The 72,089-nt window shown below is 43.3% G+C and overlaps 2 pseudogenes; both read left to right on the top strand.

Annotated features, from left to right (window-relative positions):
• The first annotated feature begins 33,522 nt into the window (after positions 1–33,522).
• On the top strand, positions 33,523–33,640 carry LOC124796711 (annotated as a pseudogene).
• Positions 33,641–51,053: 17,413 nt separating this feature from the next.
• On the top strand, positions 51,054–51,171 carry LOC124796641 (annotated as a pseudogene).
• Positions 51,172–72,089: the final 20,918 nt, after the last annotated feature.

Here is a 72,089-nt window from a genome sequence, read left to right as displayed (position 1 = left end):
TTAGGGTGCACTTCCAAGTACTTCACACTTCGTGCTGTTTCTACGTAATGACGTCTCTTCGCGAAACACCCACTTGTAATCCTCCCAGCAGCCGTAAGTCTTCCTGTACTCATCCTCAACCATTTCTCCACTTAGTAACACATATGAGCTGTTAGTTATGAATAATAAAAAGAAAGGGATAAAAATATTAATAAATAAAAGTAATAAACCCATCTGCTGGGCTATTCAACCACTTAAATTGTGACAGCGTACCGCTTGTCGTCTTGATATTTTGGTAGTTCCATTGCAATGCTGTAGCATTTGGCAGATTGTTGTCACCTGCATGCGCGACCAAAAACGACGTGTTGCATATTGTTATCAGCTATTCTCCAGTTGCTAGTTGCATGCGACGACTTCACTTAGTTATGGTATATAATTCACGTGGCTTATGAAGCACTGAAAGTAATCACTACAAAGTTATTAGATTCGGACACGAAAAACTGGGACAGCTTGCCAAGAAATATTGTTACACTGTCTTGCAAGCAAAGAAGAAAATCAAGAATTGTATGGATAGCATTCCGTAGTGGAAGTGAAAAACTTAATATTCAAAGGAAAGTCATACGCTTACCCATACAAAATCATGGAGAGCGCGTACTACGGTTCTGCATATTTATGTGCATACTTTTGGGATAATTCTTGAAATACTGGGCCGCGCGGGATTACCCGAGCGCTCTAAAGCGCTGCAGTCACTGACTGTGCGGTTGGTCTCGGCGGAGGTTCGAGTCCTCTCTCGGGCGTGGGTGTGTGTGTTGGTCCTTAGGATAATTTAGGTTAAGTAGTGTGTAAGCTTAGGGACTGACGAGCTTAGCAGTTAAGTCCCGTAACTTTTCATACACATTTCCTTTGCAATACTGGGTTCAGAGATCTGAAACGTGTTCATCAATGAAGGATGTCGCATTTAGTTATACACTACAAAGTCGCTAACAATATTGTATCAGTCAGCATTGCTTCACGATAGTTGGTCACAGATTTTCTTGTCATTGTGAGCCAGCCAGATTGCAATCTCGCAAGGCGACTGTAATAAAGAAAGGAAATGACCTGTTGCGTTAGTACCTTACTTTACTGCGGTCATCTTGCGAGATTATGGTTTTCATCCTTGCTCACTCAAGTATCACTCTACTACATCTACTACACACTGTCGTACTCTTGTTGGCCCCGAATACGAATGCATGTCATTACATGAATGCAGCTAATGATGATGTTTTTCAGTACTTGTTTACCGCTTTCTTACGAGCTGAATGATCTGTAGAGGATTGTAGAAAACAACCGAAACTAGTCATCGTGCTACAATTATATTTTAAAAATTGCGGTCTAGGCTTTAAAAGTTTTTTACATTTAAAAATTTTATTTAATAAATTATATTAAGGCTGCCGTCTCCTTCCTGACACTGCCAGGCTTCGCATATAATTCTCTTCTTCATCCTCATGGTCTTCTTCTCTTCCTCTTCCTTATGTTGCTCAAGGTTACGACCAAGAAAGCAGCGGTTGCTACGGTTCTCAAAGGCGTGACGCACTACACACATCTCATTCCTGTCTAATACACTGCTGTAAAATACAGGTGACTTGTAGCTTGGACATAGGCGATACCTCTCCAGGAAACTATGGGCGTACTCAGAATTTTTTCCAAGAAGAGACAATTGCCGAAACTGCTACTTTGTATATAGTTGATATGGTTTGTTTGAGGACATGTGTTGCCCTAAGAACTAAATTTGACAATTATCGTATTTTAAAACCTTATTTGGTATCCATCCAATGGTTTTAGATAGAATACTTTGATAGCAAAATGGTAAACATTTCATTAGTATAAGCTAAGAATACATGGTGGTCAGAAACAGTCTGAAAAGCTTGTAAGGGTGTTGCACGGAAGGTTGTGCTGGGAAATATGTGCTAAGAAAAAAATTCGATACGTTGCGCGCGTAAATTAAAGCGGCCCGCCAGAGACAGTCAGTCATTCTCATAGTTTAGATGATAGCACCCGAGACTGCTCAGCCTTTGACTCTGGTTCGATCTTACCACCGTGCCATGTCCAATTTCTGAATCACTCTCTTATTCGGATCTAGAAAACCAGACGAAGAACATATTTTGAGACATCTTCTCTGGCGGGTCACTTGAATTTGCGTGCGCAGTGGTTTGAGTGATCTGGCTGGCTAACTTCAGTGCTAAATAATTCCGAAATGGCGCAACATATCAGTTTTTTTCTTAACAATTTTTTGTCAGCACGGCCTACGTTGCAACACCCTTACAAGCTTTTGCGACTCCTCCTGACCACCCTGTAAACCTCTAGAGTAGACCACTAATATGAATATGGGGCCCAGAATTTTTATATGACGATCTTAAATTACATCATGTTTTTGAAAACTTCTATAGTATTCACAGGAGATATTTTTATTAAAACTAGTAATGTTACATTGTCACTGAAATGTGAATCTATGAAAAAGAAATCAGATCTTTGTAGAAAGTCCTGTTCAAATGCAACAAAGTAATACGGAAATAGTCCCGAATAAATGCTTCTGAAACTTAAAAACGAAAATAAACTTTCAAAGAACCACATTGTTCTCTTTTGCGCCAGTGCTCAGTCTGTTTTTTAGGATCGCAGACAGTCAGTGCTAAAACTGAGGGAGAATGTTGTATGAGCGAACAACTTTGGCAACAAAAATGACGTAGTTCAACAAACAAATCAGGGAATACAGAATGTGATTCAAGGGGAAGCAAAAATATTTAAATTCATTGATACAATGATGAACCAAGATCAAAGCGTAAAGGTCTCGAAAGAATTCCCATATTCGCTGCGTTTCCCCGTTATACCCTCGCAGCTTCTCAACATCAAACGGGAATGTTATTTAGAAAAGAAAACGGCAAGTCACTATTCGTACCACGAATTCCATCCATTTTAGCTAACTTACTGACAGATTTAAATGGCTGTAAATTCCACCGTGGTCAGCCTACAGTATCACTATCAACAAATCACAGGAACAAACATCTCAGGGTTAACGAGTGCTTTTTAAGAATGCTGTTTTTCGCACGGACAGCTGTATGTAGTGTCGTCGCATGCTGGTCGTCCACGCAACTCATTCACATTTGTACCTGAAAACAAAGAAGTTCACTCTTCCGGGCTAAGTTGCCGTGGTCGATCTGTAGAACTTCTTCTCCCTGACGTTTCGTTCTCAACTGCGGAGAACATCTTCCGAGGTGAGTCGACGACTGGCTGCTAGGAGCTGGGGCCGCCGCTTATATAGAGATCGTAGGGGGCGCCACCACACGTCACATGGCGTCGATGTGCAGCTATCTCTGGCTATCGTCTGTTCTCTCGATTGCAGGCAATCGATTGTCACGTGATTGTGCAACGTCGACCGCCATATCTTATCCAATTTTAATCCTTCTTCTTTACGATTAAAATTGTATTGATGTTTGTGGATTTCAATTGCCTCTCTATACATACGTGTATAATAGTGCGACGTCCTCGCTAGCACGCTTGTTTCACCAAATTTTATGTCGTGATCTCCATCCTTAAAAACATGTTCCGCTACTGCCGATTTGTCGATATGTCCCAAGCGACAGTTTCTTTTGTGCTCCGTCAACCGTGTATTGATGCTTCTTTTGGTAGTTCCTATGTAAACCCTGCCGCAACTACACGGAATTTTATATACCCCTGGGGTGGCTAGGGGGTGACGAGCATCTTTTGTTGATCTTAGGCATTCACTAATTTTCTTAGTAGGTCTAAAAATGGTCTCTACCTGAAACTTGGCTAGTACTTTTCCAATGCGATCCGTGATATTATGGATGAACGGAAGAAATACTTTTCCAGCTGATGGTTGTTGCTGTCTCCTATTTTTAGGCATTTTTCTATTTGGGTGAAGTGCTCGATTAATCTCGTTTTTTGTATAACCATTTTTCGCAAAGGCCATTCGTAAATGATTTAGTTCTTCTTGTAAGTAGCCTGGTTCACAAATATTATTGGCCCTATCCACTAGTGTTTTTATGACCCCCCTCTTTTGCCTAGGGTGGTGGTTTGAGTTCTTATGGAGGTAGCGATCGGTATGTGTACCTTTCCTGTAGACCTTATGGCCTAAGGTCCCATCCGCCCGTTTGATAACTGATACATCCAAGAAGTTAAGTTGTCCATTCTTCTCCTTCTCCATAGTAAATTTAATCTTTGGGTTGATGCTATTTAAGTGTACCAGAAAATCATTCAAGTCTTCTTCCTCATGATTCCATATTACAAAGGTATCATCCACATACCGATACCACTTCGAGGGGCTTTTTTTGGCCGACTGCAATGCTTGATGTTCAAAATATTCCATGAATAAATTCGCAATTGCGGGACTTAGGGGACTTCCCATGGCTACCCCATCGATCTGTTCATAAAATTCACCATTATACTGAAAATAGGTTGAGGATAGACAGTGTTGGAACAAGGCTACTATATCAGTAGGGAACATATTGGCTATATGGGAGAGAGCTTCATCAACTGGAACCATCGTGAACAAAGACACTATATCAAAACTGACAAGTATGTCATTAGGACCGACAGTAATTTCCCTCAATTTCTCAATGAAGTGTAGAGAGTTTTTAATATGACTCTCAGTTTTGCCTATGTGAGGTTGTAACAAAGAGGCAAGGTGTCTGGCTAGTTCTTGGGTAGGAGCTCCAATTGCGCTGACTATTGGTCTCAAAGGAACATCAGGTTTATGTATCTTTGGTATACCATATAATCTCGGAGGATAAGCCTCCGTTTCACAAAGATACTTTTTAACTTCTGTAGGAATTGAAGACTGTTTTATCAGACGCTTGGTGGCATTCGTTGTGGGATCCTTTTTCAACTTCTTGTATGTGCTGGGTTCCAGGAGATCACTGATCTTCTTGTGATAATCCTCAGTATTCATTAAAACAGTAACATTTCCCTTGTCAGCGGCAACTATAATAACATTCTTGTCTGCATTGATCTCCCGCAATGCCTTCCTTTCCTCTTGAGACAGATTGCTGCTGGGTGGCTTAGCTTTGCGTAATATCCTGGAGGTTTCCATCGTCTGATCGTCTACAAGAGGGTCGACAGGAAACAGCGATTCCAAACAATTCCCAAACGGTTATTAATTTATCGGAAAAAGAATTGTCTAAGGAAGAACTTTCTGTTCTGTCTAAAGGAGGGAATTTTGCAATAACTCCATCCAAGATTCCTGTGGAGGACATTATTGCTAATATAGAGGCAGGAATTCGTCAGTTACCATCATATTCTGCTGATGAAATTAGAATGGAAACCTCCAGGATATTACGCAAAGCTAAGCCACCCAGCAGCAATCTGTCTCAAGGGGAAAGGAAGGCATTGCGGGAGATCAATGCAGACAAGAATGTTATTATAGTTGCCGCTGACAAGGGAAATGTTACTGTTTTAATGAATACTGAGGATTATCACAAGAAGATCAGTGATCTCCTGGAACCCAGCACATACAAGAAGTTGAAAAAGGATCCCACAACGAATGCCACCAAGCGTCTGATAAAACAGTCTTCAATTCCTACAGAAGTTAAAAAGTATCTTTGTGAAACGGAGGCTTATCCTCCGAGATTATATGGATTACCAAAGATACATAAACCTGATGTTCCTTTGAGACCAATAGTCAGCGCAATTGGAGCTCCTACCCAAGAACTAGCCAGACACCTTGCCTCTTTGTTACAACCTCACATAGGCAAAACTGAGAGTCATATTAAAAACTCTCTACACTTCATTGAGAAATTGAGGGAAATTACTGTCGGTCCTAATGACATACTTGTCAGTTTTGATATAGTGTCTTTGTTCACGATGGTTCCAGTTGATGAAGCTCTCTCCCATATAGCCAATATGTTCCCTACTGATATAGTAGCCTTGTTCCAACACTGTCTATCCTCAACCTATTTTCAGTATAATGGTGAATTTTATGAACAGATCGATGGGGTAGCCATGGGAAGTCCCCTAAGTCCCGCAATTGCGAATTTATTCATGGAATATTTTGAACATCAAGCATTGCAGTCGGCCAAAAAAAGCCCCTCGAAGTGGTATCGGTATGTGGATGATACCTTTGTAATATGGAATCATGAGGAAGAAGACTTGAATGATTTTCTGGTACACTTAAATAGCATCAACCCAAAGATTAAATTTACTATGGAGAAGGAGAAGAATGGACAACTTAACTTCTTGGATGTATCAGTTATCAAACGGGCGGATGGGACCTTAGGCCATAAGGTCTACAGGAAAGGTACACATACCGATCGCTACCTCCATAAGAACTCAAACCACCACCCTAGGCAAAAGAGGGGGTCATAAAAACACTAGTGGATAGGGCCAATAATATTTGTGAACCAGGCTACTTACAAGAAGAACTAAATCATTTACGAATGGCCTTTGCGAAAAATGGTTATACAAAAAACGAGATTAATCGAGCACTTCACCCAAATAGAAAAATGCCTAAAAATAGGAGACAGCAACAACCATCAGCTGGAAAAGTATTTCTTCCGTTCATCCATAATATCACGGATCGCATTGGAAAAGTACTAGCCAAGTTTCAGGTAGAGACCATTTTTAGACCTACTAAGAAAATTAGTGAATGCCTAAGATCAACAAAAGATGCTCGTCACCCCCTAGCCACCCCAGGGGTATATAAAATTCCGTGTAGTTGCGGCAGGGTTTACATAGGAACTACCAAAAGAAGCATCAATACACGGTTGACGGAGCACAAAAGAAACTGTCGCTTGGGACATATCGACAAATCGGCAGTAGCGGAACATGTTTTTAAGGATGGAGATCACGACATAAAATTTGGTGAAACAAGCGTGCTAGCGAGGACGTCGCACTATTATACACGTATGTATAGAGAGGCAATTGAAATCCACAAACATCAATACAATTTTAATCGTAAAGAAGAAGGATTAAAATTGGATAAGATATGGCGGTCGACGTTGCACAATCACGTGACAATCGATTGCCTGCAATCGAGAGAACAGACGATAGCCAGAGATAGCTGCACATCGACGCCATGTGACGTGTGGTGGCGCCCCCTACGATCTCTATATAAGCGGCGGCCCCAGCTCCTAGCAGCCAGTCGTCGACTCACCTCGGAAGATGTTCTCCGCAGTTGAGAACGAAACGTCAGGGAGAAGAAGTTCTACAGATCGACCACGGCAACTTAGCCCGGAAGAGTTTATTGATAAAGACGCCGGCCGTGAAAGCCTACATGGAATGACAAAGAAGTTCCTTTCGAAGTAGATACACTTTCACGAATGTAGGCATTCTACGAAGAGAGAGTCCCTCACTCCACATACAAAATCTCGACGTCTGCCTATTGTCGCCCTCAGTATTGTTAACAACGCAACGCAACACAAACCGCTAGCAGCATGTGTCATTAGGTATGTTTTATTCTTTGAGATGAAGTTCGTATGTGCAACTAAATGAAAGCCTGTTTGACTTTCACCATGTGTTAGTTTTGTGTATTTACTGGCCCTGCTTTGAAACGATTACGTTTACTTGTAACTAGTATATATGTATTTGTCATCACTTTTTGATGTGACTTTTGGTGTACCCTTTCGAGGTCGGTCTATATTAGGGTGAAAACCGGAACACTTTCACCCGGGTGCCAATGGACACCTCATTCCACATATATTCAGGTTTCTTAATTTTAAATATTTGTTTTGTGGATACATTTTGTTAACTCGATTATTATAACTAATAAGAGGATACAAAAGATTGATATAATCTAGATTATATGTATAATTAATGACATTTAATAAACGCATACAGTAATAAAGAAATGTATTACGATTTTACAAAATTTTTCAGCCATTCAACTTTTAATCAATTAATATTAACATGAGCTTTAATATTACTGAGCACTTGTAGATGGAATTGACTGTCCTTGGAGAAAAGGGTATTTTTCACTGCCTGCAGCCTTCTTGATCATGTCTTTATTCTTTGAGACACAGTGATAAAACTCGGCACAATCCATTTTGTAGTTGTACAGGATCTGTAGGATTGCTTCAAGAGAGTCCACCTCCATTCTGTTTCTTTCATCAGTCCACTGGATATTCATGAACGAAAATATTCTTTCCACATTGGCATTATGGGCTGGAATTGCAAATAAATACCTTGCAATTTTTACCAACTCAGAGTAATGCTGAAGACAGTCACAGCTTTTAAAAAAACTCACCCACTTCTCATGACATTCCAATGGCGTTTTTTTTTTCATCATTCCACTTGTGTAGACTTTCTTCAACAAAATTTGTCAGTATGCCGAACTGATCAAAAAGAATGGAATCATCGATTTCAATCTCTTTACTCTTCAAATAAGAAACTGTCTCTTCAACACTTTCCAATTTTGGCACTCTCTTCAGTAACATCCAACCAAACACCGGCGATGAGGGTAAATATGAGGCGCTCCACTTGCTGAGATATTCTACACAGTGTCATAAAACTTGTTAATTTCTTCTCTAAAACTCCTTTCCGCTGCTTCTGATACTTCTGCTATTTTAAGGACAGATTTAGCATTAAAAGAAATGAACTGCTGTTCTCTCCTCTTAATAACAGTTTCCAGAGTATTTTTCAAAACATCATTTACCTATATTACACTTTTCGTGCTTCCCTCAGTTTCCTTTATCCCATGCTGCAAAGTGCTTAGCTGACTGTGAATGAACCATAAGTAGGCTTCACTTAAAGGATTACTGAAAAACTGAGCCAGTATTTTGGGGGCTTTGTCTTCATTTAGGAAAAAATCTTTTAACGGTTCAAACAGGCGGATTACTCTTTCAGCTGCTGGAAACAGTGATAACCAGCGAGTTTTCGAGTGACACATTACATTCATATATTCAATTCACACATAATCACAGAACTCCTTAAGCCTCTCTGTTCTAACAGTATATATGTAAAAGTGTGAGTATACCTTCATGGCGATAGTTTCAACATCACAGCTTAAACTGTCAGCAGATGTCTGCACGCTATTGTGTAAAACATGTGCAGGGCACCCTATGCCTTCAACGTTTTCATGCAATGTTTCCTTTAATTTGGTAAATACGTTGCATTTTCCTTGTCTTTTTAAACCACCGAAGTTTGCGTTGGTGTCGTCTCCACAAAATGCCACACATTTATTTTTCTCAAGATCAAACATTTCGATAGTATTCATACAAAATCTTGAAATTTCGTCAGATGTTTCATTAGGTAGGGAACTCACCTTCAAAAGTTTGGTCTGAACTCCCTGATTAATATCGAAAAACTGAACAACAAACGGAAATATTTTAGTGGCCTTATGATTGTTGGCATCAGTGGATATCCCGTAGAAAGAAGACTTTTTGATGTATTCAAGGCTTTCCTTTACACTCTGGGGAGCAATAACTTCTTTCACTAAGGCTGACACTTTAGTTCTTTCTGAATTAAACTTTTTTGCAATGGAAGCATCATCAAACATAATGGTGTTAAGCTTATTAGTGCAATCACTAGATCAATAAGGTTGGTGGTGTTTTACCGTGTGGTAGGCTAGTGTAAGCTCGGCTGCTCGAACTTTCGTCTCTTCACTTGACTGATGTTTCACAAAATAATTTTGTAGAGTTTTACTGCAGCTCGGTGCACTGTATCTGTTAATGTGTTTCTTTGACCTGATGTGATCAACTATGTCGGAACGTCCACCATGACTTATACTATTAAAACAGTTACATACGGAACACACTGCTTCGTAATCAGAATGACCTTTCTTAATGAAGTTCCATTCCTTGGAATAACAGTCACTGAACTTGCAGGCACGTTTCGGCATTGCGTTTCACAGTACTGCAGCAATAATACCACTAATATGAGAAAAAACTATTGCAGTTTGTCTGACAAAACATCAACTACTACACTGTTCTGACAATGAGTGTGTAAGTGGCGCGACAATAGGACGGTTTCATAGCTCTGTTACAATAATACAACTTACTACTTGTTGGCCAAAGTACCGCTCAAAGTAAATTATTGCCTGAGTGTATCAATGCTGATACTGTGATTACTACTATGGGACAATGGAAGTTGTAGACAAATAAGAATATAATAATTCCGATCCCAAAGAAAGCACGTGCTGACAGATGTGAAAATTACCGAACAATCAGTTTAATAAGTCACGGATGCAAAATACTAACGCGTATTCTCTACAGACGAATGGAAAAACTGGTAGAAGCTGACCTCGGAGAAGATCAGTTTGGATTCCGTAGAAATATTGGAACACGTGAGGCAATACTGACCCTACGACTTATCTTAGAAGCTAGATTAAGGAAAGGCAAAGGGGTAAAATACAGGGAGCGAAAGGCTATTTACAATTTGTACAGAAACCAGATGGCAGTTATAAGAGTCGAGGGGCACGAAAGGGAAGCAGTGGTCGAAAAAGGAATGAGACAGCGTTGTAGCCTATCCCCTATGTTATTCAATCTGTATATTGAACAAGCAGTAAAGGAAACAAAAGAAAAACTCGGAGTACGTATTAAAATCCATGGAGAAGAAATAAAAACTTTGAGGTTCGCCGATGACATTGTAATTCTGTCAGAGACAGCAAAGGACTTGGGAGAGCAGTTGAACGGAATGGACAGTGTCTTGAAAGGAGGGTATAAGATGAACATCAACAAAAGCAAAACAAGGATAATGAAATGTAGTCGAATTAAGTCAGGTGATGCTGAGGGAATTAGATTAGGAAATGAGACACTTAAAGTAGTAAAGGAGTTTTGCTATGTGGGGAGCAAAATAACTGATGATGGTTGACATAGAGAAGATATAAAATGTAGACTGGCAATGGCAAGGAAAGCATTTCCGAAGAAGAGAAATTTGTTAACATCGAATATAGATTTAAGTGTCAGGAAGTCGTTTCTAAAAGTATTTGTATGGAGTGTAGCCATGTATGGAAGTGAAACATGGACGATAAATAGTTTGGACAAGAAGAGAATAGCTTTCGAATTGTGGTGCTACAGAAGAATGCTGAAGATTAGATGGGTAGATCATATAACTAATGAGGAGGTATTGAATAGGATTGGGGAGAAGAGAAGTTTGTGGTACAACTTGACTAGAAGAAGGGATTGGTTGGTAGGACATGTTCTGAGGCATCAAGGGATCACCAATTTAGTATTGGAGGGCAGCGTGGAGGGTAAAAATCGTAGAGGGAGACCAAGAGATGAATACACTAAGCAGATTCAGAAGGATGTAGGCTGCAGTAGGTACTGGGAGATGAAGAAGCTTGCACAGGATAGAGTAGCAAGGAGAGCTGCATCAAACCAGTCTCAGGACTGAAGACCACAACAACAACAACAGACAAATAAGCTAAAATATATTAATTTCTTGTGTTGTATTTCCTTTAATATAGCGAAATCCCAAAAACTTGAGAAAGTTTCACGAAATGTATTTAAAAACTGAATTCCGGGACTTTTGAGCGTCCCGAAACAAATTTTCGGGACACCGGATCACAGGGATGAAAACCGGGACAATCTCGGTTTTCCGGGACGTTTGGTCACCCTAGTCTATATTCTGGACAATATCCGTGTGTCTCTGCAAGTTATGGACACATCAGGAGGAAATATGTTCTTGACGTGCTATTTATCGCATAGTAAGACCAGCTGCACTTCAAGACTGAATTTGCAGAACGTTTTTCCGTAGAAAGCTCCTTTCTTCGTCCCATTATCGAAGTTTACACAGAGCACTCACTGAAGTTCATTCTTTGGTTTCTCATACATAACTGCATGCCCCTTTCTTCCCTGTAACCGTGTTTGCAGATTTGTTGACGTCCTATGAAAGCCATTTAGTGAGGAAAGCTTATACCATGCCACCACAATACAAAATTAGCGGCAAGCAATGCTTGGAACCTGAACATCATAACAACGGGAAGTTAAGTTTTGAACGATGTCATTTTTAAAATTGCGGAATACTATTCTTAAACGTTATATTGAGCGTGACACTGGAGAAACATTATAGCTAATTCGTAGCTGAATCTGATAACTATCTTTTTTATGTTACTTTCAGGGTGTTCGAAAACTTTTGAGCGACAGTCTACGCTGGACAGATATATTTAAGACACAACATATATTCTTTGCAAAATAACTACGCCTCAAAGCGAGAAAAAGATAACACCTGGCGGTGGTCTTCCAGTCAGCAGTGCCGTACGAGTTTACTTCTTTTACTTTGGAGATTATCGCGTCAAGATACACTGAGATGAAAAAGTCATGGGATTACCGGCATGTATATATGCAGATGGCGGTAGTATCGCGTACGCAAGGTATAAAAGGGCAGTGCATTGCGGAGCTTTCAAATGGCTCTGAGCACTATGGGACTTAACAGCTACGGTCATCAGTCCCCTAGAACTTAGAACTACTTAAACCTAACTAACCTAAGGACATCACACACATCCATGCCCAAGGCAGGATTCGAACCTGCGACCGTAGCAGTCGCACGGTTCCGGACTGCGCGCCCAGAACCGCGAGACCACCGCGGCCGGCCGGAGCTTTCATTTGTACTCAAGTCATTCATGTGAAAAGGTTTCCATTATGGGCGCACGACGGGAATTTGAATGCGGAATGGGATTTGGAGCTAGACGCATGTGACATCCCATTTCGGAAATCGTTAGGGAACTCAATATTCCGAGACCCACAGTGTCAACTGTGTGCCAAAAAAACCAAATTTCAGGTTTTACCTTTTACCACGGACAACGCAGTGGCCGACGACCTTCACTTAACGTCCGAGAGCAGCGGCGTTTTGCGTAGAAATCTCAGTGCTAACAGACAACCAGCGCTGCTTGAAATAACCTCAGAAATCAATGTGGGACGTACGACGAAGGTATCTGTTACGAAAGTGCGGCGAAATTTGGCATTAGTGGGTTATGGCAGCAGACGATCGACATGAATGCCTTTGCTAACAAACGACATCGCCTGCAGCGCATCTCCTGGGCTTGTGACCACATCGGTTGGACCCTTGGCGAGTGGAAAATGGTGGCCTCGTTAATTGAGAGCTTTTTGTAGGGTTCGACTGTGGCGCTGATCCGACGATGCCATGGATCCGAGTTGTGCAAAAAATGTTCAAATGTGTGTGAAATCTTATGGGACTTAACTGCTAAGCTTACACACTACTCAACCTAAATTACCCTAAGGGCAAGCACACACATCCATGCCCGAGGGAGGACTCGAACCTCCGCCGGGACCAGCCGCACAGTCCATGACTGCAGCGCCTTAGACCTCTCGGCGATCCAAGTTGTCAACAAGGCACTGTGCAAGCTGGTGATGGCTCCATAATGGTGTGAGCTATGTTTTTGGTGTCACCACCAGACACCACACTTGCTAGGTGGTAGCTTTTAAATCGGCCACGGTCCGTTAGTATACGTCGGACCCGCGTGTCGCCACTATCAGTGATTGCAGACCGAGCGCCGCCACACGGTAGGTCTAGTCTAGAGACCTCCTAGCACTCGCCCCAGTTGTACAGCCGACTTTGCTAGCAATGGTTCACTGTCTACATACGCTCTCATTTGCAGAGACGACAGTTTAGCATAGCCTTCAGCTACGTCATTTGCTACGACCTAGCAAGGCGCCATATTCAGTTACTATAATTACTATCTTCAAGAATGTATTCTGAACAGATGATATTGTGAATCATGTACCGTCAAGAGCGACGTTCATCATTAATGGATTAAAGTTAAGTATCAAACTAATTACGTCTGCGTGAGCTAAAACGCGTGCATTTCGGCCTCCTCCAGTAACACGCGTGTTGGCTCTTCTGCCAGCACAACAATGTTTACACGGAATGGAGTGAGTCCTCTGATCCAGCTGAACCGATCATTGACTGGGAATGGTTATGTTCGGCCATTTGGGACCATTTGCAGCCAATCACGGACTTCGTGTTCCCGAACAACGATGGAATTTTTGTTAATGACAATGCGTCATGTCATCGGACCATAATTGTTCGCGACTGGTTTGAAGAACATTCCGCTCAGTTAGAGTGACTGATATGACCATCTAGACAACCCGATATGAGTACCATCGAATATTTATGGGACATGATCGAGAGGTCAGTTCGTGCACAAAATGGTTCAAATGGCTCTGAGCACTATGGGACTTAACTTCTGAGATCATCAGTCCCCTAGAACTTAGAACTACTTAAACCTAACTAACCTAAGGACATCTCACACATCCATGCCCGAGGCAGGATTCGAACCTGCGATCGTAGCGGTCGCGCGGTTCCAGGCTGTAGCGCCTACAACCGCTCTGCCACTCGGCCGGCCAGTTCGTGCACAAAAATCCCGCACTGGCAACACTTTTGCAATTATGGACAGGTATGGAGGAAGCGTGGGCAGTATTTCTGCAGAGGACTTGTAACGAATTGTTAAGTAGATGCCACGTCAAGTTGCTGAACTGCGCCGAACAAAAGGAGGTTCGACACGGAATTAGGGAGGTATCCCATCACTTTTCTCACCTCAGTGTGCATGTTATATTCATTTCTTTATTCGAGTAGCACTGTAAGTGATCATTCATCACCCCATTGAGTACGTCGTAAGTCGTCATTATTTGGTCGCGATATCACGTGCGTAGAGGGCTGCACGAAAAAGCAACTGGCCCTGTATCGGCTGCGATGCGGAGCGGCAGATAACGATGGACAAGCCATCAGCGCTGTTGCTTTCAGCGCGGGGTTCCTGTCTGCCGTGAGATAACGCTGCTACCGCGCGGGCACTCCCTGCACTGCACTACATACAGCACAAAAAATGCAGAACGTTGTACTAAAAAATTACAAATAATTCAGAACGTTGTACTAAATAATGCACCCAGTAGCCACACTAGTCAGTTTCGAGGCTGGAGAGAATCCAGCGCTGAATTTTTGTTTCATTGTTTTATCGGCTCGTGCATCAATTTAATGTATTATAACTAGAGCAAGCTCGTTTGCCATATGGTACGAGTATTATAAATAATCTCTTGCAATCGACATAAGCAACAGAGAAGTCGTCAGTGAAGTTTTGTTAAGTGCCTTACAAATTAAAACTGGCCATGACTTGAATCTGGACCATTCGGCGGCATTGCTCTAGTGATTGAGCTATCCAGGCACGCCTGAAAGAAATGATATGTCGGAGAGAAACGTCTCTTAGGTGGAGGCTGGGCCATTTCTCCGCCACATCCTATTTCGCAGGAGTGCTAGTCCAGGAGTTACCTGGCCAGTAGGAGATAAGTAGTGTGCAGGCTGAAACTTAGTCAATGAAAGGCAGAGGCCTCTGTTACTCAAACTGCAGGCTGCACCTCAGTGGCACCTTAAGTAAGTAAGTTAAGTATCTTTTGGATTCCGTGTCATTACAGGTCTTAGAGGGGAATAAATTAGTACGGTCAAGTACACACATCAAAAAAAGTTTTGCATCACCTCGGTTCCGAGAGGTCCGCAACCTGTACATAAAATTGGAATAGAGATCAACATAAACATCATTTCCGCCCATTTTATTGCTCATGAAAACCACACATTGCATGTTGTACCACTATATAGCGAGACCTTCAGAGGTGGTAGTCCAGATTGCTGTACACACCGGTACTCTAATACTTTGTAGCACGTCCTCTTGCATTGATACATGCCTGTATTCGTCGTGGCATACTATCCACAAATTCTTGAAAGCACTGTTGGTCCAGATTGTCCCACTCCTCGACGGCGATTCGCCGTAGATCCCTCATAGTGGTTGATGGGTCACGTCGTCCATAAACAGCCCATGTCAATCTATCCCAGTCATGTTCGATAGGGTTCATGTCTGGAAAACATGCTGGCCACTCTAGTCGAGCGATGTCGTTATCCTGAAGGAAGTCATTCACCAGATGTGCACGGTGGGGGCGCGAATTATCGTCCATGAAGACGAATACCTCGCCAATATGCTGCCGATATGGTTGCATTATCGGTCGGAGGATGGCATTCACATATCGTACAGCCGTTACGGCGCCTTCCATGACCACCACCGGCGTACGTCGGCCCCACATAATGCCACCCGAAAACATCAGGAGACCTCCACATTGCTGCACTCGCTGGACAGTGTGTCTAAGGCGTTCAGCCTAGCCGGGTTGCCTCCGAACACGTCTCCGACGATTGTCTGGATGAAGGCATACACCAAACTTAAGGCGTTCAGCGTAGCCGGATTGCCTCCGAACACGTCTCCGACGATTGTCTGGATGAAGGCATACACCAAACTTATCGGTGAAGAGAACTTGATGCCAATCCTGAGCGGCCCATTCGGCATGTTGTTGGGCCCATCTGTACCGCTCTGCATGGTGTGGTTGCAAAGAAGGAACTCGCCATGGAAGCCGGTAGTGAAGTTGCGCATCATGCAGCCTATTGCGCACAGTTTGAGTCGTAACACGACGTCCAGAGGCTGCACGAAAAGCATGTCAGGGTTCCTCCGAGCCATAATCCGTAGGTAGCCCTTGAGAGGCCTGAGCGAGGCATGTCATCGACAGTTCGTGTCTCTGTGTCTCCTGCATGTTCCAACAACATCGCTTTAGTTCACTCCGAGACGCCTGGACACTTCCCTTGTCGAGAGCCCTTCCTGGCACAAAGTAACAATGCGGACGCGATCGAACCGCGGTATTGACCGTCTAGGTTAACTACAGACAACACGAGCCGTGTACCTCCTTCCTTGTGGAATGACTGGAGCTGATCGGCCGTGGGAACCCCCTCCGTCTAATAGGCGCTGCTCATGCAAGGTTGTTTACATCTTTGGGTGGGTGTCATCTCTGAACAGTCAAAGGTACTGTGTGATACAATAGCCAGAGTCAACGTCTATCTTCAGGAGTTCTGGGAACCGTGGTGATGCAAAACCTTTTTTGATGTGTGTATTTTGTCTGTTTTCATTTTGCCCTAAGATATAGTTTACAAGTAAAACTTTCATTTGTCTGAAATTTGTAGTGAAAATAATCCTTTGAAGTATCACACTGAACTGTGCGTTACTTAAAGACAAACATTTATACAAACCCATGTCCAGTTGCATTTCATTCCAGTCAGTGATCTTCGTAGTACTTAATCACTCGTAGTAGGCTACTTACTCTCGAGAACTTTACTCTCACATGGTTTTCACAAAGTTCAAAATTCTTATTTCCTTTACCTCTTAAGCACAGTAAGGCTTTCCTCGATTTCTTGTGCTTTCTCAGAAAAGCCAGTAACTTTTCATGTCCTTGTTAATGGCGTCTTACTACCTCCATTAATGTCCTCCACGCAGTGGCCCACCATTAGCGTACAGCATGAGAGCGATTTACTGCCTTGTCGCAGTGGTAACATCGGTTACCGTCAGATCAACGAAGTTAAGTGCAGACGGGCTTGGCTAGCACTTGGGTGAGTCACCGCCCTGGTCTACCGACTGCTGTTGGCAAACGGGCTGCACTCAGCCCTTGTGAGGCCAATTGAGGAGCTACTTGATTGATTGGAAAAAAGTGATACAAAAGAAATAAAAATTTGACATTTAAACCAGTTAACTGAGTGAAAATAATGTTCGAAATAATTTCGATAAAGATTTTAAAATAAGAGATATTTAGTGCACCTGATGAGAGTCGAACCCATAATCTCATGCATGGGAAGCTGTTTTCCTATCCGTTATACATTCCATCGAGACGACCTAACACAGCATTTTAACGCTGCTGAGTGTCTCACAAAATTCCGAATTTTTTTTTCGTCAGTTTTTCGCATGGCCCACCAGGGAGAATGGCTCGAGTGTGTGATATCCGGTATGTTAACCTACATCACTGTATAGACAGTTCCGAAAAGTCGGTCGCGCCGCTGGCGACCTCTCCTTGTAAGTAACTATTCGTCGAGGCGTAATAGTGTCTAATTATTTTTTCAACCTTAACCCTTAACTGGTATCACACATTTGTGAGACGGCTGTCACCCCTTCCCTTCTGGGATCGCTTCATCTTTTCACTCGGTGTACCATTCAGTTGGGGTGCTGGCTTCTTGCTGTGAGGGTTGGGAGCCGTTTACATAATTGACCTTCAGTAAGTCCACCGTGAAATCGTCGCGACGTCTGGCGGAAGTGTGCTACCAGTTACGTGATTATTTTTCGTCAGACCTGTTTATCAGCGTTGAGTGTGTATTGCGATAATTATGGTGTAATACGTTATGCTTATTGCCGACGGTGACCCGCAATTACTATGCACAATATGCAGCCTCTAGCAGATCCATCAGACCATTCAAAATAGCCTGAACAGACTGGTCATTTTCTACAACTTCTAAGAGTAAATGAACCAAGCTTCTAAGTGTATTTGGAAGGTATGATGTATGAAATTCTGGACGAATTGATCCAAATTCCGCGATAGAAAGTGCTTATAATACGAGTTCAAAACAGGAAATGGATGGTGATGATGATCATGATGGAACGTAGGACGTACAAAGAGATGAAGCTGATCTAAGTAGAAAACAGCCATACCGCCGTAATTCCTACTTTCGTGTTATGGGAAATGCTTAAAATGGAGAAAAGTACAATCAACAACTAATGTTAGAACAAGACAACATAATATTCTGTTGCACATTTCTGGTCTGCCTTTGATAAGAACCCAGATGTTGTTTTACTCAAGACATTTTAGATAAGATACTACAGTGGCCAAACAATAAAATTGGTAAAATTTAAGTACTGTCATAAATTTTGTACATGATATTTGATGTTGTTGAGCTGAAAGCTTATATAGGCTTCAAAGTAATCCCTGAATCTGACAACGGATTCATAAATAAACTTTCTGAGTGGGTGGAAGAGGACGTAACATTTTTCTCTATAGCGTAAGAGAAGGTTTTTGTTCATATCGACAGCTCTTCTATTTGAGAACCCAGATGACGGGGAAGAAAGGCAAAATTAAGATACGACTAACGCAGTGTCAAAAATCTTTAACAGATTTGTTATGAACTGTCAGCAATGCTACTCTGCAGACTGCAGCGTTTGTATTGATGAAATGCTTGTGCCTTTCCGCAGTCGATGTAGGTTTCGGATCTAGCTGCCAAGAAAACCTGCGAAGTATGTGCCAAAGATTGTCTGAATGACAGAAGCCAGAACGCAGTGCTTATCTAAAGTTTACATTGCTACATGTAGAAAATTTGGAAGTTAACGTCAAAATGTGAATTTATCTCTGACCTTTTCCCGCAGTTTTGTTTCTGTTTCTGATTCTTGGTTGTTCAGGCAGGCATCGTATGGAGCTCATCAATAAATTTTTTGTTTTTAGATTTCAAAGAAACGTAGAATAGTCCCCTATTTTCGGAATATCAATTGCGTATTTTCAGTATTTCCTTCTTGGTTATTAGTATTTTGCTGCGGCTTCACTTTCACAACATGTTAATACGTTTGAAAATATATTGTGACTAGCATCATTAAACAACTAATAAGGTAAGACAATATTTTAGAATTCAGTAGCAAACTTCTGGAATCTGAGAGACATCGTGATACCAATTGCGTTACAAAATCGTATGATACTAGGTAGGGTTACACTGTGTTCTTATACTGTAGTAATTTTCATCAAACTTCAACACGTCATTGGCAGAGGGGAGCAGGTTACTTGTAAAGTTGTTCTTCCAATTCAATCAGCCGCCCAGGTCTCAGTGATAGCGTCAGCTAGCCGTTGGCTCTCTTCCATTCGACATAAACTCGTCAGTGATAAGCGTGTCCTGGTGATTATGTCACACCCTTCGCTGGATGCATTCTCTCGAGTGCTTGTCAGAGAAACAGCCAGTGTGGAATGCGACTAAATTGGAGCGGAGCCAGTGGCGAGTTACGGCCTTATTCTGCCTGCTAAGCAAGCTGCGTGGCTGAATTTCCAGAGCGTAGTCCGTGAAAGGCAGCTGTTTGTATTCTAGGGTTTGCTGGATTTCGCCGCAAGGTTTCCTGTGCGGGGTTTCATACGAAAGAATGACTAGTTACACTGCAAATTTGCGCAGTACAGCGTATGTTCAATCTTTCGTGGTCGACTTCGTAGTCATCGTTGAGCAAATGAAAGATGATACAGGATGACTTAGAATTTATATTCGGTGTGATGTATAGCAGCTTGCTCAAAAATGTAAGTTAATGTAGACGAAAGGGAAAACAGTCATGCAATGTTCGAATGCAGTATTAGTGGTGTGCTGCTTGAAACAGTTACATCTATTAAATACGTAGACGTAATGTTGAAAGCCGTATGAAATGAAACGAGCACATGAGTTCAGTAGTAGGAAAGGCGAATGGTCGATTTCAGAATTATAGGAATTTCTACAAAGGAGACCACTTATAGGACACTAGGACAATCCGATCCTGAGTAATGTTGGAGTATTTGGAAGCAATTCTGAGGCGTGCCACTAGCTTTCTGACCGCTAGGTTCGATCAAAACGCGACTACTACGGAAATGCTTCATGAACTCAAATGAGAATCCCTGCAGGAAAGACGATGTTCTTTCCGTGAGGCACCGTTGAGAACATTTGCTTCTGACTGCGGAACGATTCTACTGCCACCAACGAACATCTTGCGTAAGTACCACGAAGACAAAACAAGAGAAATTACGGCTCATACGAAGGCGTATAGGCAGTCGTTTTTCCTTCGCTCCATTTGTGAGTAGAACAGGGAAGGGAATGACTAGTCTCATGCAAGGTACCCTCCCGCCATGCACTGTATGGTGGCGTACAGAGTATGTGTACATGTATGTGGATCGTATAATGATCTTGGGGATGTTATAGCTCTTGCATTTGAATTCACCAATGTCTGCATACATTCCTTTCACTGAATGAGATTTTCACTTTGCAGCGGAGTGTGCGCTGATATGAAACTTCCTGGCAGATTAAAACTGTCTGCCAGACCGAGACTCGAACTCGGGACCTTTGCCTTTCGCGGGCAAGTGCTCTACCACCTGAGCTACCGAAGCGCGACTCACGCCCGGTACTCACAGCTTTACTTCTGCCAGTATCTCGTCTCCTACCTTCCAAACTTTACAGAAGCTCCCCAGGCTGTGGCTAAGCCATGTCTCCGCTATATCCTTTCTTTCAGGAGTGCTAGTTCTGCAAGGTTCGCAGGAGAGCTTCTGTAAAGTTTGGCAGAAGTAAAGCTGTGAGTACCGGACGTGAGTCGTGCTTCGGTAGCTCAGATGGTAGAGCACTTGCCCGCGAAAGGCAAAGGTCCGGAGTTCGAGTCTCGGTCGGGCACACAGTTTTAATCTGCCAGGAAGTTTCATTCCTTTCACTGTTCGTAACAATTTTGGTCATCGTTTTCCTCGGGCCTGCGCAGTAGCTTCTCCGATTCTGCCTCCACGAAGAGCAACATCGTAACATGTCGGTGCTAAAAGCTCGTCCACTGCCACTGAGTTTATCGATTTTTATTAAACGTGTCTCAACTCATGTACACAATCAAGGCTCGAAAAACAAAAATCCATTAATATACCACGTTAAGAAGATTCCAGTTATGCGAGCTGTCTTGTTCCTTTTGTGTCTCCACAGGATATTAGTTTTAATTATCACCTCGGAAAAAATCAAGCTGCGATCTCACGTTGACGACGTGAGCCCTCTCTGTTTATCCAACCTTCAATGTGGCATGTTTAGCTCAACAGTGGATGACTTGGAGGAGACTTCAGTTGCCCAAGAAACATTACACCGCGAAAATGACTTCATTCTGGAAATAGCCATCGCTCAGTGGTTTCTTTATCCAAGGAAAGAGGGAAACCACTGGATACCACGTAAGGAGAATACGGGGGAAAATTTGATACGTCAAAGAGGCAGCATGTGCGACTGTCCTGTAAGAACGAGCTGGGGCATTCTGAAGCAAAAGCAGCCTTCGAACAGCTTCCCGCGACGCTGCATATAGACAGCATCCCTTATCCTCGACAGAAGACTTCGGTAGTATGTTCTTGTGACGGTTTGCCCCTTACGAGCTTAGTCCACTAGCACATGCCGTAGCAGTACCAAAAAACACTTACCATCACCTTGCCCGATGATGGTTGGGTCCTCGTCTTTTTCGGCGGTGGTGAATCCACATCTATCTACAATTTGTTTTACCACATTTTCTCGGGGTCATTGCGATACACCCAGCATCTGTCCATGGTGATAAAGGGCTAAAGAAATATCCTGGGTTGGCCTGACGGAACTGCGACATTCCCGTTGCTGCTTCGGCTGGGCGAGCTTTTTGTCTGAGTGTAGATAGTCACGAAACCCAGCAGGCAATGGCTTTTGTCATTTTCAAATGTCGTGTAAGATATTGAAAACTGATCCATGACTGATTTTCACTTTTTCCATTATCGCCTCGATTGTAATACACTGGTCTTCCACGGTCAGGGCGTCCGTCCACTTTTCTTACGGTTTACAGTTCTTCACTAGGACCGTTATTCTTCAGTTGTGGTTCTGAATTGTTGGAACGCGCTGGGAGCCTATGCGCCACCTAACCACTGTGTCGTACGATCGCGCATTACTTGCCTACACCTCCACCAGCTCACCACAAATTACAATTTTTATATTGTTCCAGCGTTGTTGCCTTTCAGGTACAGAAAACGGATTACCGCACGATACTCCGACGGTCTGTGCCATTTTGTTCCGGTTCACCTAGCGGCGCCCTATGGTATTGTAGCGCAGGGATTTCAGTGTGTGTCAGGACTCCAGAAATGAACCCGCAAACAAACAAAATTTTGATTACATAACTTTATTTTTTCAAAGTGAGAATTAAAACTGTATCGCCAGCCTCACACAGTCAAAGCAAGATTCGACATGGTGTCAAACGTTCTTAATGGATTTCATTAAGTTGATGCTTGTGTTTAATACGTAATAATACCTTGTTAGAATTTCGTCTACATTTACTGGCAAACAGCACGGATTCACAAAATATCGTTCTTGTAAAACACACCTAGTCCTATTCTCATTAAGTAATGAGTGCTGACGACTGCGGATGTCAAATAGGTTACATATTTCTACATTTCCAAAAGGCTTTTGACACCGTTCCTAAAAAGAGACGCCTAGTGAAATTGCTTGCCTGTGGAGTATAGTCTCAGTTGTGCTCCTGGATTCATGAATTTCTGTCAGAAAGGTCAAAGTTCATAGTAACTGACGGAAAGTCATCGAGTAGAAGTAATGTCTGGCGTTCCCCTAGGAATGTTACAGACCCTCGTCTGTTCCTGATCTACAAAAACAACAACATAGGAGACACTCTGAGCAGCCCTCTTAGATTTTTTTTGCAGATAATGCTGTCATTCACCATCTTGTAAAGCCATCAGACGATCAAAACCAATTGCAAAATTAGACAAGAAATCGGAGTGGTGCGAAAAGTGACAATTGACTATAAATAGTGTGAAGTCATCCACATGATTTCGGTTATACAATAAATCACACAAATCTGAGGGCTGTAAACTAAACTAAATATTCAGGGATTACAATTACGAACAACTTAAATTGGAACGATCGCATAGATAATGTTGTGACTGAGATTTATTGGCAGAACGCTTAGAAAATTGAGTAGTTCTACTAAAGAGACTGCTTACACCACACTTGTCTGCCCTCTTCTGGAGTATTGCTACGCGGTGTGGGATCCGCATGAGATGGGATTGACGAAGGGCATCGAAAAGGTTCAAAGAAGAGTGAGTGCCACGGACGTGATACGTGATTTGGGTGATAATCATTAAAGCAAAGCATTTTTCGTTGCGTCAGGATCTGCACGCAAAATTTCATTCACCATCTTCCTCCTCCCATAGCGAAAATATTCTGTTGGCGCCCACATAGGGAGAAAGGATCATCGTGATAAAAGAAGAGAAATCGGAGCTCGCAAAAAAAAAATTAATTTCTCATTTTTCCCGCGCGCCGTTGGAAAGTGGAACGGTAGAGAAATAGCTTGCAAGAGGTTCGATGAACCCTCTGCCAGGCACTTAATTGTGAATTACAGATTAATCATGTAGATGTAGTGATGGAGGGATAGAAGTTCATCATCTAGACATAAACGTCAATAGGATTCGTCGAGACGTGACAGCGGAACTAAAACTAGCTTCATAATCGTAAGTGAATACTTTTCAACTAATCCAATTTATAAATGAAAAAGACAATATTTTTATACGTTAAACAGGACGAAGCTTGCTGAGTTCACCGGTTCTCAGCTTATAAGACCATCTTAAGACTGTAACTGACTCGGCGTCAAAGAAGTTGCACTACTCGTAGACAACAATGGAAAAGCTGGTTGAACATGAACGCAGCTGGAGGTTACAGAATTAAGAGTCCACGTTTGCTGGGCATGTACTGAGTGAGGGCCACAGTCCCATGTCCTCCACTTAGCAAACAAAGACCAAAAATTCAACCTGTTTGAAGCTCTGGAAATCAACGAACACCGAGCCCATTGTCCTAATTTAATATTAAGTGACCGGGCACAGCTCAATACTTCGCCTCTTATAGACTTCACTTAATTCACACAGTTTCTTAATGCTTCCCACACTGTCTGCTCCATTCTACTCCCTCATTTTACTGTATTTTATTGTGTGTCTATGTACTCTATTGTTACAGTTTTCATTTCTAACGTTTACTGTCTCTGTATTACCTTCCATAAGTAATACGGAATTACAGAATATAAAATTCTTTATTTCTATTTTCAGCAGCTAATTTTCTTTTGTTCGATTTGTTAATTTAATGTAAATGATTATGTAGGCACTGTTTTTCGAGTTTAGTGTTAATTTTTTTTCTTGGTTTGCTCTTTAAATATAAATATACATTAATTGCACCACCACTGCACTGTCAAAGACGATGTTTACTGTGTGCTCGTCCCTCACTTTAGATGAGTAATATCGTTTCCAGAGTTTTTTTTACAAATTCTTTAATTAACTCTGTAAAATATACATAGTATTGTGTTTTTCGTGTTCTACCAAGAAACCACGGAAGAATCAGTTGAGGCAGATCGGGAGAGGAACACAACTCTGGCCATTCAGTGGAGCGGCAGAGTCGTGTAGACATTGTAAGGACATGATCATCAGCAAGGAAAGTGTTTGCTTGCGTATTAATTACGCAACCCGGCCTTGACCACAGTTCCTCAGAAAATTACAACGCGCTACCAGTGAGTAGCTGGAAAGTCTCCTCAGCTCAGTCAACTGTGGACGAAAACTGGTAGCCACGCTGCTACAAGACTAACGTCTTCGCTACGTCAAACGGTTCGCTGCTTCTGCTTCGTTGCAACTGCTTCTATTCGGAGAGCAGGAAATTCACTTTCACATGAAACTGTTAAACAAAGTGGTAGCTGATCTGTGAAGGTCACCCAGAAATTAAGTTCCCGTAGTTAGCTGGAAGTGCAGCGTATACGTGAGAGCTACGACGTAATAATCAGAAAGGACAGCCTGAGAAGTCTCGACTGCTATCGATAGCGCTGCATCAGACTGAAAAGCGCGGCTCTTACTGTTTCACACGCCGACAACGTGAGTCGGTCTGCCATAAAGTTTCTTAATGCACAAAACGCCGATCTAAATTCGGCACAGGCCGAGGTCGTGAGCAAACAGATGGCGCAACGCTGGTGTAGGCAATTTTCTGAAGGTCCAGTTTTCCGAAGGTCGTCAAAGTGTCCATATTAAAGAAGGCCACGGACGACAGTTCCTCCACGAACCTGCGGCAGCTCATAATAAACATCTATTTTTTTTCTATTTACTGCTAATTACGAGGTATGATCAAAAAGTAACGGGAATTTTTTAATTTTACGAACTTTATACATCCGACTTTCAGTTTTATTTAATCATGTTGATACGCATGTTGGTGATGTATGTTTGATTTTCATATGTTTCGAATACTTAGTTTATAGTTAACAGTCGACAAGGTTATACGTGTTTTCGAGTGCTGGGCGAATTTTTGCTTTTGAGAAACATGAATCAAAGAATTTGCGTTAAGTCTTGCATGAAAATGGAATAAAGTGCAACACGGCATTCGAAAAGTGGCTGTGGCTTTTAGCGAATCTGCTATTAGTAAGACAAGAGTTTAAGTATGGTATAAAGGTTTCAAAGAGGGTCGAGAAGACTTTGAAGACGACGAGCACTCTGGTTGCCCTAGCACATCAGTTACTGACGACAGTGGAAAAAGTAAAGACAATGGTTCTGGAAAATCGCCGAATCACCACCAGAGAGGTTGCTGATGAAGTCGGCGTATTCAACATCAAAGTTTGTTACGAAACTTTGAATTTCGGCCAAAAGCGACGCCGCCTAGACATCGCTCAGGAATTGCTAAATGAGGCCGACAAAGACACAGAAGTTCTAAAGAAAGCTCTAACATATGACGAAACAAGGGTATACGGGCATGACGTTGAAACCAGAGCTCAATCTTCCCAATGTAAACTGCCTAAAGAGCGAAGACCGGCAAAAAATTTGACAAGGTCGATCACATGTGAACGTTCTTCTCACTGTTTTCTTCTATTATAGTGGGTTAGTGCATCATGAGCTCCTGCCTTATGGTCGTACGATCAATAAGGAATACTATTTGGAAGTTATGCGCCGTTCGTGTGAAGTAATTGGAAGAAAACGACCTGAATTGCGGCAAAACCACTCGTGGAAATTGTATCACGATAATGCTCCCACTCACACGTCAATGCTTGTTCATAATATTTTGGCCAAAAACAAATCCGTTATGTTGCCCAGCCACCGTATTCGCCGTACATGGTCCTTTGCAACTTCTTTCTATTCCCGAGGCTGGAGAGAACCGTGAAAGGACATCGTTTTGTCACCACTGATGAGATAAAAACAGAATCACTGAAGGAGCTGAACATCTTAACGAAAAGTGAGTTCCAGAAGTGCTTCCAAGATTGGAAAAAGCGCTATTTCTTAATATTTTAACAGAGTTGCAGCTTTAAACACTTGGAAACTTAAAACTAACTAGGAACCGTGTATGCTTAAAATCAACGATTTATGTGTTTAAATTGTGGGAAAATTAGAAGGTAGGCGAGAGTTTAGATTTATAGAAAGCCACCACCGTTGCTGTCCAGAAGAGAGCACCTCAGAAAGACACCGAACTTCTGCTCTTGGGCAGCCGCCATCCGATCTGTTACTCACTGGCCCATGGCGAAGGCCTCAGCAGTACTTAGGGCATCTCGGACTCAATCGACGTGGTTCTATATCTAGGTTAGGTTCTGTTTTCATCTAATCTACACCGCAGTGTCTGATGTTATCAATTTTTATATTTGTCTTACAATCGAATATTACTGTCTAACGCACAGAATAAAAACAAAACACCTGCATCATGGTGGTCGCATACAGTTGACAGCACTGAGAAAAGAGACCACGATCCACAGAGAGTCTCCAAAAATAGTAACGGTAGAGCAGAAGATGCAACAACGTACATACGCCATATTTATTTTCTTTCGCAGTCACTATTTGGAACCCCATAAGTTTGGTAGCCGTGGTCGGGTGCACTGGAATCAAGCGTTAGACACATGTATTACGAATTTGTCTACATCGGTTTTCGAAAAGGAGCCAACAACGTCACTGAGAATTAGCCTACTCCTTGCAGTGAGTCAACAACCAGCTGTGGCCGAGTTGCGCTTGTCAGTTTCTATATGTTAATTTGAACTTGCATCCGTTCAGGCTACAGATCCTGGAAAAACTGAAGGGTGCCAGTCACTTATTGCAATTAGCTTTCTGCCAGTAAATGAAGAGAAACATTTAGGAGGACAGTGGATTTCTAAACAAGTTATTCGCGTAAGCTATGAGATACTTAGGGGCGTCCATAAATGTCTCACAGCTTACATGATCAAATCCGTTACTGAGCAGGCAGCGTCCATACATAATTCAATTCAATAACGTCTTTGTACACAGACGCAAAGCAACCGTTCAAATTGGCTCTTAGCACTATGGGACTTAACATCTGAGGTCATCAGTGCCCTAGAACTTAGAACTACTGAAACCTAACTAACCTAAGGATATCACACACATCCATGCCCGAGGCAGGATTCGAACCTGCGACCGTAGCGGTCGCGCGGTTCCAAACTGAAGCGCCTAGAACCACTCGGCCACAACGGCCGGCAAAGCAACCGTAATTTATTGGATCTAAACCGCACAATTTACCACAGCTTAAGGACGTTACGTATTAGATGGATAGCGAGAAATCGTACGACGCTTGAAGAACTTACTCGTCAATTTATCGTAGATCGATGATTGGAAAAAAGAGCAAATCGCTACTGTTTTCAAGAAGGACCATCGAAAAGATGCACGAAACTGTAAGCCAGTGTTGATGGCGTCAGTATGTTGTAGAATTTTAGAACATGTTTTATGCCCGCGTGTTACTGCCTTTACTCATCTACAAGGCCGCGCGGAGTGGCTGCGTGGTTTCAAGCGCTATGTGACGGATTGCGCGCCCCTCCCGTCGGACGTTCGAGTCCTCCCTCGGGCATGGGTGTGTGTGTTGTTCTCAGCGTAAGTTGGTTTGAGTAGAGTGTAAATTTAGAGACCGATGACCTCAGCAGTTTGGTCCCTTAGGAATTTGCACACATCTGAACATCATCTATAGCATTTTTGGACAACATGGTTGTAGAGAGAAGCAGCAATTAGTATGATTAATCAATAATTCAAGAACAGTCTTAATCGCATTTATTATTGTTAAAATACCGCCAACCGGTTTCAACCCGACGTAGGGGTCATCTTCTGGGCGTTTACACCATTGGTCGACTGCTGGTGGTGTTACTCCTGTCTACATAACGGCAGGAAACTATAGTTAACAATAATATATGAGATTAAGACTGTTCTGGAATTATTGATCATCTATAAGAATCAACATGGATTCTGTAAACAACTATCATGTAAAAACCGGTTCGCTCTGTTCGTCCACTAGACCTAGAAGGCAGTAGATGCCATCAACCAGATTGACGCCGCTTTCTTTGACTTCCGGAGAGCGTTCGATACAGTTCCGCACTGTTGTCTAATGAACAAAATTCGAACGCAGGGAATTTCAGGCTAGCTTTATGATTGGATTGAAGAGTTCCTAACAAATAGAACACATCGGGCCTACACCACGGGCAGGTTACAGGACCATCACTTTTCACAGTATACTGTAAATGACCTTGGAGACAACGTCGGATTTTCCATGAGGTTGTTCGCTGATGACGCTGTTGTATGATAACGCGGTTGCTTACCAAGCAATGGAAGCTGTGACATCTATTAAATATCCGATAATCTTCTAAAGAAGCAATGTTAAGTGGAATGGCCACATAAAACAAATCGCAGAAAAGACAGAGGCCAGACTGAGATTCATTGTGAGAATCTTCAGGAAGTGTAATCCACCCACGAAAGAAGTAGCTTACGAAATCCTCATTCGACCGATGCTTCAGTATCGTCCGTCATTCTGGGATCCGTACCAAAAAGTATTGACGAGGAATAGAAAAAAATTCAAAGAAGAGCAGCGCGTTTCGCCATCGGAGATGCTAAGTCAGCTCCAGTGCAGACGTTACAAGAGTGGTGTTGTGTATCACTCTGCGGTTTACTATTCAGATTCCGTGAGCATACTATCCTAGAACAGTCAACCAATATAGTGGTTTATTGTACATAGCCGCGAAGGTAAAATTATGCAGATGTAAGTTTACCGAATTCTTACCAGCAATTGTTGTTCCGCGTAATATTCGGGAGAGGAAGAGGAAAAAAATGGGGAGGGGGTTCAAATGGTTCAAATGGCTCTGAGCACTATGGGACTTAACTTCTAAGGTCATCAGTCCCCTAGAACTTAGAACTACTTAAACCTAACTAACCTAAGGACATCACACACATCCATGCCCGAGGCAGGATTCGAACCTGCGACCGTAGCGGTCGCGCGGTTCCAGACTGTAGCTCCTAGAACCGCTCAGCCACCCCGGCCGGCTGGGTAGGGGGAGTGACATGGGTACAAGAAGTACCTTCCACCAAAGACCAATACGCGGCTTGCGGAGTACATCGTAGATGTAGAATTAAACGTTATTTGAAAGTTGATGTTATAAGGAAGTGAAGGAAGGAAAGGTTTAACGTCCCGTCGACGCCGAGGTCATGAGAGACTGAGCATAAGCTTGGACCGTGTCAAGAATGGGGAAGGAATTGGCAGTGCCCTATCAAAGGAATCATCCCGGCATTTTCCTGAAGCGACTTAGGGAAATCACGGAAAACCCAAATCTGGATGGCCAGTTGGGGTCTGAACCGTCGTCCTCCCAAATGCGACTCCAATGTGCTAACCACTGTGCCACCTCGCTTAGATGTTATTACCTGGATTTGAGAATCGCTCGGTTTGTCAACTAGTGATTTTTAATTTCAGTGTCTCTTCTATATTTCTCGGAGCAAAAAATGGTTGAATTAAAGCACCTAATTCACTACAAAATTCGTAATTTATCATCTGAGATGTCGCAGCAATCACCAGGGCACCTTAGGGCCAGATTTGACAAATGTGTAGCAACTAATATTTTCATGTTATTGGTTTTGAATACGAGCACTTGAAAATTATATTAGTCCTGTTGCCACCAGTAAAATATTTTATTCGATTCTTTTTTCAATAAATGTGGGGTTTTTACTACAGTTCCATGTTTCTTTGTACGTTGTATTTCACCCGACTGGCGATACTTAACACATGTCAAAACTACAAAGTCGGAGGTGGTTCTATTTTCACGTTAGTCTGTAGAGGAACAACCCTCCTTCCACCCCCACTCATCTGAACTGGGGGACCCTGATGTTTCTTAGGTCTGAGAAAGGCATATGCACACAACATCCATTACGTAATACCTAGAACGCATATGGTATTGAAACCGACCCGGTCGACAACTGCTTCGCTTACCCTAAAACAACTGAATTAATTATTCGGATTTTAAATTTCAAAAATTCCTTCATTATTGGGACCAACAAGTAGGTGTCTTCGTGTGGGGAACAAATTGTTAAAAAAAACTGACTTCTCATTTACTAGTCTGTAAAATTATGTGAACAGCATGTCTTTCATGGTGGAAGTTTTCTCGATTTTCTTACTGTATGAGGTTTGATTGGGAAGTAAAGCTTTTCCAGCACTGTTTCGTTCGTCGCCGTCAGAAGCTAATTGTCATAATTGATACCGGACATGGGGAAAATTTCAACGAAGATTGTCTCCTCAATAACAAGAATTCCATTATTCCATGCCATTCATCTCCACGCTTACAAGTAACTGAAGATGTTAAATCTGATTTTGGTTATGAATCATGGACAACCGTCATGGTAGCGTATATTCTTGGGGAGGACTGTTTTCTACGATCTTCGAGGAAAAGAAAGACGCTTTAAAACATAGGTTGTCTTAATCACCCATTTCTCTCTATCACCTTTTACAGTAGAGTGTTCAGCCCTCTCGCTATATATAAGATACGTATGCGTGGGAAGATTCATACTCACGCAAATCCCTCCAATATATGAATTACTTTGATTCTTTATTTGCTAATAGCGTTTAATCATTCATCTCTATGCTTACTATAACGTATGTACTCCGCCAATTGCTGCACCTGAATTGTACGTAAATGTCCCTCATGAAATATCACGTTCTCCGATTGAAAAGAAGATTGGCTGGCAGAGACTCAGACAGTAGACTCGTTTCCAGAGACACTTTACGACCGCTTCTCGCTATGCGCAGAAACTTGGGAACTAGTTAATGAGTTGGGCCCGATAAGACTGGCAACTTTAAACGTCGGTTAACTTTTAAAAGTTAAGATTTTATCTGACACTTAAAGAAACTTCGTAACCTGCTGCTAGATCGATGTTGTCTTTTGTAATTGGAGTGGGAATTATGAAATCTAAAAAGAAAAAGGAAAATGTGGGGGCTTTCCATGCACAAACATCGAACGCAGAACTTGCCGTCGTGAGTGACAAGGAAGCTCCAAACTTATAATGAGTGCCTATGCTGTAAGCCACCCTGAAGTCCAAGATTTACAGAGCCTGTTGAGACCGCAAGAAGTGTCAAGTAGAACTATATACAGCGTGTGTCATAATGAATGGCGTAAACGCCTACAGTTGAAAGCATACCGTAAGAGCTATGCGCACTTGCTTGGTGTAAACTATGTGTTTCGCGGTAGCGAACATTAGTTTGACGTAAACGATGTTTCGCGGTAGCGAACATAAAAAATTGCTCACAGTTCTTACGGTATGCACTTTGGAGCCCACGTTTACTAGCCATTTTTTTTTCTTGTTTTGGTCACTATAATGTTTGGAGAAGATAAAAACAACACTTTTTTAAACGAGAAAAATGTCATAGTGCACCTTACCACCGCCGGAGTTCATGAAGGTTTTGAAGACTGTTCAAACTGCCGTGTGATGAATATTGTTTTAGAGGTGTTCCTGGAAATATTGTTCATATAAATTAGAGCACCACTGGTTCAGCCGGCCGGTGTGGTCGTGAGGTTCTAAGCGCTTCAGTTTGGAACCGCGTGACTGCTACGGTCGCAGGTTCGAATCCTGCCTCGGGCATGGATGAGTGTGATGTTCTTAGGTTAGTTAGGTTTAAGTAGTTCTAAGTTCTAGGGGACTGATGACCTCCGAAATTAAGTCCCATAGTGCTCAGAGCCAACCAACCACTGGTTCAGCGTGTTAATGATTGTCTAACACGCTCAAAACAACTAGTTGTTTACGAAAAATGGCTGCAGCTTCAGCCAAACGGACTGAACAGTTCGCATATTGCGAGGTTTATAAGTTTCTCTTTGATCTGGTCTAAGGTATCGTGTTCCACGAAAACGGCCATCAAGTCGTCGAAATTTGACATGATTTGGGAACCTCCTGCCTGGAAATCGTTCTACATACAGGTTGTTTGCAGATGACGCTATTGTTTATCGACTAGTAAAGTCATCAGAAGATCAAAACAAATTGCAAAAGGAGTTAGAAAAATATCCGTATGGTGCGAAAATTGGCAATTGACTCTAAATAACGAAAAGTGCGAGGTCGTCCACATGAGTGCTAAAAGGAATCCGTGAAACTTCGGTTACACGATAAATCAGTCAAATCTAAAGGCCGTAAATGCAACTTAATACCTAGGGATTACAATTACGAACAACTTATTGGATGGAACACACAGAAAATGTTGTGGGGAATGCTAAACAAAGGCTGCATTTTATTGGCAGGAGACTTAGAAAATGTAACACGTCTACTAAGGAGAGTGTCACTGAATTTATACAGGATTTGGGGTGGACATCACTAAAACAAAGGCGTTTTTCTTTGCGGAGGAATCTTCTCACGAAATTCCAATCACCAACTTTCTCCTCTGAATGTGAAAATATTTTGTTGACGCCGACCTAAATGGGGAGAAACGATCACCACGATAAAATAAGGGAAATCAGAGCTCTCGTGGAAAGATATAGGTGCTCGTTCTTTCCGCGTGCTATACGTGATTGGAATAATAGAGAATTGTGAAGGTGGTTCGATGAACCTTCTACCAGGCACTTAAATGTGATTTTCAGAGTATCATTGTAGATGTAGATACAGGCGCTTTGCTGCTCGACTGTTGCATCGTGCCTCCCAATAAGTGAGATACATGTCAGCTAACTCGGGTACAGTGTAATCAGCCGTTAAGAATCTGTAACCATCAGGAGAAACTTTCATGTAAATACAACCTGTTGTTGTTGTTGTTATTGTTGTTGTTGTTGTTGTTGCCAACAGCCTTGCCGCAGTGGTAACGCCGGTTCCCATCAGGCCACCGAAGTTAAGCGCTGTCGGGTTGGGGTAGCACTTGGATGGGTGACCATCCGGTCTGCCTAGCGCTGTTGGCAAGCGGGGCACTCAGCCCTTGTGAGGCAAACTGAGGAACAACTCGATTGAAAAGTAGCGGCTCCGGTCTCGGAAACTGACATGCGGCCGGGAGAGCGATGTGCCAACCACATGCCCCTCCATATCCGCATCCAGTAGCTCCTATGGGCTGAGGATGACACGGCGGGCGGTCGGTACCGTTGGCCTTCATGGCCTGCTCGGGAGGGTTTTAGTTTTTAGTTTTTTGTTGTTGTGGTCTTCAGTCCTAAGACTGGTTTGATGCAGCTCTCCATGCTTCTCTATCCTGTGCAAACCCCTTCATCTCCGAATAACTACAGCAGCCTAAATCCTTCTGACTCTACTTAATGTATTCATCTCTTGGTCTTCCTCCACGATTTTTGCGCCCAACACTTCCCTCCAGTATTAAATTGGTGATACCTTGATGTCTCAGAAAGTATCCTATCAACCGATCCCTTCTAATAGTCAAGTTGTGCCACACATTTCTTTTCCCCCCATCTAATCCTCAGCATTCTTCTGTAGCAGCCCATTTCAAAAGCTTCTGTTCCATACTTATCAAATCTGTTTATCGTCCATGTTTCATTACCGTACATGGCTACGCTTCAGACGTATACCTTCAGAAAAGACTTGCTAACATTTATTTGATGTTAGCAAATTTCTCTTCTACATTTTGTATCCTCTCTACTTTGGCCACCATCAGTTATTTTGCTGCCCAAACAGCAAAACTCATCTACTACTTTCAGTGCTTCATTTCCCAATGTAATTTCCTCAGCATCATCTGATTTAATTCGACTTCATACCATTACCCTTGTTTTGCTTTTGTTGATGTTCGTCGTATATCCTCATTTGGAGACACTGTCCATTCCATTCAACACCTCTTTGAAGTCCTTTGCTTTCTCTGACAGAATTACAATGTCATCGGAAAACCTCAAAGTTTTTATTTCTTCTCCCTGAACTCCTCCTCCGCATTTTTCTTTGGTTTCCTTCACTGCTTGCTCAATGTACAGATCGAATAACATCGTGGATGGGCTACAACCCTGCCTCACCACTGTTTCCCTTTCATGTCCGTCGACTCTTACCATTGTCGTGTTGTTTCTGTAAAAGTTGTAAATAGCCTTTCACTCCCTGTATTTTATCCTTGCTACTTTCAGAATTTCAAATAGAATATTCCAATTTACATTGTAAAAAGCTTTCTCTCAGTGTACAAATGCTATAAGCAAAGATTTGCCTTTCATTATCTGTCTTCTGAGATAAGTATTTGTTATGTCACTGGTTTTGTGGCACCCTAAGACGATCTCATCTTGACTGCTGTCACACTAGATGTACAAGGCACGCTGTCCACGCTTTCGGTGTGTTCTCTTGCTAAGACATTGTGTCTACAATACAGAGCGCACGCTTACTGTCAGGATGTTCGCAGGTTCGAATCCTGCCTCGGGCATGGATGTTTGTGATGTCCTTAGGTTAGTTAGGTTTAACTAGTTCTAAGTTCTAGGGGATTAATGACCTCAGCAGTTGAGTCCCATAGTGCTCAGAGCCATTTGAACCATTTTTTTGTTCGCAGGATAAGAAGAAGCAAGCCCGACAGACCCTGTCTCACTCCATTCTCAATCACTGCTTCTCTTTCATACCTCTCGACTCGTAACTGTCGTCTGATTTCTGTACAAGTTGTGAATAGCCTTTCGCTCCCTGAATTTGAAAGAGTGTATTCCAGTCAACATAACACAAACAACAATAATGTAACTTTTTATCCAGCAACGTGGAAACTGCTAACAGGAATCAAAACTTACCCTTCCTAGCAGTGAGACGTAACTATTGCGAATCAAATTCCAACGTCAACATATTGCATACGAAGCAGCCAAAACAACTGTGAACGCTGGCCCGAGGGAAGCCAGTCGCGAACACCATAAAGATCTCTGGCAAAGAAACGCTGAACCCATAACATTTGTGCCACATAACAAAATTGTTTCTTTATATCTCCTCTAAAAACTCTACAGAATTTCGTATACGTAGTTGTTTTACGTCCTGTATTAATGGATCTTCCGTCCTCAACGGAAAATTTAAGAACTCTAGCGCCCGTTAAAGCCCCAGAAGGTACTCAGAACCTGTTAACTGAATTTTCTGTGACTCTTCAGTAAAACAATGTCATTTTAATGAAAAATCCAATATTGTCAAATGCTTTACCGGTACGTATATTACATAAAAGGCTATTGCATCACATGAAGTAATTATCGCAAAAGCATCATACGCATACTACATTCCAGTATTGGTGACACATATAAACTATGAAACTTTCATACTAATATAACCACATTGCTTAAAATTAAAACTGATATTATATAATGTAACCCTACCACAGCCTTCTTTATGTCAGGGTACCAGATCATTGAGGCATTTCAAGTATTTCTGAAATAATCGTGTCAAATTGTTTGAGACCTAGCCTAAAGCTCATTGGAAATGACTTCTGGGAGATACTTGTGACACATCTGCCAACTGATCTTACCTATCACCAGCTTCATCGTCGATACGTTTGAGCAGCACCCAGACCAAAGAATAAACACTATAATCGTATCCTGCGAATTTACCCATTGCAGGCAATATGTGATGTTGCTCTGCCTCACTCTAATAAATATTATCCTAGAACTTAGACTCATCCTATGCAATTCCCAAGACTTTATAGATGTTATGTGTGACGTTATTTATGGCTATGTAATTTAGAGCCCATGGCAGACGTCCGCATTATCGCTCTGACATTAAAAAGCTAGCAAGAATCTCTTTTAATAGAAGCTGTATGCATCTTGGTTAACCTCATTACCAAATGTTATTCCAATCCATTTCAGGCTGATTTCCATCTCAAAACACCTGAAGTACGATTATGATTTAAATAAATTTATTGACTTAATCACAGCCGGTAACAAGTTTCAACGTGGTTCATATTCTTGCAATTTTTAACATACTTTTGATGCACTTAATGCCAAATGTGCCAGCGATCACGAGTCATAAAACTGCGCAAACTAACATCATGACATGTTTGTACAATTCATAAAAATCAGTTAACTGTATTATGAATGTATTTAAATTAAAGTTTATTGCATGGAAGACAAAATAGCACAGACAGTTCTGCAAAAAGAGAAAGATATAGAAATTTTGTACATTATTGATTCACACACGAAATCAAACAAATACATGCTTGAACATTTTTACCGAAAAATAGTTTTTTTTAATTTTTCCCGGCGCAACAGTTTATAACAGAAGAATGAACGATATCATTGATTTATGTACTCTTATTTTTTATAGGTCAAACGCTGGAAAATTTTCACTGGATCTTACATAACCGACCCAAGAATGCAGATGCTAGAAAACACTCATAATTAAAGCAACTTATTTTATCAACTCATAAATAGGCAAGGTTTAGATTCATGGTACATAACGATTATCCAAACATTTAGAAGACGATAGTGCTTAGTAGATGAGGCATAGTCGTAAGGACAAAATGTGCGTTATGCCTCATATCCGTTAAGTCATGTTGCATCTTTTCGCCAACCACAGATATGAGGGCTGCAGCTGATCGTTATGTAATTCTAGTTTTGTTATTCAGTACATAAATGAGGGAAACAACTTATTTTATAAAGACTGTCAAGACAGAAGATTGTATTCAGCAGTGCATGTACAGGTAAGTATCCTTTTATAATGGTAGAGAACTTATGAGGTGGAGTTGGACTCTGCAGATGAAAAGGATGCTGCCAATAGATAAATTTGCTACAGCTTGCAAAACGTTGAGGCATAGATAACAAAAATTTATGTACTCTAGCATGTGATAATAACTAAAGATATTTTCACGTAAGACTCCATCTAGAGGAGGACTGGAAGTTCAGAAGAACAACGATAAATGTTGAAGATTGCCTATTGGATAGCAGTTGGCCGGCGTCATCCTCCGAATAAAAGTCACATTTCACACCCAAAATCGGCTATTGTTGTGCTTCCACGGAAGTTTGGTCAAGCATTTGCCTGTAGGATTTCTGTCACTATAATAACATAGGCTGTGGCGATTGAGTTCGTCATTGACAAAATATTGGTTTCGCCAATAAGAAAGCCCTATGAGACAGAGTTGAACATTTCCATTGTATAGGCAAATTAGGGAACCTCATTACGTCGGCGTACTGAAAAGTAGTGCCTCCGATTTTTTATGCGAACGCTCGTCATTTAAATAATAAAACAAACTTAACATTCTACATCTTTATTCTTCATGTTTACATATTTATTTCTCAGCACAGTCAACCTGGCGACGAACACAGTTCTCACAACAAGAGACCAGTTTGTTGATACCGTTACTGTAGAATGTTCGACTTCGTTGATGGAGTCACAGCCTCCCGTCTGCTTGCACCACTTCATCACTATCAAACAGAAGTCCTGGAAGGTGTTTTTTTTTTTTAAGTTTTGGAAACAGACGAAAATCGGATGCCGCCAAGTCGGGACTGTGTAGAGGATGATCTATGACAGTGAACCCAAGGCTTCAGATTGTTGCGGTGCTCGTTTGTGCTGTGGCATTGTCATGCTCAAGGAGAGGGTGCTCCATGTGTGGACGAGCCTTCGGCGGCTAGAAACTCAATTACAGCACGTCGTTTCTCACGCTCCGACATAGTTAACGTTATACACCGCCATATTACACGCTAGAATTCGTTGCCCTCTAATGGAAGAGGGTTGCAACCTGTGTCAGCAAAACGAGAAAGTCGACCAACTAATATACATGGCATGTAATATATCAACTGATTTTGAGACCAGAATAACAAAATTCGGAGGCATTATTTTGCAGCACCCCCTTGAGAAGCTGCAGCATTAGAAAATTGCAGCGAAATGCAGGAAGATCTGCAGCGGATAGGCACTTGGTGCAGGGAGTGGCAACTGTCCCTTAACACAGACAAATGTAATGTATTGCTAATACATAGAAAGAAGGATCCTTTATTGTATTATTATATGATAGCGGAACAAACACTGGTAGCAGTTACTTCTGTAAAATATCTGGGAGTACGCGTACGGAACGATTTGAAGTGGAATGATCATATAAAATTAATTTTTGGTAAGGCGGGTGCCAGGTTGAGATTCATTGGGAGAGTCGTTAGAAAATGTAGTCCATCAGCAAAGGAGGTGGCTTACAAAACAGTCATTCGACCTATACTTGAGCATTGCTCATCGGTGTGGGATCCGTACTAGGTCGGGTTGACAGAGGAGATAGAGAAGATCCAAAGAAGAGCGGTGCGTTTCGTCACCGGGTTATTTGGTAAGCGTGTAGCCTTACAGAGATGTTTAGAAAACTCAAGTGGCTGACTTTGCAAGAGAGGTGTTCTGCATCGCGGTGTACGAGGTGCATTCAAGTTCTAAGGCCTCCGATTTTTTTTCTAATTAACTACTCACCCGAAATCGATGAAACTGGCGTTACTTCTTGTCGTAATCGCCCTGCACACATACACATTTTTCACAACGCTGACGCCATGATTCCATGGCAGCGGCGAAGGCTTCTTTAGGAGTCTTGTTTTGACCACTGGAAAATCGCTGAGGCAATAGCAGCACGGCTGGTGAATATGCGGCCACGGAGAGTGTCTTTCATTGTTGGAAAAAGCCAAAAGTCACTAGGAGCCAGGCCAGGTGAGTAGGGAGCATGAGGAATCACTTCAAAGTTGTTATCACGAAGAAACTGTTGCGTAACATTAGCTCGATGTGCAGGTGCGTTGTCTTGATGAAACAGCACACGCGCAGCCCTTCCCGGACGTTTTTGTTGCAGTGCAGGAAGGAATTTGTTCTTCAAAACATTTTCGTAGGATGTACCTGTTACTGTAGTGCCCTTTGGAATGCAATTGGTAAGGATTACGCCCTCGCTGTCCCAAAACATGGACACCATCATTTTTTCAGCACTGGCGGTTACCCGAAATTTTTTTGGTGGCAGTGAATCTGTGTGCTTCCATTGAGGTGACTGGCGCTCTGTTTCTGGATTGAAAAATGGCATCCACGTCTCATCCATTGCCACAACCGACGAAAAGAAAGTCCCATTCATGCTGTCGTTGCACGTCAACACTGCTTGGCAACATGCCACACGGGCAGCCATGTGGTCGTCCGTCAGCATTCGTGGCACCCACCTGGATGACACTTTTTGCATTTTCAGGTCGTCATGCAGGATTGTGTGCACAGAACCCACAGAAATGCCATCTCTGGAGGCGATTGTTCAACAGTCATTCGTCGATCCCCCAAAACAATTCTCTCCACTTTCTCGCTCATGTCGTCAGACCGGCTTGTGCGAGCCCGAGGTTGTTTCAGTTTGTTGTCACACGATGTTCTGCCTTCATTAAACTGTTGCACCCACGAACGCACTTTCAACATATCCATAACTCCATCACCACATGTCTCCTTCAACTGTTGATGAATTTCAATTGGTTTCACACCACGCAAATTCAGAAAACGAATGATTGCACGCTGTTCAAGTAAGGAAAACGTCGCGATTTTAAGTATTTAAAACAGTTCTCATTCTCGCCGCTGGCGGTAAAATTCCATCTGCCGTACGGTGCTGCCATCTCTGGGACGTATTGACAACGAACGCGGCCTCATTTTAAAATAATGCGCATATTTCTATCTCTTTCCAGTCCGGAGAAAAAAAATCGGAGGCCTTAGAACTTATGCACCTCGTAGCTTGCTGTCCAGGTTTCGAGAGTGTGCGTTTCTGGATGAGGTATCGAATATATTGCTTCCCCCTACTTATACCTCCCAAGGAGATCACGAATGTAAAATTAGAGAGATTCGAGCGCGCATGGAGGCTTTCCGGCAGTCGTTCTTCCTGCGAACCATACGCTACTGGAACAGGAAAGGGAGGTAATGACTGTGGCGCGTAAAGTGCCCTCCGCCACACACCGTTGGGTGGCTTGCAGAGTATAAATGTAGATGTACATTACATTCACGACCGGCGGTGGAATGGTACGTCTTAATTTAAGTAACAGTATGATAGCCATGACGACTGATAGAAGATCAGTATGGAATAGCGTATTTCTTCTGTGAAGTTGTGTCAACAATTATAACATCTAATTATTACTGTAGACATACGCCCTAATCTCGTTGTTTGAAATTGTACTTTACTAACGTAATTGAGATGGCACACAAACTGTTCATTGTGGACTAATTAAAAGAACTATGTATCTACATTATCTTAATGTTGTGCGCACTGCGCGATACATTTTGTCCACAGTATGCGTAAATACAAAATTAAATAATTTTTTTAATGCCCTATCTTTCTCAAAATATACACGTTGTGACGTACTATGCACATTGAATGATGGAGCTTGAGTTAGTCGCCGTGTTCAAAGTAGTCGCTGCAATGACAGCGAAAAGCAGACTTGTGCGTATCCTTAGAAAGAATGTAGGTATTTGTAGTGCCATTGACGAGGTCAAGAGATGGAGCAAAAGCTCAGGGGACGGAGACGGTGGTATCCTTAACAAAGAAACCATTCAAGCATTTGCTTTAAGCGATATATGGAAATCAAGGAAAATCCCACATCTGGATGCCTAACCGGGGATTTGAACCGCATTCTCCCGAAAACATGTATGTCTAGTGTGTTAGCACCGCGCCATCTATCTTGGTCGGTGTTCTGAGGTGCCAGTTGTTATATTTTTTTGTGCATCTACGCACGGTATACTTCTTTTCACGTTCGTATATTAGAAAGAAGATAATTATCGACTTAAATATTCTGCGTCACGCTCCGAAAGGTGATTTGCTCCTTTCAAGTTCACATGCAGGAAAGCATTCGCACGACCTTCAATAGTGTTCGTTTCTCGTTTCGGTCGCAATGAAACGTGACCGCGTTGGCTCGTCTCCAGCAAGCGGTCTGTGGGTCCAGCGTTGCAACCACTAATCTTCCAGGAACGAGCGTCGCTTGCAGCCAGTTAGCTGAGGTCATGGATCTTGCTGACGTCTGCGCAGTGTTGCTGGATGTAACTTAACAACTCGAGGGCGACCCCACAAGGCACAGCAGGGCGGAAAGGACGGAATCGGATCGTGTCATAATGAAAGGAACGGCAGGTGTAATGTACTACAGAATTAGAGAAGAAGCGCTTAGTCCGTTTTAAATTAACTGGCATTTGACAGCGAGTGCGATTGACTGCTCCCACCAGCAAACCAGTAATACGCCTGGCGTTATAGAGTCCCACGATGTTGCCATTTCCTCCGCGCAAAGCATTATGCCTGTCAGTTATCGTGTCGGGAACTTTCCCTGGAGCGAAAATTTCACCTATTTCTTCTTTTTTAAAAAATACGTAACTCCGGCCCAATTAAAGTTAAGACTAGATATTTTACATTTTTAGAGACATAATAGAGATGAATTCCATGATTGAATTTCAGAATTTTTACGTGATTTTGAAGGTGACAGAGATTTAAAAAGATAATTATTGTTAGGAGTTAAGTATTGACAAAAATACAATAAAATGCCGTTTTCCGAAGCTTATACACAGCAAAATCAACGAGATACGAAACTTTTGAAAAATCCCTTGACGAACTTGGTATTTCGGTCATCAACGAAAAGAAATGTTGCAATGAGTTTAATCGTTTTCGATATATGACTTAATAAATTGAAACTGTTTTCTCAGGCGGAGAAAAACGAACGTTAAAAAATTAACATGACTTCGGCCCAAATGAAAATTAAGAACGATTTTTTTAAACATTTATAGACACTGTTGAGATCAATACTGTTCATAAATTTCAGATTTTTCACTTGATTTGCATAAGTCTTGCCGCAGTCGGCAAGACTCAGCACAACCAGGGGCAAGTCCAAAGATGTCCAACATAGCCTTGGACGAAACGTCTGGGATAGAAGAGTTCCATAGACCACCGCCATACAACACGGAAGAATTCTCAGCACATGTAATTTGTTACTTCAGATGAGCTTTCCCGTCATTTCCCTGAATATTGACCATTCGTCTTGGGACATCTTGTTCCTGTACCTAGTCATGGGGTGTTTATATTGCCCGGGAGGAGGAGACGAGTGTTAAACGCCCCGTCGACAACGAGGTCGTTAGGGACGGAACACAATAATGGGGAAGGAAATCTTCCTTGCCATTTCAATGGAATCATGCCGGCATTTGGCTGAAGCGATTTAGGAAAATCACGGAAAACCTGAATCTGGATGGCCAGACGCGGGTTTGAACCGTCGCCTTCCCGAATGCGAGTCCTGTGCACAGCCATTGCATTTTTATTACCTGCATGGCTGAATGTTTCGCCCCAGTGTTGTGATATTATGCTAGTTGTATAAAATGTCCATGTTTGCATAGTGGGGTGTAGGAAACCTCGGATAGGAACCCTATAAAATAAAATAAAAAAGGGACAAATGTGTCTAACGAGCTAATGGGTAGACAACACGTTCTGCTAGAGCAGCTTCTTCTGAGAATCACCAGCGAATTATAGAATGGCTGGCCTCGCCCCCTCCCTTTTAGACTCTCCTTACTGCTGTTCTCATCACTTAGCTCGTCAAGCACTTTCTCGCACGGAGTAGCCTTGTCTCGGTCTTAAGTAGCTGTTACTATTTCATTGTTATTAAGCAACTGGAGCTCTTGTGCTCCCCAATTTATTGTGGCGCCTGTGGTGCTCAAATGTAGGCTTCCATTCCGATGAGGAGAACCTTTGCAGAGAGTCCTCGTCTTGTCGGCGTCAACTGTCTGATGTCCTGGGGTAATTCTCAGAATACTTGCGAGGGTAACTACTGCCGCTTGCCGGCCGTGCACGCTCAACCAAATAACGCAAACTTCACTGAGGCTACTAAAAATCAGCTCAACGGAAGTCATATATTCTGATCCAAGTCTTTTATTCTGCTACACGAATGGAGGCATGCACCATCACATTACAGCCACCGCAGTGTAGGTTATTTTATAGCTTTCCTGAATCGTTTCGAGAAATTGTCAGTACTGTTCCCGCAACACAGCCACTGCTAAGAGCCCCTTTCATTGTTGTTCACCGAACTAGAACTACTCCTCTTATGAATTCAATGTAACCTTCATTTCTTAAAAGGACCTAGGAGGTTGACATCAGAGATTTAATAACTAAGAGAGATCTTCTAGATATATGAAGCTACTAAAGAACATAAAGAGTTCATAAGTCATCCTTCATAAAAAAGAAATTGTTAGTGCTCTCTGTCCTGCAGAAAAGCAGTTACAAGTGAATGGTTGCTCTAAACGAAATATGCGGCCTTGGTAAGGCAGGAGAAATTCGCCTGGAGAATAATGTAGCTCTTCTTCCGTGCTCACAAAATAATATCTTATATGACTGAGTGGTGTCTGTTCTTTCGGACATGGCCGAAAGAACAGATACCGCGCATTTATGTAATTAATTAAGCGTAGCTGCGCAACCGATCCACCTTCTTCTGTGCGGATGCACAAATACATCCGACCTCCCGTGGGAATCCCAGAGTAACGAGTTTGGAGGAAATGGACAGGGCTGCGGATAGGTGGCGCTCGGTGGGACTGAGGTCGTGAGGCGTATGGACATAGTCTGCGCAGTGGCGATCAGGCTGTGTCTCGGCTGGCGCAGTCGTCAACGCACCTGCCTAGTAAGAAGGAGATCCTGGGTTCGAATCCCGGTCCAGTACCTATTCTTCACTCGTCACCACCTACTCCGCGTAATGTTCCGATGCAGCTGACAGCAGTGATGTCCTCCTTTCCCTGTCATTTCTCCCCCTATCCACCTTCAGTTTACATATAAAATAATATCTATCATGAAGTCTTGTCCTCCATGTCTAGCTATGATTCTGAAAAGGCTACTGTTTATGATGTAAATTATTTCTGTTAGTCACTTTTCTTGTTATCGTCGAAAAGCGTGGAGGAAGAAAATGAAAGGGTCTGACAGAAGTAATTGTTTTAATGTATGATATTTCATATTTCAAAACATAATGATTTTACAACGTTTTTCACATCAAAATAAGTTTTAAACGTATCTCTTTCTCAACAACAAATCAGTTATCGTGTACAGTTTAACAAATTACTGCAGTGGTAGAAACTAAATAAGGTGTAGGGATTGTTTGATTTGAAGCACTCTTCTCAGTCGATTTCAAGGTAGCGGTGTTATCGGATTAAAAGTTTCTGGACACCTGTCAGTGGATATTAATATTGGATGTGCGCATTCTACGCCTTTATGACAGCTAGAACTCTGCTGGGGACACTTTCAGTGAGGTGTCTGAATGGCTGTGGGGAAATGGCAGCCCATTCTTCCTCAAGAGCCGAAACTAGAGGAGGTAGCGTTGTTGAACGGTGGACTCTGGAGCGAAATCGAAGTTTGTAGTCATCTCAAAGGTGTTACATTTGGTTCAAGCAGGGACTCTGGCAGGCCAGTCAGTTTCAGGAATGTTATTGTCCACAAATCACAGCCTCACATATAGTGCTTTACGACGGGTACATTGTCATAAAGGTACACAGTGCTGTAGAATGTGTTCATATCCTTCCGTATTTAGCATTTTTAAGAGCAATAAAAGGGCCACACCCTAACCACACAGAACACCTCCATACCAAAACACAACCTCATCCGTACTTCACTGTTGGCGCTGGACCCGACGACAGGTACGTTTCTCCATACATATGCCAAACCAGAACCCTTTCATCGGATTGCGACACGGTGTAGTGTGATTCATCACTCAAAATCAGTCGTTTCCAGTCATCTTCTGTCCAGTGGCGTCGCTCAAATCTGGGTCTTACCAGAACCCTTTCATCGGATTGCGACAGGGTGTAGTGTGATTCATCACTCAAAATCAGTCGTTTCCAGTCATCTTCTGTCCAGTGGCGTCGCTCAAATCTGGGTCTTACGAGGAGCTGCTCTACCTTTGCAGCCTGTTCTTTTCAACTCGCTACACAGTGTCGTTTTGCTAGCTGGAGTGCTGGGAGCACTGGGAAGTCACGAGTGATTCCTCCTTCGGATATCAAACAATTTTTTTTAGAATACCATTCGCGATGCTCGACGGCCCCTGTCCGTCAGTATGAGATCTGTCAGGTCTTGATTTAGCTGTGGTTGTTCCTTTTCGCTTCCACTTCCGCCAACAACAGTCGAGTTGGGCAACTTTAGAAGGTTAACTTGTTCGTACTGAGTAATAAGCACTCCGTCTTCAGGCCACAAGTGGCCCATCGAGACCATCCGACCGCCGCGTCATCCTCAGTTGAGGATGCGGATAGGAGGGCCATGTGGTCAGCACACCGCTCTCCCGGTCGTTATGATGGGTTTTCTTTGACCGGAGCCGCTACTATTCGGTCGAGTAGCTCCTCATTTGGCATCACGAGGCTGAGTGCACCCCGAAAAGTGGCAACAGCGCATGGTGGCTGGATGGTCACCCATCCAAGTGACGGTCACGCCCGACAGCGCTTAACTTCGGTGATATCACGGGAACCGGCGTATCCACTGCGGCAAGGCCGTTGCCGAGTAATAAGGGGCTATCTGTAAATATTCACTTTGAAGAAAGACAACTTCTCAGCCAAGATCGAATTTGTAAAACCTTTATTTACGATGATTGGTATTGGTAAAACAGAGTTACCATCATCTGATCTGTGAATAGTGTACATAAAGTGTAAAGCATATTAAATTATAAAAAAATGCCGTACAATGTCATAAACATAACACATAAAATGGATTATTATTGCACATACTTCCGCAAAGGTTAATAGAAGTGCCCTGTCACAGCTATAAATGTACTCCACATCTTAATTAGCCGTATAGTTGACTGAAGTGGGACTATCTTCCCAGCCCCATCTGAAATTCCTTCGCCATGTCAACATGCTCAGTAAGTAATGCGACATTTTTTTCTGAAAGCAGGTAGGTTTTATCCAGGAATCCAATACACCGTATTATTCCCCACTCTTTGGCTACAGAACTTTATTTCTCAACATAATCTGCGTTTAGTGCGGCGGTCTTAATGCTGCCCTACTGTCAGCTTGGTACCACTCTACTGTTCAACGTCGGAGCCAACGTCTTACTGCATCAATAACCTCCCCATCATCCACGTACTGCTTCCCGCAGGGAGTGCCTCCTTCATTGGGCCAAACAAATAGAAGTCGGGAAGTGCGAGATGGTGGCTAGAGGGTGGATGAGAAAGAACAGTCCTATCAAGTTTTGTGAGCTCCTCTAGGGTGAGCAGTTTGTTTGAGGAAACTTCCTGGCAGATTAAAACTGTGTGCCGGACCGAGACTCGAACTCGAGACCTTTGCCTTTCGCGGGCAAGTGCTCTAGGCTGTGGCTAAGCCATGTCTCCGCAATATCCTTTCTTTCAGGAGTGCTAGTTCTGCAAGGTTCGCAGGAGAGCTTCTGTAAAGTTTGGAAGGTAGGAGACGAAGTACTGGCAGAAGTAAAGCTGTGAGGGCGGGGTGTGAGTCGTGCTTGGGTAGCTCAGTTTGTAGAACACTTGCCCGCGAAGGGCAAAGGTCCCGAGTTCGAGTCTCGGTCCGGCACACAGTTTTAATCTGCCAGGAAGTTTCATATCAGCGCACACTCCGCTGCAGAGTGAAAATCTCATTCTGGAAACATCCCCTAGGCTGTGGCTAAGCCATGTCTCCGCAATATCCTTTCTTTCAGGAGTGCTAGTTCTGCAAGGTTCGCAGGAGAGCTTCTGTAAAGTTTGGAAGGTAGGAGACGAGGTACTGGCGCTCAGGTTGTAGAGCACTTGCCCGCGGAAGGCAAAGGTCCCGAGTTCGAGTCTCGGTCCGGCACACAGTTTTAATCTGCCAGGAAGTTTCATATCAGCGCACACTCCGCTGCAGAGTTTAAAATCTCATTCTGGAGTTTGTATGAGGCCTTGCGTTGTCATGGAGAAGAGGAAGTTCGCGTTTCTGTAGCGACAAAGACGCTGAAGTAGTTTCTTCCATTTCCTGAAGGTAGCACAACGCAATTCCGAATTGATCCTTACTGTCGCCATAACTTTCCTGTCTGAGGGTGCGGCTTGGAACCATTTCTTCGGAGGAGACGTGATGTGGACCCAATCCATGTATTGCAATTTTGTTTCCCGTTCGAAGTGATGCATCCATGTTCCGTGGCCTGTGACGATGTTCGACAAAAAACTGCCACGATTAGCTTCATAAACCAGCGGGCACACACTTTTGATTACCCCAACTGGTGGAAGAATGTGTCAGCACTATCAACAGAGACGTCCAGTTGTGCATCGAGGTGTTCATTTGTGATCAGGCGATCGCCTCGAATGAGAGTGTCCGCACGTTCCAACAGGCGATCACCTCGGATGAGAGTGTCCGCACATTCCAACATGCAGGAGTCAGAGCTGTGTGCGGCCGACCGGCACGCGCGAGATCAGATATGTATACGCAACCTTGTTGCGATGTTGACAGGCGCCTTGCCCAACGACTTGACGTGCTTTTGTTCACTGTCAGATCTCCGTAGACATTCTGCAAGCGCCTACGAATAACTGCGATGTTCTGTTTTTCCGCCAAAAGAAACTCAGTGGCAGCTTGGAACGCACTTCCGTTACAGACGCCATTTTGAAGGCTACGTACAGCTCCATTATCTGTCGGCACTTCGTGAAATTAAGGGGCTGAAGTGGGAATACTCCACGATGTCCCACAACAGATTCCACATTTTTTCAAGCAAAATTTGCTGAGGAAAAAATGTATTACATTACTTATTGAACACTACTCGTATCTCGTATAGTTCTGTCAACGCCTGTTCGGTGGCCTCGCGTAAGATGCTAATAAGCTCTCGCTCGGTTACGGACAAGAATGCAGCACAACCTGTTTCTCCCCATACGCGATATCATCCAGCAAGTTTCGGTAATCCTACCGAAATGTCGTCAGTCAGCCAGTTGAATTACCGTGATCCTGTTATCCAGCGCTTTCAATCTTGTATCTGAGTCATCATCTTCGCTCCAGCAAGACACCTTTCTAGTCTAAAACCCAACTATCAAAATCCCAGGCTTCAGTCTTAATCGGTCCACTTAGCGCAAACTAAACCGAATAGGATGTGGGGCAGGCAAAACAGGTGATAATCCCCACAGCTAAGGATGATGAGATTCACCAAGTTGTAATAGCAGAGAGTGCGCAGAAAATGCAGTTTATCGTCCAAAACTACCCCGTGCGTGCTTTTACCGGATCTCATGAAGAGCTACATCAGAACTGCTCTAAAGTAGTTGAGTGGCTGGAAAACCTGTGCATTGATCTTTGATTTCCCTTTTACTTATTTATTTAACTGCTTGTTTATTACTTCTGTGCTTGTAATATTTAACGTACCAGCGATTCTCCAACATCATCAAACTCTAAATAAAATAAATAACTGAAGACTTTTACATCCATCAACCTGAAGGATGTGAAAATCAACGTGAAGCATGTGAAAAATATCCTTGCAAACTTTACGTTCGATAAAGATGGGGGACTAGGAAATGCTGCTTGATCGTGGCGTAGATAATGTGTAATTCAAGACACGTACTGATCTTTTGATTACTTACTAAAGTGCCAGGCGTCCCCTTAGGCGCGGAGCGTTCAGCCAACGTTATCTGTTCCAGCCGAGACGCAGCTAGACTGGATTCTGATTCTATACCACGAATGCGGCCAAGCACCGCCATGAATATGTTTAACCTTTCGCTGCAGGAGGCAAGTGTATGCCCGCCTTGGAATCGAATCCCGATATCTGCTAGTCCTTCTCTGGCAGGGTTCTGTCCACCTGAGCTGTTGAGCTGGACCCACTTTCTAGCGGAGCGCATCAGGCTGCGCTTGCTCTTCCCAAGCGCATAAATTATAGCAGTTTTTCAACTTATTGTTTGTGCGAGGGAACAGTGATGCTGTTTCAGTGTTTAATAAACCTGTTCTTTTCCTTTGTGCATGAACATGAATAAACAAGCACCACGAAACCAGTCACTATTCTTTAATTCTTCAATTACAACGCGTTTCGGAGACTATGATCCATCATCATCTTACAGTTTTGATTTTAACTCAGGAGCAGTGCTCTAAGGAATTCCGCGATGTCGCAGTTACTATAAATGTTTTAAATTTACCACTTTAAGTACTGCTTTATTTGGTGGATTATTAAACGTAAAACAGTTTTGGAATCTGTGTTGTATATTTGGACCCCTGTGCATCTGTGTTGCGTATTTTCCAGCATAACTTCTTCTTTTACTAATCAGCTAAATGCAGTTGCAGTCAATGTGACAAATTTTCTTGGGGCAATGATGTTGATAAAAACCGAAAGCTGTCGCCTGGTCACACATCACAAATGAATTTAATTTTCTCTTTTTTCCCCTCAGCATACCACACGTCATTACGGATTTTATTTATTTTTTCAGGCCTGCTCTAATAACTGCTCTATGGAGTTAATTCATTCCTTGTTGAAATTACAAAGTTCAAGATAACAGAGGAATGTTGTATGAAAATAAAAGATGGTGCATATGCAGATCCGTTGATTCGTATTTCTTATTCAGTCCAATTCCGACTTTAAAAACCTTCTCAAAAGTTGAAGAAAATTGGTGAAATGGGTAAAAAGTAATGGCAACACTGTTATAATTGACACCAGACTTCTTTGACAGACGTTGGCCATCTCACAGGTCCTCAATACAATCGTTCCGCATCTCGATCACTTTCCTCACACAGATGGAGGCGGCGTACACCGTCAGTGCTCCAATCTCTTTTGACGTCTCGCAAGGCCAGCCCTATGACGCGGATGACATCTTACCTCGCTTTGGGTACTGCATTCAACGACCGAGGTGCGACAGTGTCAACGTTATGCACTTGCAGTGGAATTACCCAATCGCTACCACAGGAAGAGTGAAGACTTTCCTTGGAAGGATCGTCACTGCAGACGACACTTGAGCTCGGTCGTACGAACCACGCTTAAAGCGGCAATCCAATAAATGGAAACGCTCTGGTTCACCTCGCCCACAGAACGTGCCACGCGAACGAGCTTGCAGCAAAGAGATGGTTATTGTGGCATACTTCATTTATGCTGGCGTACGCCTTCACCATCACACCGGTTGGCAATAGGAAACATTGTATAGCACGCGCTGAACTAGGCGCGCCTACGACAAGAGAAGACCAAGACACGCTCTAAAGCTACGCGCAGCTAACGCACACTGGGCGGTGTGCATACAGGCCACCATGGCCGACCCAGCTGTCTCAGCTTCTCAAGCTGAGTACCTCAATATGTCACATCGGGACTCAGCATTGCACCACAATTCGCCGCACTGAGCTATAGTCTTCCATAGTGATAGTCGTCGCCTCGCAGCTTAGCTAGCTGTGAGGGAACGTTAGTCATTGTATATGGTTGTGATATGTACACGGACAACATTCAAGAATTTTTACGTGTTATTTGATTGCTGTTTACCACAGAAATGCAGACTGGACATCATTGAAGTTGCGTACTCAATTGGTTTCTGTAGCAAAGTGTATTTTAACCATATGAGCATTTTGTCTTCTAGCGAGAGGAAACCGGCCAACGGCCGTGCCGCAGTGGTAACACCGGTTCCCGTCAGATCACTGAAGTTAAGCGCTGTCGGGCTGGGCTAGCACTTGGATGGGTGACCATCCGGTCTGCCGAGCGCTGTTGGCAAGAGAGGTGCACTCAGCCCTTGTGAGGCAAACTGAGGAGCTAATTGATTGAGAAGTAGCGGTTCCGGTCTCGGAAACTGACATACGACAGGGAGAGCGTGTGCTAACCACATGCCCCTCCATATCTGCATCCAGTGACGTCTGTGTGTGAGGATGACACGGCGGCCAGTCGGTACCTTTGGGCCCTCGTGGGCTGTGCGGGAGGAGTTTGGAGTTTTAGAGAGGAAACCGGCCACCCGCCCAACATACCACCCTCTCCTCATCCACCCAGGGACCACAAAACATTAAAAGAGGGCACAGCAACAACAGTACGTTGTCCCGCAGGGACAGACGGTCACTCCAACCTACTACGACAACGTTGCGACATCTTTCTGCACTGAGAAGAAAGCGATGGCAACTTCTGGCACTGCATCTGTCATCCTTCATGATACTGCACGATGCCACAGGTGGGACCCGGTGGAGGAGCTCTTGCGTATGTGGGGGTGGGAGGTACTGGAACATCCACTGTTTCGCCCGATACGAGTCCGTACGATTACGACCTGTTCACCAGAATGAAGGAATTTCTTCGTGGCACGCGCTAGAAGACAAATGAAGACATCATGAGGGGCGATTATATTCAGGCCATGTAAGACGGTGAACGTCTCAGTGCAGGATGTCATTAATTACAACAGGGTTGCCACTTCTTTATATCCAACCCGTGTAGTTGCAAGCAATTGTCAGTGACAAGGCTTGACTCACGTCTTCATTCCCTGTGACCGAGCGAGGTGGCGCAGCTGTTAGCACACAGGACTCGCATTTGGTAGGACGACGGTTTAAATCCGTGTCCGGTCATCCAGATTAGTTTTTCCGTGTCTTCTCTAAATCGCTCCAGACAAATACCGGGATGGTCCTTTTGAAACGGCCGATTTCCTTCCCCATCCTTAACAAAACAGTCCGTCTCTAATGACCCCGTTGTCGACGGAACATTAAACCCTAATCTTCCTTGTGTCTTCCTTCAACCCCAGTCGGTTAGGACAGTTTTACGCCTAGTTTTCTCACGTCGTGCTACGCAGCTGTGAGTGGTACACCAGTCCTTGTACACACATTGTACAGTCTGCGTTGAAGAAATACTGGACCACTCCATCACCTTCAGACAACATTGGCCAAACGTCATAGAGCAAATAAGTTGTTGGCATCAACATATTGAGAATGTTAAAAGGCACACAAAGGGGAGCTAAGTCACATGGTCTTAGAACGACTTCTTTGGGTATGTGCCGTTTTGCAGCAGAGTATACCTCCTCCGCTTGGCATAAACCATCTTATGCCAAAACTATAGACCCTTCTCTGAACGAAGCTAGTACACTGATTACATGAAGCTTAAAATCTACCCCTGTTGCAAAGATTTCTGTCTTGATGGTATCTCATCTCCAAATATTCGTCGGGAAGTTGCCGCCGATCATGAACGACTGAAGTCTGAGAACAACGGAGCCCACCCAGTGTTTGGTCGTGAACTGCCTCAGCCTAGGCCAAAATCAACAAAAAGACTCCTTCGAACAGCAGAACATTTGAAGCTCGCTCCAGACAAGAAAAAACTTTTTCGACGGAAATCCATACTGTTTGGAGGTACCGTAACAGCTTAAGAACTGCCGTCGGTAGCACGAAATTCGGCCGTGAACTGTAGAGTTTCGCAGCAGAGGGTATCAAGTGTGAGTGCAGAGAAGAACAGACAGTGGAACATTTGTTCTAATTCCCTCTTTGTCTATTTATCTGTTCCGTGCAGCATTTTACACTTGCAAGCGATAGTGCCCTAAGTGTTGACCGATTTTTGACAAATGTAAACAGGTTTACAAATTTCATCGAAGATATTTCTGAATGCTATATTTTTGTAAGTATATACTATGTAAGCCGGCGGGAAGGAGCGCCTGGTCCCCGACACGAATCCACCCCGCGGATTTGTGTCGAGGTCCGGTGAACCCACCAGTCTGTGGATGGTTTTTAGGCGGTTTTCCATCTGCCTCGGCAAATGCGGGCTGGTTCCCCTTATTCCGCCTCAGCTACACAATGACAGCGATTGCTGCGCAAACAATTTCTCTACTTGAGCGCACACCAACATTACTCTACCACGCAAACATAGGGGTTACACTCGTCTGGTGTGAGACGTTCTCTGGGGGTCTACCGGGGGCCGAACCGCACAATAACCATGGGTTCGTTGTGGGGCGGCGGAGGGGTGGACTGCAGTAGTCGTCATGGGGTTGTGGACCACTGCGGCTGCGGCGGGGACGGAGCCTCTCCGTCGTTTCTATACAATATACAATGTATAACTCTGTGTACTGTAAAGTTAGGCTTCTGACACAAGTCAATAAAATAAGAGGATGACTAATACATTTAACTTCCTGCGACGCAATCGTATGACAAATCGAGAGTAAGAATGGTTTTGCCTCAGAATGCAATTAAATGATCTTCGGTTTTATTCTAATATGATCGATTTAGAGGCTTCTGGACTCATCTGTTCACAGGTACACCTGTGAGGTTAGAAACCTAGCAATCTATCACATTACAATAAAATTGAAGAACATTTACTTATAGTCTGGGGTGACTAGCATACATTGGTGTGCAGAACTTAAGAACGAAAGTAACTTTCGTGTGGTGCGTTACTGCCAGATACCAGTAACATAGCTCATAGCAACGTGGGCCATGCATAGAAAGAACTACTACCGTATAGTACAGAACAGAAAGTGACTGAAAGAAGTACGCAATCGAACGAACAGAAATGACATTTTTATTCAAAAACAGTGATTACATTGAAGTCATCGCATTCTATGATGATACCCTGGAATTACAAAAGGCGGGACATGGTTCATAACAGGGCGTACGACCACCAAGGACGGCACTGCATGTACTGCAACGTGCTTGCATGCTGGCCACAAGGTTGATTCGGAGTTCACGTGGTACGGCGTTCCACTCTTCCACTAGCGCAGTTGGCAACTGCTGCAATAGTCTCCCCAACGCATCCCACACGTGTTCGGTGGGACGTAAGTCGAGGGAATTGGCAGGCCAGTCCATTCGCCCAATATCCTCTCGCTCCAAGAGCTCCTTCACTTACGCAGTTCGATGCGATCGCAAACTGTCATCCATAAAAATGGAGTGAGAGCTGAATGCACATGGAAAGAAGTACAGTGTCACAATGACTTTGACCGGTGAATTGTTTGTGTTCAAAGATTTGGAGAACGGTGCGCCCATGCAGCATCATGCTTACCCACGCCGTAACACCTGGCCCACCAAAACGATCATGTTTGACAATTCTGGGCGTACTCTCATGTAGCTATAGGCGGGAACACGCAGTGCACCAAGGAACAGTCCCATCAATCACGCCGGCCGCTGTGGCCGAGCGGTTCTAGGCGCTTCAGTCTGGAACTGTGCGACCACTATGGTCGCAGGTTTGAATCCTGCCTCGGGTGTGGATGGGTGTGATGTCCTTAGGTTAGTTAGGTTTAAGTAGTTCTAAGTTCTAGGGGACTGATGACCTCAGATGTGAAGTCCCATCGTGCTTAGAACCATGGAGGAATGGAACGTCATACGACGAGAACTCCTTATCAACCTCGAGGCCACATGGGAACACGTTGCGGAACATGCATTGCCGTCCATGGTGACCACATGACATATTAAGAAACGCGTCCCGCGTTATGTAATGTCCAGAGGACTATTAAAAATCGCTGAGACTGTAGTGTAATTATTATCTTCGAAGAAAAGTGTCATTTCTGTTCGTCTCATTGCGTATTTCTTTCAGTTATCTTCTGTGCTATAATGAAGCAGTTCTCCCAGCGTACAATCCAAGCTGTGTTAAATGACAGTCATACAATGAAGGCTTTCACGATCGGATATTTCAGCTGCTGAGAATGTTTCCGGGTTGTATAGCCGTGGTCCATGGAACTCTTCAATCCCTGACGTTCGTCCAAGGCTACGTTGGACATCTTCGGAGGTGCTCCTGGTTGTGATGAGTCTCGCCGACGGCAAGCACCTCCGAAGATGTCCAACGTAGTCTTGGACGAAACGTCAGGGATTAAATGACAAATGACACGTCACGGGAATGTCACTTTAGTCCTTAAGTTTTGCACGCCAGTGTATTTTTCGGTGCGGCTACAGTGCGATAAACGACAGTGGAAAACGCCCAAAGAAAGCAGTTTGGCTGCCCTGTAGACCCCAATTCGTACACTGACAAGGGTATTAGAGTCAAATGTGTTGCGCGTAACAGGTCAACGAGTCAAAAGCTTAACAGGCTGCCATCTGAGGAGGGGATTGCCGAGTTGTTGATCGACGTGGCAGCAGCGCCGTCGCTGATTAGTTTCGGCTGTGGCGCGTGCTTGCCGGAGGCGCTCTCGCGGGAACGCGACGCGTCCCTCAGTCGGATTGCGACGCCCGCCCGCGCCGGTGTCGGCGACCCCGAGGTCGCAGCGCGCGCACGTTTCTCGCCCTACCGCAAGGGCAGCTCGAGTGGCGCAAGCGTCCAGGCGTTGAACTCTCCGCCGCGATGCCGCGCGCCCTGTTCCCCGTGGAGCTGCCGCGGTTCCGAGATATCCTCCAGCGCCTTCACTCCGGTGAGTACACTGCACGCCAACAAGAGCTGCGACGCCATTGAGACGGCTGGAAACAAACGTCAAACTAGTCGACTTTGGTTTATTGGAAGGAAGTGTGGTTCATCTGTAAATACATGCTCATAGTCCCGAAGGGAATCCCTAACTCACTATTTCAATAAGTGTCAACAGTGTCTTGTGACCTTACTCTGTAAAACACCAGGGAGGGTTTGGTATGTAGCATTTGGGTGCACAATTTCATGATTGTACAGCCACCGCTTCTTCCTTCTGCTGGTCACACCAACATTTATTTCATCCCGAAGTCTCGACACATCATTACTAAAATTTATAAACCGGAAATACGAAGACGAAAAATTATACACTGTCTGAAAAAAAAAAAAAAAAAAAAAAAAAAAAAAAAAAAAAAAAAAAAGTGAAGCACTCAGAAGACGTGGTCGAATGTCAATGTATGTTCGTACATGTACGAGGACTGTTCAAAAAATCCCGGAACTTTCTCCACAAAAATTTTCCGCGCTTACCTTTTACTGCTTGTGCATGGTCTCCTTCGAAATATTCTCCATCACAATTGACACACCGCTCCCAACACCGTTTCCACTTCCGGAAGCAGTCTTGGTACGCCTCTTGCTAGAGCGGGCGAAGCGCCGTCTGCTAATTACCTTGTCCATCGTTGCACATTTTCGTTCTTCCAACGGAATTTTCAACTATGGAAATAAAAAAAAAAGTCCGCAGGTGCCAGGTCTGGAGAGTACGGAGGATGAGGCAGCACGGTGATTCCGTTTTTTGTGCAATAGTCACTCACCAACAGGGGTGAATGTGCGAATGCTTTATCGTGAAGCATGAGCCATGAATTGTCTCGCCACATTTCAGGCCTCGTCCTTCTCACATTTTTTCGCAGGCGCAGCAAAACACGTCCCGGTAATACCATCAAATGGCTCTGAGCACTATGCGACTTAACTTCTGAGGTCATTAGTCGCCTAGAACTTAGAGCTACTTAAACCTAACTAACCTAAAGACATCACACACATCCATGCCCTAGGCAGGATTCGAACCTGTGACCGTAGCGGTCGCTCGGCTCCAGACTGTAGCGCCTAGAACCACACGGCCACTCCGGCTGGCAGTAATACCATCGATTAACAGTTTGTCCCTGTGGCACGAATTCATGATGAACTAATCCTTGAAAGTCAAGGAAAACTATCAGCATGGCTTCGACATTTGACCTGACCTGACGACCTTTTCTTGGTCTTGGAGAACCTTCCCCGATCCATTGTGAAGATTCAACCTTGCTCTCAACATCCTAAACGTAGACCCACGTCTCATCACCAGTTATGATCACAGATAGCGAGGCGAAGTCTTTCTAGTCTTGAGCCATGAGCAGTGGGACGAACTTGGGGGCATCACGATCCATTCCAAGATGCTGTGTCAGGATTTCGTGACATGATCCAACTGAAATGTTACATTCTTCCGCAATCTCTCGGACAGCCAGTCTTCGATTGGCACGCACAGTTTCGTTGACGCTGCTGACATGAACGTCGTCGGTAGACGTCGAAGGACGTCCTGAACAAGGGTCATCTTTAACTTCAGGCCGGCCATTTTTAAACCGCGTGAACCATTCGTAATGCCGAGTACGGCTTAAGCACTCATCACCGTATGCTTCCTGAATCATTTGGTGTGTCTCTTTAAAGGTTTTGTTGAGTTTCACGCAAAATTTAATGCAGTCGCGTTTCTGCTCTAACTGCCACTCGAAATTCGCAAACTGTGTGACACAACATTCTGCTCAATACAGCACTGAACAACAACCAACAAACTTACAACAAAGAAACTTCCCGGCAGTTACACATTAAACACAGGCGTGTGCAGGGATGCCAACCGCATTTCGCTCACACACACAATTGGCCCGAAATTTCGAATATTCTGGAATTTTTAGAACAGACCTCCTATACACAATTGGCGGGTATGTAAATGATTAGAGTTGCAGTGGCTTGTGACACGCAAAACGGCCACCACAGTGCATTTGTGTTCTTGGAATGGTATATAATCGTCGTGAACAGCGTCAGATACTGAGAAATAACTATGAAGGCGCAGAGGTGGCGACTATTCTTTCGAGACAGCGTAAACAGTACCTCATAGAACCTGAAAGGAGCCACGCTGTGGGTCTCCATTTGGCCGGCTGGTCGAATCGTGCAGTATCCAGGTCTGTGAGGCATTCCGGTATGACAGTGGCCTCATTTTGGACGCATGTGGACTTGTCGTCTGACCACGTCTGACCGCCACAAAGGAGGATCGCTGTACTGTGAACCAAACACATCACAACCCTGTCACTTCTACGTCTGCCGCACAAGAACAAGTAATGGACCCCCTGCAGCATTCTGTGTCATTTCACACTTTTGGCTGGAGGCTAGCAGCAGGCAGACAAGGGAATTGCCCTCCCATGCATAGACAACCGTTAACACCACAACACAAATGGCTGTGTTTGGTGCCGTGACCAGGAAGCGTTGGCTGCTGATGATGGCACCACATAGTATTTAGTGATAAACGCGATTCTGCACTACCCTGGATAACCATCGCTGGCGAGTAAGGCAGCCACCTGACCCACTCTTGCAAAACTTTGGAGCCGGCTGGTGTGGCCGTGCGGTTCTAAGCGCGTCAGTTTGGAACCGCGTGACCGCTACGGTCGCAGGTTCGAATCCTGCCTCGGGCATGGATGTGTGTGATGTCCTTAGGTTAGTTAGGTTTAAGTAGTTCTAAGTTCTAGGGGACTGATGACCTCAGTAGTTAAATCCCATAGTGCTCAGAGCCATTTGAACCATTTGAACCAAAACCTTGGAGTGCCCCAACTGTGTTACTGCTGGCATTATGGTGTTGGTAACCTTCGGATGTCACTTCAGGCTAGTGATTGAGGAAAGTCTAACGACATAACAGTACGTCAGTGACATCCTGTGTCCTCTGTGTTACCTCTCATGCGATGGCATCAGTCGGACAGTCCTTTCCCACGTGTCTCTATGACACGTCTGCGTGTTGTTGAGATACTGCCGTGGTCAGCAAGATCCCCAGATACGTCCCAGTGCCAGTATCCAGAATATAAAAAACTAGTTACAAGAGTTCGGGGTAAGTTTGCCTCAGCATAGGATCCAGCGGCTTCCTGGCATTCATTCCAATCGAATGAGTGCACGAATCCGGACCAGAGGAGTTACATCATCATAGTAATATATAGGCTCACACTGTCCTGTTCGTTGTAAATTTGACTCGATTTTGTAGCCACTGAAATAACCTCACATACCTTCTGAAACCGTGAAGTTTCATTTCTTCGTGCCTTTCTGCGTGCTTCACTTCTGTTTGTCAGTAATTGTAAATGAATTACGTGTACAAGACTGGATGTGTTTCCTGCAGACAATATGCCTAGTCCTTGTAACTTCACCAAAATCATTTAAGGCAAATTCCGGAATATTTTTGTGAAATGGACACTTCTGATTTCCTTCCCCACTCCGAAATTAAGCTCCGTCTTAAGCGACGTCGTTGTCGTTGGCACATTAAATCCTAATCCACTGTTTTCCCGAAAGCGACTTTATATGTGTTGGTTGTTGAAGAATTGCCTGGCTAATTAGTGAGGAAATTAGTGAAACAACAATCAAAGATCGCACAAGATTGTTATTACTAGAGCGCCGGGTTCGTCGGTTTGGTACTACCAACAGACGCAAAACTGTGGTTCACGTGTCCATCATGTACAGCAGCGGTCGAATGGCAACATAACACATATGAATACTGGCCACAAACAGTCAATAATAGGCTATTCTAGTAGATGCCAACTGCCCCACTTACGGCTCACGCAGTTTCATCAGCTTAAATGGCTCGCCTGCTGCAATTTGAATGACAGTTCCGCAGCGGACAACAGGCTAAGTTTTGTTAGGCTGATGACTTACGGCCTCAGTGGCAGGAATGTTGTTACCGACATATTGTAACACTCTAGGCGTCAGAAGGCAATCCTACAGAAGGCGAAAAAAGGTTGGTAGTTATTTTGTCACACAGTGTTGGAAATACAAATCGTGAGAGTCATAAACATTCTCCCTACGCACAATTTACTACGGGGGCAAATAACAAGGTATTTATCAGCCATGAGAAAAACCTGTCGTCTGTTGATAAGAAAGTAAAAGTGCAGGAAGTGACTAGTTGCGATTTTACAATGTATGTGAATTCAGATCTGCGAAGTGGCGTGTTTGAATCCAACCAACCCACTGGAGCTGTTAATTATATTGACATAAGAAAGCCCACTAGTAATTTAAGTAATCCGTCGGAATAGTGGAATGGATGCGGGGCAAAGTCAGGACATGCGGGGACCAAGCAGCAATCGGTATTGTAATTGTCAACTGTCGAAGCTGCGTTGGTAAAGTACCGGAACTTCAAGCGCTGATAGAAAGCACCGAAGCTGAAATCGTTATAGGTACAGAAAGCTGGCTTAAGCCAGAGATAAATTCTGCCGAAATTTTTACAAAGGTACAGACGGTGTTTAGAAAGGATAGATTGCATGCAACCGGTGGTGGAGTGTTCGTCGCTGTTAGTAGTAGTTTATCCTGTAGTGAAGTAGAAGTGGATAGTTCCTGTGAATTATTATGGGTGGAGGTTACACTAAACAACCGAACTAGGTTAATAATTGGCTCCTTTTACCGACCTCCCGACTCAGCAGCATTAGTGACAGAACAACTGAGAGAAAATTTGGAATACATTTCACATAAATTTTCTCAGCATGTTATAGTCTTAGGTGGAGATTTCAATTTACCAGATATAGACTGGGACACTCAGATGTTTAGGACGGGTGGTAGGGACAGAGCATCGAGTGACATACTGAGTGCACTATCCGAAAATTACCTCGAGCAATTAAACAGAGAACCGACTCGTGGAGATAACATCTTGGACCTACTGATAACAAACAAACCCGAACTTTTCCACTCTGTATGTACAGAACAGGGAATCAGTGATCATAAGGCCGTTGTAGCATCCCTGAATATGGAAGTTAATAGGAATATAAAAAAAGGGAGGAAGGTTTATCTGTTTAGCAAGAGTAATAGAAGGCAGATTTCAGACTGCCTAACAGATCAAAACGAAAATTTCTGTTCCGACACTGACAATGTTGAGTGTTTATGGAAAAAGTTCAAGGCAATCGTAAAATGCGTTTTAGACAGGTACGTGCCGAGTAAAACTGTGAGGGACGGGAAAAACCCACCGTGGTACAACAACAAAGTTAGGAAACTACTGCGAAAGCAAAGAGAGCTCCACTCCAAGTTTAAACGCAGCCAAAACCTCTCAGACAAACAGAAGCTAAACGATGTCAAAGTTAGCGTAAGGAGGGCTATGCGTGAAGCGTTCATTGAATTCGAAAGTAAAATTCTATGTACCGACTTGACAGAAAATCCTAGGAAGTTCTGGTCTTACGTTAAATCAGTAAGTGGCTCGAAACAGCATATCCAGACACTACGGGATGATGATGGCATTGAAACAGAGGATGACACGCGTAAAGCTGAAATACTAAACACCTTTTTCCAAAGCTGTTTCACAGAGGAAGACCGCACTGCAGTTCCTTCTCTAAATCCTCGCACAAACGAAAAAATGGCTGACATCGAAATAAGTGTCCAAGGAATAGAAAAGCAACTGGAATCACTCAATAGAGGAGAGTCCACTGGACCTGATGGGATACCAATTCGATTCTACACAGAGTACGCGAAAGAACTTGCCCCCTTCTAACAGCCGTGTACCGCAAGTCTCTAGAGGAACGGAGGGTTCCAAATGATTGGAAAAGAGCACAGGTAGTCCCAGTCTTCAAGAAGGGTCGTCGAGCAGATGCGCAAAACTATAGACCTATATCTCTGACGTCGATCTCTTGTAGAATTTTAGAACATGTTTTTTGCTCGCGTATCATGTCATTTCTGGAAACCCAGAATCTACTATGTAGGAATCAACATGGATTCCGGAAACAGCGATCGTGTGAGACCCAACTCGCTTTATTTGTTCATGAGACCCAGAAAATATTAGATACAGGCTCCCAGGTAGATGCTATTTTTCTTGACTTCCGGAAGGCCTTCGATACAGTTCCGCACTGTCGCCTGATAAACAAAGTAAGAGCCTACGGAATATCAGACCAGCTGTGTGGTTGGATTGAAGAGTTTTTAGCAAACAGAACACAGCATGTTGTTATCAATGGAGAGACGTCTACAGACGTTAAAGTAACCTCTGGCGTGCCACAGGGGAGTGTTATGGGACCATTGCTTTTCACAATATATATAAATGACCTAGTAGATAGTGTCGGAAGTTCCATGCGGCTTTTCGCGGATGATGCTGTAGTATACAGAGAAGTTGCAGCATTAGAAAATTGTAGCGAAATGCAGGAAGATCTGCAGCGGATAGGCACTTGGTGCAGGGAGTGGCAACTGACCCTTAACATAGACAAATGTAATGTATTACGAATACATAGAAAGAAGGAGCCTTTATTGTATGATTATATGATAGCGGAACAAACACTGGTAGCAGTTACTTCTGTAAAATATCTGGGAGTATGCGTGCGGAGCGATTTGAAGTGGAATGATCATATAAAATTAATTGTTGGTAAGGCGGGTACCAGGTTGAGATTCATTGGGAGAGTCCTTAGAAAATGTAGTCCATCAACAAAGGAGGTGGCTTACAAAACACTCGTTCGACCTATACTTGAGTATTGCTCATCAGTGTGGGATCCGTACCAGATCGGTGTGACGGAGGAGATAGAGAAGATCCAAAGAAGAGCGGCGCGTTTCGTCACAGGGTTATTTGGTAACCGTGATAGCGTTACGGAGATGTTTAATAAACTCAAGTGGCAGACTCTGCAAGAGAGGCGCTCTGCATCGCGGTGTAGCTTGCTCGCCAGGTTTCGAGAGGGTGCGTTTCTGGATGAGGTATCGAATATATTGCTTCCCCCTACTTATACCTCCCGAGGAGATCACGAATGTAAAATTAGAGAGATTAGAGCGCGCACGGAGGCTTTCAGACAGTCGTTCTTCCCGCGAACCATACGCGACTGGAACAGGAAAGGGAGGTAATGACAGTGGCACGTAAAGTGCCCTCCGCCACACACCGTTGGGTGGCTTGCGGAGTATCAATGTAGATGTAGATGTAGATAACATACACTGATGGATCAAAACAAAGAGCACCTGCTCAATAGCGATTGGGGCCACCGTTGGAACGCAATACAACACCGATTCTGTGTAGCATCACTTCGAAAACTCGCCGGTAGATTCCCGGTGTTATTTGGCACCAGACGTATACGCACTGGTCTCGCAAATCCCATAAATTACGGACAGCGGTTTTTGGGTGCGGGGCTGGAGCCCGATAGCGTCCCAAATGTGTCCCGTCAGGTTCAGATCAGGCGAATTTGGTGGTCAAGAAATCAGCTTGAGTCAACTGTCATGTTCCTCAAACCGCTGTGGTACGATTCCGGCCTTGTGACACGGACAGTTACCCTTCTGGAATCAGACTTTAATGGACGGGGGTGACGGGCAATAATGTTCACGTAGTCCACAGCTGTCATGCTGCGTTCGAGCACTACCACAGGTGCCATGCAAGCCCAGGGTAATGTCCCCCATAGAATAAAACTGCCTCCTCCGGCTTGCGAACGTGTTGTGGTGAATGTTTCGAGCAGCTGTTTGACTGGACGAAGGCGTACCTGGACACGACAGTCGACGTGGTTTAAGTAAATAGTGCTTCTTACTACCGGGCGACACGTTTCTGTTGGTTCACGGTACAATCTAGTTCGTTTCGTACACATTACAATCAAAACTAACGAAATCATTGGGTCAAAATGGGACAACGCAGGGGTGCTCTGTTACGGGGCTCTATGTTCGTTAATGTGTACTGAACTGTGTGCTCCGAAGCACTTTTGACTATTTGGCATTGTACTCTCTCTTCATATGTGACACAGATCGCCATCTGTTCTGCTTTACCGAACGGATAAGCCTCCGCCTGTGATGAGGCATGGACGTCCAAGACCTCGTCGCTTACTCGTGGTTTGACAGTTCTTCAACCACGGTCCATCGATGCTCACGACAGTAGAACGCGAACGCCAACATCTTCCCCGTTTCCGAATCTCTCGTTCCCACAATCTGTCTTTTTATCAAAGTCGATGATGCCAGTGGATTTCCTCTTCTTCGCCTCATATCGTCGCTAGAATGATTCCCCATTCGTCTCTGCTCCGCTTACACATACATACCTTACCTCGACATGTGCCTGCAACGCCAGCAGGAGGGTAGTCGATCTCGCGATGGTTAGTTGTCATAATGTTTTGGTCGTTAGTTTATAAGTGTCTGTAATACGACAAGTACAATATTTTAGTAACTCTTCTAGCACTGTGCCCAGACAGGGCATCCTAATTATTCATTCAGATTAATATTAGGGGTTTTGTGTCGCGTAAATAGTAATCAACCCGTCGTTGTTAATGGGATACATCATCACACGGAAAGTAAATTCGGGCGTACTCAAAGGGCCTATTGTAGTGCCATTACTCTTCAGAAGGTACACTTATGTTACAGATACCGTCAGAAGTTGAGTAAAGATGTTCGTGGAAGATGCTGTTGTGTAGAGGCAATCATAGACAACGTTATAAAATTTTACCTATATTCTGGAAGCCTTGCTGAGGATCAGCACTTCGTGCAATGAATGGCAGTTGATCTTACATAATTGGCTAGTCAGATGTAACGTATTGCACATAATAGGCATAAAACTCCGTAACTTTGTGATTACTCGATTTATGATCAGTTACTGTAAACAGTCACAACCATTAAGTGTCTTGGAATACACGGTGCTTCTGGAGATATTGAGTGGAGCGGCCGTATATAAATAGTTGTTAGTAAGGCTGCTGTTTGTGGGAAAAATCATAAGAATATGTAATTCGCTGTAAGAATATAGCTTTAAAAAGAACCGTATAAGATCAGTATAGGGACAGAGAAGACTGGAAGAACACCAGCTTTACCTGACGGTTTCGTAGTGCGAAAAATAACGGAGGCGTTGCAGACGATACTAGCGTTATGACAAATCCCATTAGAGAAAAGCAACAAAAGAGCTCGTTCAAGATTTTTCATAAAGATTTATTAAGTGGTTCTTTGAAAATGGATTACCACTAAATTTTGAGAAAACACAGTACATTCAGTTCTGTACAACAAAGACATAGCACATTAACAGGCGTCAGTATATAGGGTAGAATGCTCCAAATTTTTTGGGTGTGGATAGTGGTGAAAACCTGAACTGAAAGAAGCATATTACTGAGCACCTCAAACAATTAAGTTCAGTTATTTTACAGGAGGCCAATTCCAGTAGCTGCAACGTAATGTTTATTTGCTTCTATCTGGAGATTTCAGCACAGGAAGCTTGCCTTTTTCGTTTCACAGTGCTCTTTTTAAGTGCACCCGTGGGTGTTGTGGATAATGAATCATATTTACATCTTACTTATGATCAAGAACGTATTTTTATAGATTGCATTTCTATTTACGTCTAAGTGGAGTTGATGAACATATGTCATCTATGGGCTAACTGTGAGGTTTGTGTTGTGATATATTGTTATAATCGCGTGGTTGTTACAATATGAAATTTTCCTTAATAATAATTGTTTGACAGTTGGCACCCTTAAAGGCTTTTTGTTTACAGACGTAAGTAGAAATGTGATCCATAAAAATACGTTGTTGACAGTAAGATGTAAATAAGATCCATTATTCACAACACTCATCGGCGCACGTGAAAATGGCGTTGTAAGGCGAAATAGGCAAGGTTGCTGTGCAGATATATACGTTACAAGCAAATAAACATTAAGAGCGTAACTACTGGAATTTACTTCACGTAAATTGTTGTATTTCGACGTAGTTCATGCTGCAGGGTCTACATTCCGCTACTTTTGCTGTACGTGTAATTGCTACTCTTAGAAACAAACGAACCAATCTCCTGAGATATTTTGCATGTTTTCACTCATTCATTTATGGAATCACCTCGAAAGAAAGTACTGGTTACACAAAGAGAACAGTAAGAATAATGTGCTGTGTTCACCTCCATCAAAACTGGAGAAGTGATAGCTGTACCTAGAACAGTAGACGAAAAATATTACGTATATTACCCGTTATTAAAGCTGACAGTGGTTCACAAAGAAATTCCAACAAAAACCTGTAAACTGACTCATTCCACATTCAATAAATTATCATTCAAATGATCTATGTAATTGTAACTAAGTAACCAACCAATTCCAGTGGCAGACGTCACACGAAAGGCATTACGAGTTGTTAACACCATACCTCTAATGCTCTACTGATTTATTTTGCTTTTGTTTCATTTAATGTTACATCATTGAGCTTCTGTAAGTGTGTTTGATAGAATAGAGAACACAAAATTGTATACTCCTTTCTTTGTTAAAACTTTGATGTCATGATTTTATTGTATGCTGTGTAGCACATCTGTCATTTAAACTCTTTGTACCATTTGGAGGGAACAGAACTTACTCTATATAACTATAATTTTGTGTGAATAATTTTTGGTAGAAATGTCAATACGTGCAAATATTCTGTCTTTTTTAAAATGTATGTTTGTTGTTATGTAAATTGCTGATCCTCACTTAGGGTTCTTAGTTAGTTTGTATGTAAACGGTGTAGTGGTTCCCCTCCGGAACGGAACTGTGTAGCGCGCGCAAATTGTGGTTGGCCTAGGTAGAAAAGGTGGAATAAGAGTCAGTCGGGGACGAGCACGAGTCGGGGACGAGCTACCAAACTATGCACTGCCAAGTAAAAGATGCATATTGTGCTGGTTCCGAGAGAGGCTTTTTCTGCTACTTTCCAATGCCTCGGATGGATGGATAAATAGCTGGAACTATTCTGGAATTTGTATCAATCATCGCCACCAAGAAATGACAGAGTCCAGCAATTCTACCTGCAATTCCACCTAACAACATGCAGTTGCCACCACATTGCGCAATCATTACATCGGAATACTACAATGATGTACAGTGAAGGATCAGCTTAATGGATGTGTTAGTGTGCTCAAATATAAGGTAATTTATATCTGAATTTATGTACCTACCCTGATTTTTCTCCTCATCATAACACCTCTCAGGTTCCTTTCCGTTTGAACTAAAGTAATTACCGAGTGTCCCTACTGTAAGAACATTTAATGACCTATGTTATGCTAATTAATGCCTCTTGAACTTAGTAAAAACAAAGTTAAAGTTAATGTGGCAAGAGAGTGAGTTAAAGTAAATGTTGTTTGCTGAAAATAATTTTCCTATTAAAACTGCTTACTAAAGTGCTGTTGCCAACTGAAAAATTAAAAGTTCTTAAGACTGAGGCTTATAAAGTTTTGCTTAGCAAATGATCACCTTGATATCTGTAGTAAATTCAGAATGGTGAGTCAGTTTCTTGCAATTTTGTCAACATTGTGTTTCGCTGTAGTAAAAGTGGAAAACTGCAATAGTAGGAAATTATACGTTCACAATTGCTAAATGTTTGTCTCTTTTGTGTATTGGAAGTGCATATTAATCGTATAATTGGATCCACAGTTTGTCTATTGTGTTAATGCTGAGTAACAAGTAACTGAAAGACCACTAATTATGAAAACCATAATTTCTTTATTCAAATGATAGTGAGAAGCAACCTGTTAGTGGATTCCAATTAACTTTCATTTTAAATAGTAAAGTATTTAACTGAGAGAGACTTAAACTATATCCAATTAATGATTCTGCAGTGAATAGTAATAATAACGTTACAAAGACCATTCAGTTTGTATAAGCCCTGAAAGTAATAGTGTGTTTCGGTATCTGTTATAATTTTGCGAATAGTTTGTGCTGCTCTAGCTGCTAGCTTCAATCTTAACGTAAACAAATGTATGTGTCAGAGTTCACTGCACTCCCATGTGACAAAGTATAGGTTGTGTTCATCCACTAAAATTACTAATAACTATCTTCTTGATCGAGAATGTTAATCATTCTCTTGCCTAGTTAGGCTGGCGACCGTTTTCTTTATCCATTAAACAGTGCAGATAACAAAATTTCGGTTGTTACTGTTCAAATATTTATGTAATTCTGACTTCCATTTCCGATAAGCTACCTCCGTTAGGTACAACACGGTCAACATAACAAAGTTCCTCTCAGAGGGTAACACTGCTCTCTTGCTGTATACCATAATTGCTTTAACAAAATAGTTTTATTTCACAACCTGTTTCCAGCTTTAAGGTTATGGAATAGAAGTAGCAGACAGAAGTGTTATATGTGGCTTTTCCGTGACAGGACTATTTGTTCTGTAGGGGCATAATAAGTAATAAACCAAATTTGGTATTTGATTACGTAAGCTACGTAAATGCTGTTGTAGTGTTATAGAGTCACATAGACGTTTACTGTCACTATTCTGAGAATTTGCGTTCCAAGAAGAATCAATCAAGATCATCATTTGCTTATGGTCTTTGTCCCACTTCAATGCGGGGTCGGCTTTGTTACTATGGATTTGGCAAAGTTAGTGTCAGAGGGTGGCCAGATGCCCTACCTGTCGCCCCCCCCCCCCCTCCAGGGACGAAAACACATAAGTGTACCCCAGCTGTCTGCGTCTAGTGTGTATGGCGTGAAATAACTGAGGCGGGACGTGGGGACCAGCACAGTATTCACCTAGTGGGATGTGGAAAACCGCCTAAAACCACATCCAGGCTGGCCCGCACACCGGCCGTCGCTGTTAATCCGGGGGCAGCGCGCCTACCTGAGTCTAGGAAGCAGCGCATTAGCGCTCTCGGCTAACCTGGCGGGTAAGAATAATCAAGCAAGATATTACTTCCAATATTCCTCACGAAGTAGCTATGACAATAAAACGGTAGAAATTCGAGCTTACACGGAGTCTTACTGACAGTTGTTGCTTCTGCTGTGTACAGCTTCAGCAAGGATATGTGGGCTAAGAGTGGTGCAGTAAATGTCGTCATAGGGAAGCTGTACAGGAGCAGAAATGATTAACGAACAAGTTCACACAGAAAACAGAATAGTTACTTAACTTGTGTGCATCCAAGCGACCGTAAAGTCATTACAATTAATGCAACAAGAACTAGAGTCCACCTTTCGATGTCATAAGGAAGAAGCACAGACGATCAAGACGAAGTTGCGACCTGGCAGAGCCTGTGTAGCATCACGTTGCGAAGTGGCTACGAGCGTGAGTGAGTAAGTGAGTGAGATGAGCCGCTGTCGCCGGCCATCCTATATTGTGGCGCCAGAGGGCGGTCGTAGTACGGAGCTGATGGAGGTGTGGCTCAGTGGTCGTGCACGATTGGGTCCGCCAGGTCCTATTAGTGTCAGAAGGAAACTTGTAATACTGCTGCTATGACGCCTGTGGGATGGTATCAATAGGTGGCACAACGGCTTCGACACACCAGTAGTGAATGGAAGCAGAAAGGGAAATGATAATAGTGCAGGAAGTACCCTCCACTATACATCATAATGTGCTTCGCTGAGTATAGATGTAAATGTAAATGTCAGAATCACTATGTTGTTTTGTTTATTCTTGAATTTTAATATTGCATCAGTAGCTATATTTGTGAAGGGAACATAAATTTATTTAGTGGGGGAATTATCAACAGAGACAAGAAAACGTAAATTATACTTCCAGCCATTAAAACTGCGACACTTTCAGAAAGGCAGATAGTGACCTTCAAATTCTAACAAAGTTTACTTTATACTTGGAGATGAAAATGATTGGCCGTTTTGGGCCACCGCACAAAGTAGGTAGCGGTAGTGACATCTAAACCGTTAAGTGAATGTATGTATTTATTTATTTATTTACTACGTCTTCTCCTAAACCACTGGATCGATTTCAGTCTAACTTGGTACACATGCCACTTTCTGTCTGGAAAGAACCACTGTGAGGGTATGAAATGCCTACCCTTCAAAGGATTGGGGGTGAAAAAGAAGAGTAGTTCACAACATGCAGATAGCCAGCCTGTATTCATCCAGTATTAGAGAATGAGGGCACTTTGACTTGCAACAAATTTTACACATAATTTCAAACCTTCAGGAGACCTTTTCTCGCTGACATCTGCCACAAAATTATGAAAGGAAAAAAAAGTTTTATCAGCTACTGCACTTGGCGCTGTTCATGCAGTAAAGCTGCTGCAGCTGACATGATCTTTTAATTTACTACTTCTTTACTACTTACTCTAATAGCAACGCAAATTCCCGACAGTATTAATATATATCACTGAATAGACCTATAAAAATATATCAATTTACGGCACATGGACAGGAGGTACGTCATAAACACTGAGATGCGTGAAAAACTGCTGCATCATGCATGACATTTTAATTTATTACGTCTTTACTATTAACTCTATTCGCAACACGTTTAGTACACAGAATCCACATGTACCACTCGTTGTACTGCAAAATTATGTCATTGTACGAAACGTATTTTCAGTAGATATGACGTCATAAACATTGAGCTGCCTGAAAACGAAACTGCAGGGCGAAATTTACTAAAGATACAAGTGAAATATGTTTGAACTTCGTGAATAATACGTGATGTGTGCGTAGGTGAATAAAGCCATAGGTAAAAAGACTCTCCTGAACCACTGGATTCATTTCAACCAAACTTGGTTCAAATATTACTTAGTATCTGGAAAGAAATACTGTAGAGGTACGAACAACCAATCTTCTATTGGGATGGGCGTGATAACGTGAAGAAAGAAGGGTCGAGGAGGCAATGGACAGACAGAGAAAGGAAGGAGTTGAACACAAATAGAGAACAGGAGGAGATAGAGAGAAGGGCGAGGAGGTGATGGACAGAGAAGAGGGAGAAGGAGCAGATGGAAAGAGAGGGAGGGGGAGTGGACATAGTGAGAGGGGAGGAGCAGATGAACGTTGTAAGGGGGAGGAGCAGATGGATTGAGAGAGGAGCAGGAGGAGATCGACAGAGAGTGGGGGATAAACGATGGGACAGAAAGAGATGGGAGGAGGAGTTGGACCGAGAGGGGTCGGAGGAGGGACAGAGAGAGGGGGGTGAGGAGATGAACAGAGAGAGGGAAAAGAAGAGATGGACTAATCGAGCTGGAGTAATGCATACCCCAGCAACGCTGGGCACTCAGCTAGTTCTGCATATTCGCAACGGTTTTCTTATTCGCAGTCGCATTTAGATGTTGGTTGTGAGAAGCTTCTAATATGCCTCGTGTAAGAAGGAAAACATCTACTACCTCGTGTCGGAATTCGATAACGGCAAGAATGGGCCATTATCGAGACTACGGTCTATAGTCCTGCGATATTGTTGCTGGAGTTGGTCGGGATCGTTTGTTTTTCATGCGAATATGGAATCGAAATACTCAACGCTCTGCAGAACCTCAGCAGCCTCGCGCGAGTAGTGCCTGGAAGGGCAGAAATGTTACCTCGTCGTGCACGACCTTACAGCCAAGTCACATACCTTGAGTCAGGAAATGGGCGTGTTAGTATGGTGTGACATTGGATACACTACACTATCACCTCTGGTTCGCGTAGAACGTAATTCGGACAGCATCCATTGCACTGATGACGTGTTGAGGCCGGTGACTGTGCCGTATCTTTCAGGTCTCCATTACGTTATCTTTCAACAAAATAAAGCAAGACCCCTTGTTGCCTGTGTTGTTCTGATCTACCTCGACAGAGAGGGTGTCTACATTTGTATCGAGTAGGCTACGTTCTTCAGAGCTCTCACCCACTGGAAACATCTTATCATGGGTTGCTGAGAGAGTGACGCGTCATCACTCACTCGTTAGCCACTGCAGCTGATGAACTCTTTACATTTATTTGAAGCAGCATGCTGGCTCATCCCTCATCCAACTCAGTCCAGCCAGGTTAGGGCCGTTGTTGCTGCCAGATATGGCAGCTGTTTGTATTAAACTTAGCAACTTTTATATATTCCCAAATTTCGCACCCTTTTTCACTCTGAAATTACTATCATATTTACTCATCTATTCTCCCTATTATACTGCATACGCACAATAAGTTAAATTTCGTTTTTTGACATCTTTCCTGGTGCAGTTATGACACCGTGCCGCATTGAACAGTCAAGTGGTTACATAACTGAATATCTTGTTTGCAGGTATCTTCAAAATTCTGAGGTGTTGTTTCAACAATTGAACACTGTGCATTGGTCTTGTTGCTTTGCTTCTTCGTCTTCCTACGTGTTATTGAAAAAAGAGTTTTGTTTGTATCGTTGAATACTCAGTGCACTAGATACAGTGTGTCTGACGACTTGCGGACGTAGATCTGTGTGACACAGCACCGCAGTGGAAATGTCGCGCAGGTATCGGCCTCTGCTGCCCCTGTCGGGTGAGTGGCTCTGTTTGCATAGATAACACTGACCGTTCG

This window comes from Schistocerca piceifrons, chromosome 4 (assembly GCF_021461385.2).
Source record: "Schistocerca piceifrons isolate TAMUIC-IGC-003096 chromosome 4, iqSchPice1.1, whole genome shotgun sequence".
Taxonomy (NCBI): Eukaryota; Metazoa; Arthropoda; class Insecta; order Orthoptera; family Acrididae; genus Schistocerca; species Schistocerca piceifrons.
Note: the sequence above shows the minus strand (reverse complement) of the source record. Positions and strands in the feature narration are given on the sequence as shown.